This window comes from Bidens hawaiensis, unplaced genomic scaffold (genome assembly GCF_021521415.1).
Source record: "Bidens hawaiensis isolate Kalapana, Puna unplaced genomic scaffold, B.hawaiensis_p1.1 tig00011507_1, whole genome shotgun sequence".
NCBI classification, from domain to species: Eukaryota; Viridiplantae; Streptophyta; class Magnoliopsida; order Asterales; family Asteraceae; genus Bidens; species Bidens hawaiensis.
The window spans coordinates 29303-101391 of NW_027491900.1; the positions used below are offsets into that span (position 1 = coordinate 29303).

The 72089-nt window shown below is 38.6% G+C and overlaps 1 protein-coding gene across 3 annotated transcripts; it reads left to right on the top strand.

The window, feature by feature from the left end:
• The first annotated feature begins 3961 nt into the window (after positions 1–3961).
• LOC143538167 (transcription factor bHLH10-like) lies at positions 3962–51274 on the top strand. 3 transcript variants are annotated; one of them, XM_077031775.1, is made up of 4 exons: positions 3962–4851; positions 5601–6059; positions 6131–6250; positions 51204–51274. In XM_077031775.1, the coding sequence occupies exons 1-3, from the start codon at positions 4210–4212 to the stop codon at positions 6242–6244; spliced, it is 1215 nt and encodes a 404-aa protein (XP_076887890.1). In that variant the 5' UTR covers positions 3962–4209; the 3' UTR covers positions 6245–6250; positions 51204–51274. The 3 variants fall into 3 exon arrangements, with proteins under 3 accessions (XP_076887890.1, XP_076887891.1, XP_076887889.1); XM_077031776.1 differs by lacking the exon at positions 51204–51274 and adding an exon at positions 7192–7245; XM_077031774.1 differs by lacking the exon at positions 51204–51274 and having other exon boundaries at positions 6131–6491.
• Positions 51275–72089: the final 20815 nt, after the last annotated feature.

Sequence of the window (72089 nt, forward strand, 5' to 3'; positions counted from 1 at the left end):
ACAATTAAAACCCACTTGAGTTGTGAAAACCCGTGAAAACCCTATGTAACATCGTTTTTTTTTTTGTTACATGTAATATATGTTGTAACATTTAATACAAAACATCGAAACATCAAAAAAAAAATGTTTTGCTATTTTTTAACATTTTTTACTCATTTTTATATATGTTTTCAGGATAGAGAAAAAATTATATTTATATTTACATTTTTTATTTACTTTAATTGTGGACCACAAGATTTAAATATTAATTAAAAACATGTGGTTGAGAATGAGTTTCTAGAGTTTCCACAACTCAAATGGGTTTTCATTTTATACTTAGCCTATATATATATATATATATATATATATATATATATATATATAAAGTTTGAAACCCGCACGATGCTGCGTCGGCGGCGACTATTTACGACGCGATATTTATTTATGTTTTTTTATCAATCCTCTCGTGATATAGTGTATAGTACTTACGCTAGTTTTCTTATTTGGGTAATATTTTATAAAAGTTTATTACATCAATTGTTTTTATTCTTATTAAAATTTTTTAGTTAGTATTATCAATGTGCCATTACCACTTTAGTGGGAATGTAAGGTGACTAAGGTGTGAAATAGGATGCCAAGGGCTAAGACCCTATTGTGTGCAAAAGTTTAGTCCATAAAAAAAAGTAGAATCAACGTGATCTACCTATGTCAAAAGCCTTACATATGTTAAATAAGTGATAAATTATCATATACTTCCAAAAACCATTATTTCAATGCAATAAACTAAAACATGAATAATAACATATAAGTTACAAACATAAATACATAATACTTAAACATTAAAAATTTGAGTGTTAACCACTTGCATCGTGATGAGATCATTTTTAATCATAGGTACACACCTCAATTACACCATTTACATTATTCGAACACCCTTCACCATCGTTGAGACTATTATAAAAAGAGTTGCCATTTTCCTCTTTCATTGTTACATTTTCTAGAGGATGGGTTTCTTTTTTTTCTTCCCTTTCACTGCTATATCTTCCGGACTATGTTTGGACACTTAAGAAATAATACATCCATTATATTTGTTTTTATCAAAACAATAATGTTATATATTTATTACGGATACTACCCGAACCATCTTTTAATTCCTTCTTTGTTTCATTCGTAACAAATTCCTAATTTATGTAATAGAAAAATAATTAAGTTAGCTTGTTAAAAATCATGAAAAAAAATTGATAAACTTAGTGAGTAAAATTGTTTGGTATTGTAAGCGTGACGTTGGTCCACCTGGTTGGACATGGTTAGGCCACATCAACAATCTTTTATTTTTTTTGTTTTTTTAACATTTTTTTTATTTAAGACATTTTTTTATGATTTACTGTCAAAGCCGTTGATACCGCCTGGTTCATGGTTGCAATGTTGTGGTTTTGTTTTTTCGTTCGTCGTGATTTTCTTTTAAATATGTTAATTTGTTTTGCATGTGTTACCTAGTTCGTTTTAAACTATAACTCATAAATGTAACTAAGATTGATTGTTTTTTTTTACTTTTATAGAATTTTTTTTAATTGTTTACCACCATTAAATTTTATATATTATATGAATTTTATTACATAACGTATTTTTTAACATGAAGTTGAAAATTGTTAGCATTACTAACTTATTATTTATTTGTATTTGAGATACATTTTAAAAAATATGAATAAAGTTGCATGCATAAGAAAAAAAAAATGACAAAATGTTGTAATTAAAAAAGTTGCAACTTACACCCTTCAAAGACTTGTACATTGATGCAACAATAACTTGTACATTATAATCCGTACCTCGATATTCAACAAACTTTATATCAAAATGTTGACAAAAATAAGCACATCGTAACGGTACGATCGATTTTTTTTAATACATAATATGCTAAAAGATATAGAAGAAAACAAAAAACTAAATAAACTTGTCAAATAAATGGGTAAACTTAAGGGGGTAGAAAGGTAACTATTATTTAAATTTACAAAAGAGTAGTATAATTGAAGGGGAAAAAAATGTAATTGTAATTTAAAGAATTAATGTGTTTGTGGGTGACATTGATTAAAAAGTCTATAATATCCTCTTAATCATCTTAAGACATAGCAACAAAGGTTGTAAAATTAGTAACAAATTTTATACCTCTTAAAAATTAAGAGGTCTTTGAGATTCTTTTTATATATAGTATCGATGTAAATGAAAACAAAACCTTTTATATAAATAAAACTGATTTGCACAAATGGGTACCACACTACCACATGCTGGCCAAAGGTTGAACCCAGAACTTGACACGATTTGAAATATGTAAATCGTGTCATACATGTGAACCTGAACATGAATATTCAAGGCTTGACACCAATACAACTTATTTAACTCGAAAATTTTGTTTTATTTTATTTTAAAATATTAATACTGAAGCTACAAATTCACAATAAACATATCTACCTTTACTTATTCTAATAAAGCAAAATAATTGTGGACATATGTCCCTTATAGATTCGTTCTTAGCAAAATTTCCCGTTCAAACTGTTTTTCTATTTTTAATGAAAACTTATTTATGTCAATGTAATTAAACATATCAATCCATCATTTAATCAAATAACTAACTACCTAATTATAGAGATTAAAAATATATGGATATTTATTTTTATTTCAGTATATAAAATATTTATATCTTAAATGAAATCAAATTCACTTTTTTTTTATTAAATCAATTTATAAACACTTTTTAATGTAGAAGATGAATGCAATAAAAATTAATAAATGATATTTATATGCTTAAGAAGACAAAAATACAAAGAAATTATGAATGAATAACAATTTTATGCTCACATATTCATTTAACCTCCATGGATCCATGAAGTTCTCATTCGTTTCTTTCAAATCTGTAATACAAAACATATTTTAGTCATGCTAATTTTACATATAATGTTCTCATTTTATGTCATAATGAATCATTTTATTATCTCTTGTTAAAATTCGCTATTCCATTAAAACGTATAATTACAAATTTACAACTTATAAAATCACTATGTGTATCTTTTCGTAATTACGAAAAAATTGCGTGAGAATACACCACGTATTCGTATGGATATTCAATTAGAAAATATAATTTGGACTTATTAAACTATTTGATTTGATAAAATATAGTCTTTTTAAGTTAATCATTTAATTTATACATATTAACTGCATTTCTTTGAGCTTCACATACATTACACGGGTTATAAAACTACTAAATAAATATATATAAACAACACACATTTAAATTTGGCACTATATGTCAACAACTACGTTGATTTTCACATTTCTCAGATATAAATTGGACTAAATTTTATTAACGTTAACTTTTATATTATTGAATTGGACACACTAAATAAGTTATTGTTTATTGTTTGATGGGCTGAGCAAGAAAATTTGACACGAATCCAAACATTACATTAGAACACGAAAAATTTTTAAAACACGAAAAATTTTAAAAACACGAACCCGATCGAACATGACACGAGTAATCAAGGGTTAAACAAAATAAAAAATACTTGTTTAACTCAAACCTTTAATTTTAAATTTACTTTTTTTAAATATCAATACTATGATATTACAAATTTACAATAAGAAAACTCAATTAGGGCTATGTTATAACGTAAATATATATATTTTTTACTTTACAAATAAACACGTTGAATCAAACCTATAACACCGACCAAAACACTAGCCATTCAAGTAACACTAAGTGTTTAATCCACAATTGACCTTTATGCTTATACTAAACTTAAATATACCAACTTTAGGTTACGCTCGTGTCGTGTAAAAAATTATATATTTTTTACATCAAGTATAATAAACACATTACACATATTTTTTTTTTTGTTAAAAATGTAATAAAATAAAATATTTTCTTACAATTTACCAAATTCATATAAATAAATGGTTTTGTATGATTTGTATCTTCACTTCCAGTCCCCTACTCCCAACCTACTCTCTCACTCTCTCTCTCTCTCACACACACACACACACCTGCAATTCCTTTTGCTTCCGTGACAATTTCTACATCAGGGTATCTTTAAATTCTCATTTAAACCCCAAAAACCCAAAAAAATTAATATTATCACCATCAATCATTCAAGTTCTCAACATTTCAAACAAGTCTTCTTCTTCCCCTGTTTCATCTCATTATTATTATCATCTCTCTGTTACCAATTTTCAAACAAAATGCTGGATAACCCAGATATGTTCGAATCAACCGCTTGTTTCGACCCAAACACTGCAACCCATCATCACCGATTGCTCATTAACCACCACCAGATCCCCAATTTCACCGCCATTGGAGCCCCTGCAGACCACCTTCATCACCACCAACACCAACAACACCTCATGAACATCGAAATTGATCATCAAATTGACCACCAAATCAACTGGAATCAAATGGGTAACACTCAAACCCCACCAGATCTCCTCAATCTTTTCCAATTATCCAAATGCTCATCATCACTCTGTTTTTCAAAACCTTTTTCTCACCCGACCCAAATTGAGAATTCGGGTCAAATATTGTACGACCCGGGGCTACCGCAGCCTCCATTGTTTCGGGAACTGTTGAATTCGCTACCGAACGGGTTTAATTTGACGGGTTTGGGGGAAATGGAAAATAATATGGAAAGAGGGGAACAGAGTAGGTTGTTTGTTGCAGGGGATGGGGTTTTGGAGTTTGGTGCAGGGATTATTAATATTAATGGGAAAGGGATTAATAATAATAATACTAAAAATATGAAACATTTTGCCACTGAGAAACATAGGAGGCAACAAATGGGAGGCAAGTTTGAAGCCTTAAAGCAGTTGATTCCAAATCCCAGTAAGGTATGACAAATTTGATCATTTTGATCCGTTGATACGGACACAAACGAGGCGGGTTGACTCAGGCTGGGCTCTGGTTTGGTTTGTTTAGCTCGAACTTGGCTCGTGGAAAACCTCGGGCCAGCTTATGGAGCTTATGGCTTGTATAACCAACTCATTTATTTTATACAATTTAAGTTTTTTACAAATACTTGATTTATATCAAACAGTTATATTTTTAGTACACATTATGTAAATTTTTAAGGAAGAGAATTTATAATTTATATACATATAAAACTTGTGTAATACTCTTGGCTTATAATTTTGTGTTGTACATCATGTACTATGGTTGCAACCAACTGAGACGAGCCAACTTGTATATTTTGAAAAAATAGTTTTATGTTTTTGCAGAGAATGAAATATATAAAACAAAAAATATAATAAATAATTTATAACTAATATATATATTAAAATTTGTGTTATACTTTTGGGTATATTTAATTTTATATATTAATATTTTGGCTTTAAACTAAACGAGCAACAAGCTAGTTAAATTTTTTTTAAAAAGCAAGACCACGACCCAAGCTTGCCTTGGCTCGGGCTCAGCTCATTTACAAACTAACCAATTTTTGTGAGGTGAATATGATGAGAATTAAAAATTTTGATTCATGTAAAACTTTTTCAAATCCTTAATATTTTAATAAATTTGATTACATTTTAACATTTTAGTTCATTTCAAACTTGTTTTCATGTCTAATTAACACGAACAAAAGGCTGATCGCGCATCAATAGTTGGAGATGGGATCGAATACATCAACGAACTCAAAAGAACCGTCGAGGAACTGAAGATTTTGGTCGACAGGAAGCGATGCAACCGAGGCAGGATGAAAAAACACAAAGCCGAAGACCACTCAACACTAGATGTTGAGAGCATTTACACCCGAAGCAATGCCAATGGCGGTGGTGGTGGTGGTGATATTGGTCATGATCAGCAAGGTTATAATGGAAACTCAACTTCCACCATGAGAAGTTCATGGCTACAAAGGAAATCGAAAAACATCGAAATCGATGTTCGAATCATTGATGATGAGGTTACAATAAAATTGGTACAACAAAAGAGAATTAATTGTTTGTTACTTGTTTCAAAAGTGCTTGATGATTTACCATTGGATCTACATCATGTTGCTGGTGGTCTCATTGGTGACTTCTATAGCTACCTATTTAACACTAAGGTACAACTTTTTAAGCACATTTTACAACTATTTGCGTAAAGGTTTATTTATGATTTACATGACATGTGCAGATTTGTGAAGGGTCCTCTGTTTATGCAAGTGCTATAGCTAATAAGCTAATTGAGGTGGTGGACAAACAATATGCAAGTATCCCAGTCACTTCTGGCCACAAGGTAGAGAAATAACATAAGGTACAGCTTTTACTGCAGAAGGTACAACTTTCTTATGCATAGTGTACTAGTGTTTTCTGCATAAAGTACAATCCGTCCAATAGTGAATAGATGGAGACACTTTTTACATGGTGTTTCTACATTTGGGCATGCATACTTGCATGCTTATCTGCCTTTTTCTTTTTTGAGGTTGTTTTATTGTTTCATATATGTTTTGAAAATATAAATGTTGAATGGTTCTTGACTTCTTGTTAAAATTGATTTTGTGTATCAATTTTCTCTTGCTTTACAAAAAAAGAAAAATAATAAAAAAATCCATTTGTTTTGAAATAAAAACGTACTTTGCACTATTCCATCTCACAGATTTTCTCAAATGGTATGTTTCACTTATGAAAGATGCCATTTAAATTCAAACATTTATTTAACTACAAAAACCACAAAAGTTATGATCTTTTGATTTTTAATTTTTTTTATAATTATTTTAAAACAAATGACACAAATAAAAAAAATTCATAAAACTTGATTGTATATAGTGATTATTCTTAAAAAAATATTATTATTTCTTTAAGCTCGAACTATTCCATATCTTTTATTATTTTTAAAAAACATTCAATTATAACAGAGAGACGTGTAAGCGGACAACAAATTGCAGTTGCAATGTTTTTATTATTTTAAAAAGCTTAACTTGAAATAACATGTAAAGAAAATTAGAAGTTTCATAATGCTTGGATATCAGTTATTCATAATATTCATTTAAGGAAAATTAAGTGGTTTTTCTGATTAGGAAAAAAAGAAAAAAAATGTTAATGAGTGTAGTGGAAAATATATATATTTTTATACTTCTTATTTATCTCTTTACTTTTTGATTGGTTTTTATTTCAAACTTAAATGTTTTTTGTTAACAATTTTTATTTTGAAATATATATATATAGTGATCATGTTTTTATTAACTTATTTTGCAGATTTGTGAGGATTATATGGGCTAATGCTTGTTTGCTTAGATACTAACATGTCTTGTCTTGAAGCACTTGAGAGAAGACATCAAGATGAATTTTTCATAAAATTTGGGATTTAAAAATGACACTACTACAGGATCAATTTACTAAAACTGAAATAAAACAGTGGTATTGTGAATTTGTGACTATGGGTTTGAAAATGGGCTGTTTAAGTTGGCATTAGATGAATATGGTTGGTTTCTTTGCAATATATTATAGTGTTTGTTCTTGTTTTTTGTTTTGTTTTTTAAAAGAATTTCAACCAAAATTATTACTATTTTACAAATCAAAAATGAATTTTGTTATATATTATATTGATCATCTTTTAAACGGTACTACTTGCAACACCTATTATTTTTTTAACAAGAAATTTTAATGAAAAAACCACAAAACTAACATCTAACATATCCAGACGCTAGCAGAGGCTGGAGAACGAGAACTTTTCCAACTAGACCAATCTATATCTAAACATTTAGATTTATTCTTGATCCATTGGAGTAGGTCTAAATCTATAGTTTAGCTTTAGTTGGGTCTAGTTTTTAAACCTCACATATAGTTCTACAATATATAGAAAAATGAAATGAAGTATGATTTAAGGTGAAAAAACAATATCTAAAGATGAAGAAATTGAATAGGGTACACACAAATAACATAGTAAATTACCTTTTAACCATTTGGTTGGACATGTTTAACATTTTCAGTTTTAAATTGGAAAGGTTAAATATGCCAAACCGATTAAAAAAATATTACTAATCTATCATTTAAACTTAAACTTTTACCCACGTGGCGTTTTCAAAGATATAACGACTGATGATTTGCATCTTTACTTACGGATTTTGACTACAATCTTTGTTTTGCATTTGATTCTGATCCCATTGTATTTATCCATGATGTCTAGACTTTTATAAATGTTTCTTCAACCCGGTGACGAATCTATGACTTTTTGTCAGTGGGGGAAAAGAGCGAGTTGGTTAAAACAGGTCAAAATTTTAAATTGTGTTGAATCACAACAAAAACATAACAATCAAAGTGTCAATAATTTCTAGATAAACATGGGAAACAACACTTTCACATGAGCTTGTGGACTTTGGATGTCTCGTTAAACCATTAATATGAATTGTTGCTACAATAAGTGAGTGACACCGGATAGTATCGCTAACTCTAGGGCTGAAGGCTTAGAAGGTTTTGCAAAACAAACACAATCGTTAGCTCACCGTAGGAGAGAGCCTTCTGCTATCCATATCCAACATGAGAGTAAGTTGGTAGTTCGATGGTGAGTGTAGTAAGGTAAGGGTGAGTGTAAAGTTGTTAATTCATATACCTGGGTGCCGGAGGTACCTTAATGTAGCCGAAGAGAGTTGGACTTGGCTGGCACGTGAACATCTATAGGGGCTCGAGAGCCTTCGCCATTCGATGGTCGTAGAGGAGAACTTTCTCTCTCGGACAAAGGAGAACTATTATCCGTTGGATAATGAGATGACTTCCTTTTTACCAAAAGTCACGGTCATTCCTTGGTTTGCGAGTTGTGAGATCACTTTCACCTAGAAGATGTCGTTTGTCTATTTGAAGCGTTTAACCTTTTAATCATTGAAGATGTTAAAGTATTCTGGTTGTTTAGGTTTTGAGGCTTTAGCCTTTTGGTGGAGTAACCACCTACGCCATCATGAATCATATTCTATGAAACTAATGCACAACAAAATTGGTATCAACTAATAAAAAACATTTGATAATCAAGAAAGCATGAATCGGAATTTGTGAAAATCCCATACCCTAACAGAAAGCATGAATCAAAATGTCTTGCTTCTAGTGCTTTTCTATTGAGATAGAATAAAAAGATTGGAAGAGTGGATACTGAAAAACTTGAACAAGGCACTATCAAAGTTGGACTAAAGGTCCCGTCAACCCCCCCCCCCCCCCCCAACCCACGAGGCCCCGTTTCAAATCTTGAATGCCACCAACTCATTTCTGATACACCTTTTCTACGTGGTTTGTCAAATCACGTGAGTCGATGAGCTAAGATTCAAAGAACATTAGAATAATTTGTCTGGGCTACATTTGTTTTATAATCGTATGTACTAATTATTTTATAATCACTGACTCTCATCAATTGTTATGATTTGTAACATTTAAACACTTGGCCAATAAGTAAAGTTGATCACATATAAATAAGGATGGCAATGGGTCGTGTTGGAACCTATTCCGAAGAGAGGTAAGATTCCTAACAACTTAAGAGAGAACGGAGATTGGTTCCTAATGGTTATGCAAAGAAGTAAGTGTTGCAGTTTATTATTAGTGAATGCCTTACATTGTTCTTCCTCTCCTCTTTTATAGAGAGAGTATTATACATATTATCTACCGGGTTCATCAACATTGTCCGGGCCCTTTGGTCCGTTCTGCTTTCCTTTGGTCCGACGAGCTCGTAGATCTTTATCTTCTGGTTTCTGCCTCTTATCCCGGGACATGCGTGCATTGGGCCACCTGCTGGATCAGACGTGTTGCATGTGGTTTCCCTCGCAAACCATTTCCCTCCAAGTAAGCTTCTAGAACGTTTGGCCTATTGGGCTTCTTGCTGTTGCTTGTTGTTGTCACTGGGCTAGAGCCTGTTCATGGTTAAAAAAAGAGCTAAAACAAGCCAAACCGGTGAACTGGAGCATCATAATTGAACCGGACCACATCAAAATTGTACCGGACCGTATCATAATTGAACCGGACCGCATCAGAAAACGAACCGGACCGGTCAGCCAACCCTAACCCGCGGCGCCGCGCGACCGGGAAGCAAAACGCCGCCGTGCGGCGCTCTGGGCACCCAGATTCTCGAATTTTCTTCGTTTTTTATCAGTTTTGGACCCATGAAACCTATATAAACACCCCTAAACTTAATCCTGACCATACCCTGTGAACCAGAGCCGAATTTGGAGTTTTCTGAAGCTTAGGATTGCAATGTTTGGCGCGTTTGAAGGAAAGGAATCAGCCAGTGAAGTGCCAATCGATCAAGAACGAAAACTACGGATGTTATCACCTATTTTCTTCCGTTCTTATTTATTTTTGCCATGATTTCCTTTAAGTTTGTTTTGTTTGATTTTATGATGTTAGGCTAAACATTATAGACTGCCTAGGCTTTTGTTGAACCTACTTTGACGTTATGTTTTGATTTGGGATTTATTTATCGTTATGGTTTTATGATTTAGTAAAATGTTTAATTATATTAATTTGATGCGTATAGATATTTAGGATTGTTTGATTAATTGTTATTATTCCATAGTTTCCTTGATCATTGTTTGTCATTATGATAGGTTGCTATTAGGTCATCTACTTTGTGTTTTTGACTATTTTATGATTGATTCGCGATTAGATCATAAGAATAATAAATATTAATTAAATTAACCGAAGTGTACTGCTAACCTAAATCTGTAAATTGCTAGGTTATTGATAGATCTTTTTGATCTTACTAGATTTAGTTCTTCGTAAGGAGTCCGTCTAGATTTGATTATTTAATTACTGTCTATTGAATCAATTAAATATATTAAACTGCCTTTGATTTCCGCGCTGTAAGATAGGATTTCGTATGAAGGAACTAAGTCATAAATAATTAGGTGACCGTAAGGAAACTTGATTTTTAATACTGGTGTGTGTGTTAAAACTTATTAGAAACCCATAGGTGTCTCTTGAGAAGGGTCAGGGGTCCTGTTCGGGTTTTCTCTTAAGTGTCTATTTTACGATCTCAGTCCATAACTAAATATTTTGCCTATTAATTAACAACTGAAATTTTGGGGATTCTAGCCTATGTAGTTATCTCATCATCATCTGAATTAAGTCCAAATTCTAAGTTTGGTTATCTTTAATTTTCTTAATTAGTTTAAAATTAGTTTATTAGTAAACCCCCCTTAAAAAATAATAAATAAATAGTCGTGTATGTAGTTGAGTATAATTTAGCTAGTTTATGTAGTTAAAAGAGTCTCGTGGGTTTGATATTTGGACTTACTTAGCTGTACTAGAGTCGACCGGTTCACTTGCCGGTTAGTAGTTTTAGTTTAGTTAAGAGTTTAGAATTTATTACTTAGTGTCTAGATTAGCGTGTTTTTATTAGACTACTTTTAGCACATCAAGTTTTTGGCACCATTGCCCGGGACTCTTGGCTATTGCGTTATTAGTTTTGATTAGATTTACTTGCTACATACGTGCTACTTGTTTTGTTTTGTCTTTTGAGTCGTAGGAGTCTAATTAATTTAGTCTAATTTTAAGATTAGTTTATTTATTCTTAGTTTTATTTTAGTATTTAAATAGAGTCTATTGATTGGTCTTGTGTGTTTTTTAGGTTTATGCCACATCTTTGTTCGCAAGGACCACCTCCGTTAAAGTCAGAAGCCAGTTCATCATCACCGATCATCATAGATTCTCCACCGAAGTCATCACCACACAGTTTCCGATATTCAAATGGCCGACTACTGAACCGTTATCCAACAAGCCTTCGAGGGTTTCAACGGAGATCACTCGCCCATCATCACCCCCGTAATCGATAACCCAAATTCATGGCAGATTCCATCTTATGTCATAGCCAATCTCACCCAGAGGAATCTATTCCATGGCCGTGACGATGAAGATGCACTAGCGCACATCAACCGTCTCACCAGTGTGCTCTGAATGTTCAATTTACAAGGTGCTAGTCAATATGCCATTTTCCTCCATTTGTTCCCGTTTTCACTTACGGGTCGTGCCGCCACTTGGCTCAATTCACAACCTGCTGGAGCATTCACTACTTGGGAGGCGTTGCGCACCTCTTTCTTGAAGAAATACTTCCCGCTTGCCAAAGCATCTCGTCTCCGAGATCAGATTCATTCTTTCCATATGGAGCCGGACGAGCCGTATTATCAAGCTTGGGAGCGTTTTCAAAGTTTACTGGCCCGTTGTTCACAGCATGGTCTTACTCTGTGGGCCCTTGTTGAGAAGTTTTACAATGGGCTGACATATGAGACTCAGGCTCGTTTTGACACTACTGCTGGAGGTAATTTAATGGATAAGAAAAGTGTAGTTGAGTGTAATGAATTGTTTGAAAGTTTTGCCCAGTCCGAGTCTGCTAAAAAGCCACGTCATGGAATTCAAATCCCGTCACTAGTACACCCTCATCTGTCCAAGGTGTGCACCAGGTTAATCTGGATACTAGTGTGGCGACTGCCTTAGAGAGTCTAGCCAGTGAGATTAAAAAACTTAAGGCTAAGATAGATAAGTGTGAGTTGTGTAGAGGGGGGTATGGGACTTTAGATTTTCCGTTGATGAGTTAGGAGCAGGTAGAGTTCATAGGAGGGCAGAATAGGGTTCCCAATGCGTTTAACGGAAATAACAATTCAAATTGGAACAATTATAAAAGCAATAATTATAACTAATTGGTGTTCTTCCAGTACACCCCTAGTTTCCAATCAAATTCAAATCTTAACCGGGGTAGAATCAGTCGTTTAGTGGGATCAAAGTAGTCAAGGTGGGAGTAATGGGTAGGACTTAAGTAGTGGTATTGGTAGGTTAGAGGAGATGATGAAGCTAATCCTAGTTGGAGATCAGGAAACTCAGAAAAAATTTGCCGATCATGATTTGCTTTTAAGGAATCACCAGTCCGCACTCTTAGATCTTTAGAGAACCGTAGGTGATATAGCCCGAAGTTTAGATGAGAGACCCCCATGTCAGTTTTCGGGTTCCACTCAGCAAAATCCGGCAGCTCAGTTAAATGACATTTCTACTTGTAGTGGTAGGGTTTTAGGTCTGGAGAGAGAGATTGAGGTAGAGGAGAGAAATGAGTTAGTTGATGAGGAGATAGTGATGGAGACTCCTGGGAGGGTGCAACCTAGGCTAGACCCAGCAAGTACCGCACCAACCAGTGAGCCCATAGTTAGAGGGAGTGAAGAGAAGAAACCGAGAGAGGTTAGGCCTTCACTGCTTATAGATCATGCTCGTGTCCCGTATCCAGCCCGTCTTAAGAATTAGAAATTTCGTAGAGAATACGGGAACTTCTTGGATATGTTTAGGCAGCTTAGGATTAATCTTCCGTTTATCGAGGCCCTCCAGCATATGCCGAAATATGCCAAGTTTTTGAAAGATCTTTTTAAACGAAAGGAAAGTCTGGAGGAGCTTTCGACCGTTCCACCGAATGGAGAGTGTTCGACAGTAGTTCTCAATAAGGTACCCGAAAAGTTACCCGATCCCGATGTTTCTACTGTTCCATGTTTGTTTGGTAGGGATACCTCGTGCCAAGAGTTAGCATACCTAGAAGCTAGCATAAACTTAATGCCATATTCGTTGTTTGAAAATCTAGGCCTAGGAGAACTTACACCCACTCGTATGACCTTATCTTTAGCTGACCGTTCGGTGAAGTACCCTAGGGGTATCATGAAAATTTGCTCGTGAAAGTCGATAATTTAGTTTTCCCCGTAGATCTTGTGGTTTTAGATATGGAGGCCGATAAGAGAGTTCCTATTATTTTAGGTCGTCCATTCTTGTGTACTGCTAGGGCACTCGTTGATGTTTTTGATGGTAAGATCACTCTTAGAGCCGGCGACGATAGTGTCACTTATGTTGCTAAATCCATGAGACACCTGAGTTTTCAAGACGGTCTCATTGATCCATGTCATTCCGTTTATGCAATTGAGTCTTTTATTCCGGGCATGAATCCACGTCTTGATCACTCCCGTCCCGTCAGAGTTTGTTTGGAGGAGGAGAGAGAGGTGGCGAGTTCTCGAGAGTCGATGGAGTTTGATAGAGAGAGAGAAAGGTGGTGGTCTGCAAAATTTTGTGGAGTTTGGAAAGATTGAAGATGAATGGTCATATCGTGATGCAATTTCTTAGAGGACCATGGATTTTGACCGTGGTGGAGGAATCTCCACTTGGACAGCCGAGTAGCTTACATAGTAGAGTGTCTTGAGTGAAAACTCAAGTGTAGAGTTTGTATAGTTATTCCATTTTTATTTTTGAGTCTTGTCGTGTCACTAAAATAGATTTTTGTAGTTGTTTTTGTTTTTAAGTTTTTGTAGGATTGAGAGAGCTAGAAAAATGACCTCCAGGAAGTATAATGATAAATTCCAGTGTGGGGATGGAGCAGCCGAACTGTATACTTTTTATTATTTGCTACTATTATTTTATGTTTATATATATTGGGTGGGTTGGTTGGTCTGGTAAAATACTTAAATGTGTACATCTATCGAATTGATAAGATATTTTAAGATATTGTTTGTTGTTTTTGTCGCTTCCTTTCGTGTTTGAGAAAAGGAGATACCGTTTTGATGAGCATGTTCGGAGTTGGAAGGAATTTATGGAAGAAGACTTTAGCATCAATTTTCATGCGCATATTACCAGCTAAGTCTTTTCCATTATCTATCTTGCTTGTTTATTTTTATTTTTATTTTTTGTTTTTGGTTTTTTGTATTCTGATTGTATTTTTATTTTTCGTCCTTATCCTTGCATTGAGGACAATGCAAAATTTAAGTGTGGGGATAGGACATTTGAGTCATGGTTTTTATGAAAAAAAAAAGGTTTTGAAAATGTCCCTTGATTTTGTCTTTTTTGCACATAAATGGGAGATGAGGATATTTATCGGGAATTGGTTTTTCAAACTAGTAATAATAAGATATTAAAAGAAAGCATACTAAGCTTGGGATGTGTCGGTAGGCCCAACTATTCTTGAAATGTTTTCCATTGCATATTCTTAATAAACCTAATTAATCTTAGATTTTGTGGGTTCTCATCTTAAGGGGGGATAGTGAAGCTGAAATTCGATAAGGTATAGAGAGTATTACCATAAGCTGATTACACTAAGGTGGTGAGAATTGAATGCACTTTAAAATTAGCACGCCACTCCGTTTTATGAAAATAAATAAAGAGTGGTGGCGCCCCGCAAATGTCCAAATTTATACGAGCTTTAGTCTTTAGTTATATATTTTTAGGTAAAAGATGCCTAAGTGCATAATAAAAAAAAAGAAAAAATGAAAAAAAAGAAAAGAAAAGGTGAGAAAAGTTATGTAATGAAAAATGCCAAAGAAGCATTCTCTAAAATAGAAAAAAAGGCCAAAGTGCACATATTAGACGAGACTGAGAGTTTACGTGTTACCAAGGGGATGGCGATTCTAAGGATACACTATTGGGGCTCGAAAGTTTCTAGTCAATAAATATTTTCTTAGGGCGCATATAGGACGAAGTCCAATAATATTTAGGGCATGCTTGTATGACCTCACTTGACCTATTATCCATTAATTCCATCTAAATGTATTTTCTTCTTACCATTAAGGGGTTGTTATCTTACGGTGATATGTTGAACCAGTTTGCTTCAACTCGATTATTTTTAATTGTCTTTACTATGCTAGAGATGGGGTAGGTGGATCTTAACTCTAAAAGTGTGAGAAACATAGGTTTTTGATATCACATGAACTTAAATGCTTAATGTGCGTAGGGGCATGATAGGCTAGTGGCTGGGTTTAAGTGGACAACAATATTGGCAATCGCGGTTTTTACGTTTATGTGAGCTTTAAGATAACCTTATATGTTTTTAAGACTGTATTTCTCCAATTTTGATCCCATTGCAATGAGACTTTTTTAAGGACGAAAAAGAGATAATTGTGAGGATATTTGTTATAATGCTAAATATATATAATTCCCTTGTATATTTAATATAATATTTTGTTAGTTTTCATTCGGTTTTTATTAGAATTTGTAAATTACTAATTTATTTGAATAATGTAGGTTCCGGGACTTGTTCATGGTTAAAAAGGGCAAAAAAAGAGCTAAAACAAGCCAAACCGGTGAACCGGAGCATTAGAGTTGAACCAGACCGCATCAGAATTGTACCAAACTGTATCAGAATTGAACCGGACCACATCAGGAAACGAACCGGACCGGTCAGCCAACCCAAGCCCGCGGCACCGCGCGACCGGGAAGCAAAACGCTTCCGCGCGGCGCTCTGGGCACCCAGATTCTTGAATTTTCTTCGTTTTTTATCAGTTTTGGGCCCAGAAAACCTATATAAACACCCCTAAACTTAATCCTGACCATACCCTGCGAACCAGAGCCAGACTTGGAGTTTTCTAGAGCTTAGGATTGCAATATTTGGCGGGTTTGAAGGCAAGGAATCAGCCGGTGAAGTGCCAATCGATCAAGAACGAAAACTACGGGTTTTATCACCTATTTTCTTTCGTTCTTATTTATTTTCCCCGTGATTTCCTTTAAGTTTGTTTTGTTTGATTTTATGATGTTAGGCTAAACATTATAGACGGTCGTGGTTTATGATGAACCTACTTTGACGTGTTTGATTTGGGATTTATTTATCGTTATGGTTTTTTGATTTAGTAAAAGGTTTAATTATATTAAATTGATGCGTATGGATATTTAGGATTGTTTGATTAATTGTTATTATTCCATAGTTGTCTTGATTATTGTTTGTCATTATGATAGGTTGCTATTAGGTCATCTACTTTGTGTTTTTGACTATTTTATGATTGATTCACGATTAGATCATAGGAATAATAATTATTAATTAAATAAACCGAAGTGTACTACTAAACCTAAATCTGTAACGTGCTAGGTTATTGATAGATCTTTATTATTTGATCTTGCTAGATTTAGTTTTTCGTAAGGAGTCCGTCTAGGTTTGATTATTTAATTACTGTCTATTGAATCAATTAAATATATTAAACTGCCTTTGATATCCGCACTGTAAGATAGGATTTCGTATGAAGGAACTAAGTCATAAATAATTAGGTGACCGTAAGAAAACTTGATTTTTAATACTGGTGTGTGTGTTAAAACTTATTAGAAACCCATAGGTGTCTCTTGAGAAGGGTCAGGGGTCCTGTTCGGGTTTCTCTTAAGTGTCTATTTTACGATCCCAGTCCATAACTTAATATTTTACCGATTAATTAACAACTGAAATTTAGGGGATTCTAGCCTAGGTAGTTATCTCATCATCATCTGAATTAAGTCCAAGTTCTAAATTTAGTCATCTTAATTAGTTTAAATTAGTTTAAAATTAGTTTATTAGTAAAACCCGATTAATCTTTTCCCGATTAAAATTAGTTTATTTGATTCATGGCAGATTCCATCTTATGTCATAGCCAATCTTATCCAGAGTAATCTATTCCATGGCCGTGACGATGAAGATGCACTAGCGCACATCAACCGTCTCACCAGTGTTGCTCATGACTCTGCTGAACCTATTCTTGCTGGTGTTGATCTGAGGGGTAAGAGTCCCGTTGTTCCCCAGACCGGTCCAAAGGGTAAGAACCCTGTTGTTTCTGAGACTTCTTCCAATCCGACGTCGGGTGTTTCACTACCTGCTGAAATCTTCGTGCATAAATGGTCTTTAACAGTTAACTCCTCTGTGAATACCCCTCAACTTGCCCATGAATTTCTGACCCAAGTTGTTCCTCCTGCTGATTTTTCTCATGTTTAGTCCATGCTATCGGCCTGCCTTGTTGGGGAATTTGGGACGTATCTGTACTGGACTTTGGTGTTGGGTGTTTCCCTCCGTCAGGCCTTTGTGGATACTAACATCCTTTACCATGATAGTCAGGAGGAAATTGCCGGATTGAATAAATTAGTTGAGGGTTATACTAAAAGAATAATGGAGATGCGGATAAGGGTTACACTGGCTAAAGAGAAAAGCATTGGGGTGCCTGGGTTAGAGGCTGCTTTGGAATCCTCTAAGAAGCAGGTTTCTGACTTGACTGCTGAGCTTGAAATTGCTCATAAGAAGGTTGTCGATCTTGATACTGTTCGTGCTTCTCTTCTTGAGGCTCAAGCCAAAATTGCTGAGGTCAGTTTCCTTTCTTCTTTCCTTTTTTTTTTTGTAAATTTTTTGTGTTTTTTCAGTTTGAAGGAACTCCTTCCCTTGTGAAGATCCATGAATTAGAGACGTCTTTGGATCGTGAACGTGTTGAGCACAAGTCTATTGTGGAACAGTTGGAGGCTGCCATAGGTCAGGAGGAGCAGAAGGTTGTTGGCTTGTCTAGGGAAGTTGATTGGTTAAGGGGGGAATGCTCCCGCTTGTAAGGGGTCGTTACGAAACTTGAGGGGGATAGGAGGTGGATTAGTTCCAAAGGTTTCCACCAGGTATATGGCAGGGCTTTAGGTTGTAAAGAAACTTTGGAGGTTCGGGATACTTTGAACCGAGCAGTTTTTGCTTCGTGCAGGTTATGAACATTGTTCTCAAGGGACCTCTTTGCAAGAGGTTCCCTCATTTTCTTTTTCTGCGAAGACGGAGGCTCAAGAGGCATTCGTGGCTCTTACTGCTCATGTTCCTCCTGTCTTTGCACAAGTCGCCTCTAACCCCGAGATCTCCTTTGAAGACATCCAAGCTCTTGCCTCTGTTGTGGATCCTCCTTCGCCCCCTCCCTTAGTTTCTTTTGCTTGTGGTTGGTTATCTTATTTAGACAGTTGTGTTACTTGCTCTTTTGTTTGTGTTGCTGTGGTGCGGTTGTGTTTTAGAAAATGATGTTTTTTGCCCCTGTGTGGGTTATTTGTGTTGAACATGGTTTCCCTTGTTATATTTTTATAAGCTATTGTGTTTGACGTTTGCAATGGTTTTTGTAGCTTACGTGTTGGTGCATAATGTCAGTAGTTCAGTGTCTAGTGTCTGTAATTGCGTTTGTAATATTTTATGTTTTGTATAAGCGAAGTTGCTAACAAGTTCGCTGATATGGGCGAACTTGTTAGTCAAGCGAAGTTAGTGACAACTTCGCCTGAACATGCCAGGCGAAGTTGTCGTGATTATATAAGCCATCTGTTACGGCTTATTAATAATTAATTCAGTTTTACAGTTTTCGTGTATTCGAGTCAGAGAGAGTCTGTAATCAAGTGATCTTCGTATCACGTGTTTAAGGTTGGTATACAACGTGTTTGATTAACGTGTGTTAATCGTATTGTTTTCTATACTCGTAACGTCTTACGTAGGGATTCCGCACCTGCGTAGTACGTGATATCTAGTGTAGATCCGGCTGGGAACCTACAATTGGTATCAGAGCGTTTGCTCGATTGTGTGGTTCGGGATTATCACGCGGGTATAGAAATTGTTCCGTTCGACTATTCGCGGGACGAGTTTTCTGAGTTTTTGTGTCATACTCATCTCCTACAAGCTTAAACAACCCATAACACCTTCACAAACCTCGAAAAACCCAGAAATCTAATCTGCAGAAAGTTCGTGTTCATCAGGCGAAGTTGCCGTCACTGTAAGTAGGGTTTCGGCGAAGATATAAGGTTACGCGAAGTTATCCACAACTTCGCCTACCTCTTCAAGTTCGCTTATCTTAAGCGAAGTTACCCTCAACTTCGCCTACCTCCCAAGTTCGCTCAACTTAAGCGAAGTTATTCTCAAGTTCGCCAATCCAGCGAATTTAAGAAAGTGAGCGACGTTACAAATTCACGCGAAGTTAAGCTTTAAGCGAAGTTATCCGCAACTTCGCCAACAGTGCTGTTTGAAAATAAAATTTTTATTTTCGGATTTCTTTGAGTTTAGAGAAAGATGTCTTCGATAAACATTACTGAACTAGTAAAGATGGAAGTAGAAGCAGGTTCAGCTACAAAGGCACCCAAGATGCTTAAGAAAACGGATTATGTAGCGTGGAAAGATCGTTTTGAACAATATGTCAAGTATCAAGATGCCAAGATGTGGGTGTGTATACAAGATGGTTACATTCCACCTACTACTGAGTATGAAGGTCGTGATCAGATCAAGAAGTACAAAGAGATGGAAGATGAAGAGAAGAAGATGTATGAGGCAGAAAGTAAAGCTCATGCAGCAATTACAATGGCTCTTCCACAAGAGATACTTCACACCTTCCGAAAGTATAAGACTGCTAGAGAGCTTTGGGAAGCTCTTGAAAACCGTTTTGAGGGCAATGTGGGAATTCGTGCTTCGAAGATTAAACTTCTAAAAACCCAATTCTCGGTCTTCAAGTATCTGAAAAACGAATCACTTGATGATATCATCACCAGATATTATCATCTGATGACTGAACTCAGCAACTATTCAATTGCATACAAAGAAGATGAGATTATTGAGAAGCTTCTTGATGCTCTCCCACCAAAATGGGAGATGTATACTGTATTGATGAAAGAAGATAAAGACTTTGCTGACTATGACCTTGAGACAGCAGTTAACAAGCTGAGAACGTTTGAACTGAACATGGTACGAAAGGAGACACCTACCGATCAGGTTCAAGATCCGGGTATGTATGGGGCAAAGGTTAACTCCGGATCAAGTTCGAAAACGGAATCATCTGCTTATTACTCTAAGGGAGGGTCAGGCGCGAGCTCAACACATGAGGGACATGTATCTATCAATATGAACGGTGATGTATGCTATGTAGCTGGAGGGTCAAATACTTCTCAACCTCAAGCGACCAAGAGTAGTTATTCCCCAAGTGTTTCAAACAACAACTACTCGAAGATGCCCATGAGTGTCAAATCTGCTGAACAACAGTTTGCTCTCTATGCATCTTTTATTGCTTCGTATGAGAACTACATTCAGGGTAAGATCGTTGATCCTGTAGTTTTGGATGAATACTATGACCAGATCGATGCTGATGATCTGGAGGAGATGGATCTGCAGTGGCAGATGGCTATGATTGTCAGAAGGGTGAAGAGGTTCATGAAGAAGACTGGCAGGAAGTTTGTCGGTGAGAGGCCAGGGTTTGATAAGTCGAAGGTTCGCTGCTACAACTGTCAGCAGAATGGCCACTTTGCAAAAGAATGCAAGAATGAACGTGTAGAACGCAGTCAGAACAGATCTACACAGCAAAGTGGTAGTGGTAATGACTATAGAGCCATGATTTCCAGACAGAATGAAGAGTACAACTGGAATCTGCATGTTGAAGAAGTATTTGAACAGGCCAACTTGGCAAACATCGAAAATGCAGATAGTGAGAAGGGAACTGGCGAAGATGAAGCGTACATGGCAGATGTAGCAGACCAGCTCTCCGAGTTAAGTACCGAACTCCCTTGTACTAAGTGTGAACTTCTGTCTGAACAACTGACAACTCTAACTGATCAGTTTGTTAGTTTGGATGCGCAATATAAAACTTTAAAAGAAGATCATCATTTCACTAAAGCTAGAGAAAATAGTTACAAAGTAAAAATTAAAGCTAGTGAAACAGATATTAAAAGTCTTAAAGCAAAGCTTGCTGAAAAAATTAACATGATTGATCTTAGCTATGAAGTTCTAGAAGAGAAAACCAAACTAATAGCTGAGAGGGAAAAACAGATAGCTGATCACCAGGTAAAAGTGGTGGAACTTAACAGGAAACTTGAACAATTCAGAAATTCCTCCGCTATACTTGATCACCTCGTTAGTGATCAAGGGTCTCCAAAAAGGGGAGGAATTGGTTATCATGAAGTTCCACCACCTTTCAATCATAATTACACTTTTAACCCTAGTAATCAGAAATCTGTCGATGTTGACTATGGTCAGACAGTTCCAGTTCCAGTTACTGCTAAAAAACCAGAAGTTAGTAAGCCTGTTGCAAGTGTTAAAATTTCTGCTCCGAGTCCTGTCTCATATAACTCGGACAAGTCTTCTGAGTCGTGTGACACAAAACAAGAGGAAGTATTACCAAAAAGTGGAGAGAAAAATAAAACACCTGAAAAGAAGCCTCCACTAAACCCGTATGTCCCACCTTATGTGAGACAAATGGGCAGTAATACTGCCTCAACATCTAAGACAACTTTTGATAAGAAAGTTGAACACAGGAGTTGTTTCAGATGTAATCAATTCGGACACCTTGTTGCTGATTGCCCTCTGAAGCAGAAATTCAGAGGAGTGAGGCCTTCAAAATCTGAGAAAAGAGCTAACGGTAATCGATTTAATGGTAAAAATGAAAACCCATCAAAATTCAGAAATTGGTCTAATCCAGGTTTTCAAAGAAATAGATCTCAGTTTTTCACTGCAAACAACCAAACCATAAGTAATAATTCATTTAATTCAAGACGGGTTGAGTGGCCTCATAGACAATCCACAAGATGGTATCCTGTTAGGACTCACAGAAATTATAATGATACTAACTTTGGACAGCCAAGGTACGGGATGTATCGACCCAAGACCAAAAGGTCTTGGGTCCCCAGATTTTAATCATCTGATTTAATCGTGCAGGAACAGTTGAACAGGGCTGCCAACAATCAATGGGTTGTGGATAGCGGCTGTTCCCGGCACATGACGGGTAACAAGAAATTGTTACACGACTTGAAACCTGTTCAAGGAGGAAGAGTGAGTTTCGCAGGAGAGAGCGGTGGAAAGATCACAGGAATTGGGACTGTGACTAACGGGAAGATGACGCTAGAGAAAGTTAACTTTGTTGAAGAACTGAAGCACAATCTGCTGAGTGTTTCGCAGATCTGTGACAAGGATTATACCGTGCATTTCACGAAGAATGAGGCGATAGTGTTGTATCCTGGTTTTAAGATACCAGAGGACTGGATTGTTATGAAGGCTCCGAGAGTAAAGAATACGTATATCATGGATATGAGGTCTACTGAAATGGCCACTGAAGAATCGTGTCTTTTGTCGAAAGCGACTGAATCAGAGTCCGAATTATGGCATAGGAGAATGGGGCACATTCATCTTCGTAAGATGAACTACCTTGTCAAAAATGGGCTTGTGTTGGGGGTTCCCTTGAAGAATTTCAACTTCGAAGACAAATGCTTATCATGCAAGAAGGGAAAGCAACACAAGAAATCCCATCTCACCAAGAAGGTCAATTCAATTGTCAGTACCCTAGAATTACTTCACATGGATCTCTTCGGTCCCGTGAATGTAAAAAGTCTAGGAGGAACATCGTACTGCTTGGTGATTACTGATGATTTTTCTCTATACTCGTGGGTATATTTCCTGAAGTCGAAGGATGAAACTGTTCAGATGGTAATAAATTTGATTACCAAAGTTGAGAACATTATGGGAAAAAGAGTTAAATACATCAGGAGTGACAACGGGACTGAGTTCAAGAACTATCAGATGGAGATCTCCTGCCTACAAAAGGGGATTGAACACCAATACAGCTCACCGTACACTCCGCAACAAAATGGAGTGGCTGAGAGGAAGAACAGGACTTTGATTGAAGGAGCCAGGACCATGCTGGCTGATTCGAAACTTCCCGTGGTGTTCTGGGCTGAAGCCGTTGCAACAGCCTGTTATATCCTTAATAGAGTGTTAACTGTTAAAAGATTAAATAAAACCTGTTATGAACTAATGCATGGGAGAAAGCCCAACTTGAGTGGTCTTGAACCATTCGGGTCCCCGTGTTCGATATTAAAGACCAATTCAAAATTCGGTGAAGTTGCCGACGAAGGAATCTTAGTCGGATACGTTGTTGGGACTCCCAATAGACGGGTCTTTAATACATCGACCAGCAAGGTTGAGGTGGTGTGTAACACTGATATCACAAGTTACAAATCACCAAAACCAAGCACGGGACCCGCTGGGGTTTTTGACTATGGTAGACTTTTTAAATCTTTTAACATGCCTTATTTGGATTTTGCAGAAGATGAGGAACGAATTGCTACGAAGATGATATGCAATGAGGAAGACATTTGGTGCAACGACCACAGTATGATGAATGTCATCCTTCATCGTCAAATGCTGTCAATACCCCTGCTGCCTCTACTGAAGAGGAATTCATCAATCCGTTTCATTCTCAACATCAATCAACCATGGATGAGCTATCTTCGAACTTGGAAGATAATCTAAATGTCAGTTCGGTTCCGACTACGAGAATTCACAAAGATCATCCTTTGGAGAACGTGATAGGTGATCTGTCCGCCGGTGTACAAACAAGAAAAAGCTTGAATGAGCACACCTGTGTTTACACAAGCATTAAAGACACGGGCATTATCAACGAATGCTTGTACACCTGCTTCATCAGCCAGATTGAACCAAAGAACTATCAAATGGCTCTTAAGGACAGCTCGTGGGTCGAAGCCATGCAAGAAGAGTTAGCTCAGTTTAAGAAAATGGAAGTATGGAATCTGGTTGAAAAACCGAAGAATGTGCATGCGATAGGCACTAAATGGGTCTTCAAATGTAAGAGAGATGAGAAAGGGGTTGTTATCAGGAATAAGGCGAGGCTGGTTGTTAAAGGCTTTAATCAACAAGAGGGGATTGATTACAATGAAGTATTTGCTCCTGTGGCAAGATTGGAAGCCATTCGGCTGTTTTTGGCATTTGCTGCTCATAAGGAGATGGAAGTTTTTCAGTTGGATGTGAAGAGCGCGTTCCTAAACGGTAAAGTCGATGAGGTTGTGTATGTTGAGCAACCTCCGGGTTTTCCTGACCCTGACTTTCCCGATCATGTGTACAAGCTAAGTAAAGCGCTGTATGGACTACATCAGGCACCTCGTGTCTGGTACTCAACGTTATCCGATTACTTGCTTGAGAATGAGTTTGAAAGAGGTAAGATTGATAGCACGTTGTTCTTCAAGAGAAAAGGAAGCGACTTCCTACTGGTGCAAGTCTACGTAGACGACATTATCTTTGCTGCATCAAAGGTCGCCATGTCAGGAGTTTGAGGCCGTCATGAAGAAGAGATTTGAAATGAGTGCTATGGGTGAACTAACTTTCTTTTTAGGATTGCAGGTTGATCAGAAGAAAGACGGGATGTTCATTCATCAGACGTAGTATGTCCATGATGTTCTCAAACGCTTCAAGTTGGAGGACAGCACTCCATATGATACTCCAGTCTGCGTCAATCACAAATTGGGTGCTGATTCAGACAACGATGCAGACGTGGACCCAACCCAATATCGGGCTATTATAGGTTCTTTAATGTACTTAACTGCTTCTAGGCCTGATATATTGTTTGCTGTTTGTCTTTGTGCACGCTTTCAGGCAAACCCAAAAGAATCTCATTTGAAGGGTGCGAAGAGGATACTGCGGTATCTCAAGGGCAAGCCGAAGCTGGGGTTGTGGTACCCAAGAGGAGGAGACTTGGAGCTAGTCGCTTACACAGATTCTGATTATGGAGGGTGCAATCAGAGTCGGAAATCTACAACTGGTGGATGTCAGTTTCTTGGTGGCAGATTGGTGTCGTGGCAATGCAAGAAGCAGACTTCAGTCGCAATTTCAACCTGTGAAGCAGAATACATGGCAGCATCCAACTGCTGCTCCCAGGTTCTTTGGATTCAACAACAGTTGCTCGACTATGGTCTGAATTTCTCACTTACTCCTATTTGCATTGATAACACTGCTGCTATCTCAGTAACTAACAATCCCGTGAAGCACAGTAAAACTAAACATATTGACATACGTCATCATTTTATACGGGATTGTGCTGAGAAGAAGCTGATTGAGCTCGAAAAGGTTGACACGTTAGATAATTTCGCTGACTTATTCACGAAAGCGTTTGACAAATCTAGATTTCAAAACCTTGTTGAGCTGAATGGGATGATCAATCCCGAGTAACCGTGCTTTCTTATGTTTGTTTAAAAAAAAAAAAAAAATACGTCACTATCGCTTTGAATTATGTCGGTTGCCTCAGTTTGAAGGACATGTCTTAGGATATGTTTGGTCCTCATTTCTACTTGTATAATATGAGGATAGCCATTAACCAGATGACTGAAAGTGACCGGGGCGGTTTATGATGAGTTTTCATTCTTTCGCTGAAAATTAGTCATCATACTTAGTTAGAAGGACACATACTAGTATGTGGTCGGTCCAGCTGATCCATTGGATCTTCGGGATAGCCGTTAACCTGAAGACTTTGATTTGGTTGGGGCGATAGAAGTTAAATTTTTCTTTTCGGGAGATGAAATTATTTTTCAAGTCTACTACTTCGTAAGAAGTTACTTTACTATGTTTAACAGAAAATTGGTCCAACCTTGGAAAGTGATAGATATACTGATTCTGTGTGCTTAACTAGTGAAGTTATTAGGCTTAAAAGTCTTTAGAACAGTCATTGTATGTCATGGTAGCTTTTATGGTGCGTAAAAGTAGAAGTGATACTAACTAAATCTACTCGATTTTATGTGGAAAATCCTTAAGAGTTGTGCATGTCTTCATACATATCTTTCCAAATAATAGGCAGAAAAGCGATTACCCAGTCATACACGAGCTCGTGAGTGTTCTGAGTCCCGTGAAGATAGCGTGTCAAGACACTGCAGTGATCCAGATTCGGGACTTGCAGTTATTTTCTACTTGAAGTTGTGTATATATATGTTAGATTAAAAAAAATGTGTGTATTCTAGAGTTCATAAGGTTAATTATTCTCAATCAAGACGCAAGAAGGTGAACTGGAAACAGAGTCTAAGATCGAAGTGTAATCATTACTTAATCAGACACTACGGGTCAAGGTCAATTCGGGGTGACTTGGGGAAAATCATATACGCCTTGAGAATAGATAGGAGGCATCATAATCTCTGAGTTGTTGCCCACTTAAGTTTTGAGCTTAATTGAACCTAACTCGTATCACAGAAACGATGAAAACCATTTTAAGTATATTACCTGCTTACAACCTGTTTCTTTATGTCATAATACAGCTGAACACGAATCTGTGTGACAGTCACGAAATTAGTATGATTCCTGTTCGGATCTTTTCCAAAACATGGTAGTCCCTGTCGAGACTGAAATTTGATCCCGTGTACCTTTATTTTAAAAGTTTTTTTATTTTTGGAGTTGTATGATTTTATACCTGGTTACTTGGTCTTGATCGTTTCATTTAACGCTTTAAAGGATGTTTTCTAACTTAGTTGCAAATTGTTCAAATTATGGGGTTTGTTTTGAAAAATTTTTAATTTCAGCGAAGTTCTGCATAACTTCGCCTGATAGGCGATGTTATCCACAACTTCGCCGATACATCTGTGACCCTATATAAAGGACTTTAAAGGTCAAACTGTTCATTTATTTCAAAACCCAGTGAACTTATACTCACAGAAACCTCGGCGAACTTATCGATTCTATTATCATCAATCATTCTGTGTTTCTTTCTCGATTTCGTTATCGATTAAAGGTGTGTAGGGTTCCATATTCGTATAATCATTGTCGTTAATGATTATCACAGGTCGATACGACCCGTTTCGTGACCTCGATTATTTGAAACCTAAAAACCCGATTTTCAAACTTGTTTTTACGTGATAGTAAACCACTTGAACGTATAAAACTTCATAAAATCATGTATTTCGGAGTCCTTGATCTCCGAAATCATCATCTACACGTCGTTCAAAATCCTAACTGTTGCCGATTCAAATTCGGCGAAGTTACAGTTTAGGCGAAGTTATCCGTAACTTCGCCTGAGGTTTAACTTCGCCTGATTATTGATTTTGAAACAGTTTATGAGGCGATGTTGTGATTAGGCGAAGTTATCCGTAACTTCGCCTGGACCATTTTACTTAACAATTTTCAGACGAAGTTCAAGTTGAAGCGAAGTTGTTTTCCAACTTCGCCTCACCTTTAACTTCGCCTATACAGAATTGATCACAACTTCGCTCATGGTAACAGGCGAACTTGTGATTCGCTTTGACGTTTATCTAACTTAACCTGTTTGTTGCAGATATGGCTGCTATTGCTGGAGCAGGTGGTGCAGGCGGTGATGACGGAGGTGATCAACAAAGACAGTTCTTCCCGGGTCACAACATGTATATCACCTTAGACCCGGAAGCGAGCGGAGTTGATGATTTCCGCGAAATCATCACCTTCCTTTTACGCTCGAGGATATTCCACGCCATTACAACAACTCTGCCGATATCCTTACCCAACATTGAGGATTTCTGGCAGACCGTGGAATACGACTGTAGAGTCGAACCCCCGGTGATGCGCGCAACAGTCAACGGTCAGATGGTTCAGTTCTCTTCTGAACATATCCGGGCGGCTCTGCGGTTTGGAAACGAGACAAGGGATGACCCGACAGAGTTTGTAGCTCCTTTCCGCGATAGAGCATTTTTTAGGATGGGTTATTCAGGTCCCTTGGGGGATTCGCAGAGAAGGAAGGGTTTTCTGCTTGACCAGTGGCGCTTTCTCATGCATGTTATGATCGTTTGCATGTCAGGGAGAAAGGCGGGCACTGATGGCATGGGCGCGACCATGCAGTCAGCGATGACCGCTCTGACATACAACAAGCGATTCAGCTTTAGTCAGATGGTCTTTTATAAGATTGATCGTCAACGAAGAGCGATGGCGCGTGAGCGATTCATCATGTATCCAAGATTCCTACAAATAATCTTGAATCATGTTGCTCCAACACTTCCTCAGCGTCGTCCGATCCGATATGTAGAGAGTGTGAACAAACGGATCTTCGCCCAGGGTCGATCCTCCAGTGCGAGGAGCAAACCTGAGCTTCGTCCTCGCCATACTCCTCTCTTTGGGTACTTAATCAACCCGGGGTATGTGCCTGCTCGTGGGGATGAGTTTAGAGACCCGGCACCACAACAGGCAGGAGCACCTCAAGCTATACCTGCTGCTCCTGTTGTGTCACCGGAGGAGAACGTGGACCTTGATGCAGAATTTGGTGGTCAAGGCTTCTTTGATATGGATCGGGTAGATCCAAAGGAGAACGTTCAGGTCTGTGTTGAACGTGCCTCGACTGTGCATGTTACTAAGGCAGCTACAACGGTGGCTGGCTCAGATTCTGATGATGAAGTGGCAGAGGCGATAAGGATTATGGTGACTCGAGAAAGACTACATGGGAAAAGAAAGAGAACAGATGATGATGACGAGTCAGACTTTGAGGAAGAGGTACAACAGTTGATAAGAAGGTCAAGAAGGGAACGGATAGGTGCAGGATCAGGAGCCGGTGAAAGCTCTAGGGTGGTACGTTTCACTCCACCAGCACTATCCGGTATGACAATGGTTCCCTCGTCACTACAGGTTACAAGGCCAAGCGCTACGGGTGTTCCCGTGGTGGCTACCTCATCTACATTTGGCCTTCCACCCACTACTTTCCAACTTTCGGCTCCCGTGATCGTTTCGTTGCCGCCTCCGACTGTTACTCCATCGGAGGTCGTGGCACGCTTTATTGAGTCGACTGTTGTGGCCACTGCAGGGCTATCAATGATGATACCACCTGCGGTTACGTCTATTTCTACTTCTGAGGTCCCGGTGACATCGGAAATCCCTCCTCAGTACACTCAAGACATTTCACATATGAGGTTCGATTTCGATGCAACCCTCTCAGACTCAGAACGAATAGCAGCACTTGAACGGGTCGTGGCAGAACAATCAAGGGTGAATCTTATCCAGACCCAGGCTATTCAACGCCTAGTTGCAGAGAATCAGATGCAGTCGTCCCTGCTGGTAGAACATGGAAAGATCATAGATGCTCTGAAGGAGTTCTTGGCATCTCAGGGGGAGACGAGCTGTAAAGGCGACGAGTTGAGGACCAAGAGAAGGAATGATAGAGACGATGATCCCAATGCGTCGAAAGATACAGGTGGTGAGCTACCAAGAACTGATCAAGCTCTTGGAACTTCCACAACTCAGGGGGAGTCGACAACTGCAGCTGGTGGTGATAATGTGGTGGTAGTGGACGTAGAGGAGATGGATGATGTTTTGGTTGGTGATGATGATGTACTACCAAGTGATGTGATAGAGAAGATTGGAGAAGAAATTGTGATTGATACAGAGATAGAAGAGGGAGAGATAGTAGAAGAGAATGTGGAGCATGAGATACCAGATGTTGAGAAAGCAGGTTTGAGTGAACAGATTGGAAGTGATGAGTCTAAATGGGAAGAGCAGCCTAGATGGAAGGAAGGCTATGCTCAGTGGTTCGTCAAAACGAAGAAACCGGCGGTCCCTACAATGTTTAAGAAGAGTTACAACATTAAAGGCTATGCTGAAGCGAAGAAAGGGATTATATGCTGGATCTATGATGAGCAGTTGAGGCTCTTCGTGATTAAAAGGTATGACGGTGTTCAGTATTTTAAAAGAATGTTAAGATCGTTGAATACACTGCCGGAATGTGAAGTGAAAGACTTAGCCAGATTGGGGTTAATCAATCGAAGTGATGATAATATGGCTAGAGTCATTGGGAAAATTGTATGGAAAGAGAGTATAAAAGAGAAGAAGTTTGAGCTGTTGAAGCCACAAAAGGGAAAACTTGTTGAAGACAAGGATAGAGGTTTGAGAGCTGATGGAAAGCCTTGGATGATTATGAAGTATAAACAGATCCGGTGTTTGAAAGAAGTACCGATGAAGCTTATGCCCAAGGATGTGCTTGAAGACCTAAAGTGGTGGTTTGTAGATTGTGAGACAGCTGAGGCGGTGATGGAAGACGAGGATGAGCAAGAGGTACTAAGAGTTTACGATCCGATGCATTTGGTAAACTTATCGCAAGCTGATCTACAGGTGCTCAATGAGAAGAAAATCTTTTATATTCCTGCTTGGAAAGACGAAGCGAGGAAATATCAAAGAGTTGTGTCGGTTTGTGTTCGAGAAGGAGTGCATGCGTGAAGATACAAGGTTGAAGATTACAAGACACGTGATTGAAGCTAAAGAGATGAAGCTACTGCCAAGGGGGAGTTTGTTGGTGCATAATGTCAGTAGTTCAGTGTCTAGTGTCTGTAATTGCGTTTGTAATATTTTATGTTTTGTATAAGCGAAGTTGCTAACAAGTTCGCTGATATGGGCGAACTTGTTAGTTAAGCGAAGTTAGTGACAACTTCGCCTGAACATGCCAGGCGAAGTTGTCGTGATTATATAAGCCATCTGTTACGGCTTATTAATAATTAATTTAGTTTTACAGTTTTCGTGTATTCGAGTCAGAGAGAGTCTGTAATCAAGTGATCTTCGTATCACGTGTTTAAGGTTGGTATACAACGTGTTTGATTATCGTGTGTTAATCGTATTGTTTTCTATACTCGTAACGTCTTACGTAGGGATTCTGCACCTGCGTAGTACGTGATATCTCGTGTAGATCCGGCTGGGAACCTACATTACGAGTAATTATTGGTTAATCATATAGCCTATCGACGAGGCTTCCCTTTTTGTCCCTTAGAATATTTGAGAGGGAGTGTTGTGTGAGTTTTTACAAGATAGACTCGTGTGTTATACTCATTATATTTGGTGAGACGGACTTACTTTTTTGCTTCTTCATGCCTTCTTTTTACAAAAACTTTCATGCATTAGGATCATGTTTACATTAGTATTGTACGAAAAAGACAAAGTTTATGCTTTCTTGGCTTTCCTCTCTTGGAGGTTCCTTATTTTCCTGATCTTAGATCCTCTTGTTGACGCCTTTACACGTAGTATTTTCTATGTTGCATGGAGTTCCATGTTCTTGGAATCTCCTTTCCTGATAGGTCGGCCAATTTGTAGGCCCCTCTCTCCCCCAACCCACATGATTTGATAGGGCCCTTCCCATTTTGGCCCTAACTTTCCTTGATCCTCCTTCCTGCTTGCCTCATTCTCTCGCAATACCAGATCTCCCTTTCTAAACTTGACCTCTCTTACCCCGGTATTGTAGTACCTTTTGATATTCTTCTTCTATTCTACTTTCCTTCTTGCTGCCTTCTATCTTCTCTCTTCTGCTAGGTTCTGGTTTAACCGTAAATCTTCCTCATTCCTGTCTTTCCCCTGGAGGGTTCGACGTGTTGGTGCCCCTATTTCTGCCGGTATCATTGCCTCCGTCCCGTATGTCAGGCTGAATGGTGTCTCCACGTTTTTTTGTCTTTGGCATCGTTCTGTGCGCCCACAGGACGTGGGGTAGCTCCTCCACCCATGACCCACGCCGCCTTCCTAGCCTCCCCTTAATTCCTTCCACCACACTAGCAATGAGTTCGGTACCGTATCGGTACCGAAAATATCAATCCTGAAAATCGCCAAATCTTGGTACCGGTATTGAAGGTAAAAATTCGGGAAATACCGGTACCGTACCGTATCGTATCGGCACCGGTACCGTACTGATCTCGAAACTCAAAACTTTGGTAGATACTGATACCGTACCGGCACCGGTACTGACGATACCAAATCGGTACTCGTACCGGTACCAAGTACCAAATGCTCATCCCTACACCACACTTTTATTTTCCCACTCTACCTGACCATTAGCTTGAGGGATGGGCTATCGATGTGAATACTTGCTTTATGTTTAGCTGATTGCACCAATCTCGGAAGGGGTTGTTATAGAATTGCTTCTCATTGTCGTTGACAATGGCATATGGTAACCCGAACCTACAAATGATGTTTTCCCATACAAACCTCTTGATCTGTTGCCCCGTGATTGTACTTAGTGGTTTTGCTTCCACCCATTTGGTGAAGTAATCAATTGCCACTACTAGAAACCTGGCCTTTCTTGCTCCCTTCGGGAAGGGTAGCACTATGTCTATTCCCCATTTTTGGAAGAGCCATGAGGAGTTTACTGGTATTAGGTTTGACTTTGGTTTCCTTCCTACTGGGGCATGTACTTAGCAATGGTCACATTTTTGTATTTCTTTGACAACACTTAAAAACATAGCCGGCTAGTAAGACCTAGCCCTCATGGCTCGGGCAACCACCATGTATTTCTCTCACATGCTCTGCCTCCCCCTGATCAACGCATTTGAGGGAGGGTCCTAGGTAGGACTTCCTGTACAGGTCTCCCTCGATGATTTCATACTACAGGGCTTTGATTCTCAACTTCCTCTCTTCTTCTTCTTGTCTTCTAGAACCTTCCCTTACTGAAGGTACCTGATGAGCGGGCCATCCAATTGCTTTACTGCGCCCTCACATGGGCGACCATTATTTCTGTCGCTGATGGTTGCTGGAGGTTTTCCACTTTTACCTTTTTGGCCAGGTGATCAAAGGCATCCGCTGCCAGTTTACTCAGGGCATCGGCTTTTTTATTGGAACTTCTAGGGATGTGCACTACCTCTGCGCGTTCGAATTTCCTTAGCCATTATTGTGTTACCTTGAGGTACTCCCTCATATTTAGGTCTCTAGCATCATAGCTTCCTCCTACATGATTGGCTACTAATAAGGAGTCAACGTGAGCTCAAATTCTCTTTACCTTCACCCCTTCGGCTATTCTGAGGCCAGCTAGAAGTGCCTCATATTCTGCTTCATTGTTTGTACTGGGGAAACCCAATCTTATTGCATAAGTTAGTTTGATTCCCTCAGGGCTTACTAGAATGAGCCCTGCTCCACTTCCTTCCTCATTGGAAGCCCCGTCTGTGTACAATTTCCATAAAACTTCCTCCTTGCTTTCATCTTTCCCTTCGCCCTCTTTTGAGCCGGATGTTTCCCCTCTCTCTTCTTCTGTCTCTATCAAGAAATCGGCTAACACCTGCCCTTTGACGACAGTTCTCGGTTTATACTCGAGTGTGTGATCTCCCTGTTCAATTGCCCACTTTGTTAACCTTCCTGACAACTCTAGCTTCGATAATACTTGTTGTAAGGGTTGATTAGTGAGCACTTGTACTACATTTGCCTGAAAGTACCTTCGTAATTTTCTAGCTGTATAGATGAGGGCTAACACCAACTTTTCCACTGGTAGGTATCTCTCTTTCGGTCCCTTTAAGGTAGGATAACAAAATAAATGGGTATCTATGCCGAACTTATCGTTTTTGTCGTCTGGGAAAGGTATAATGTTAGCATTTCCCCAGGTCGGGAGGTTGCTATGATAAGGAGCTCACAAAGGTGCCTCTTTAGGTCTTGGAAAGCCTTCTCCGCCTCCCTATCCCAGCAAAATTTGCTTTTCTTCGTACTTCTTCTTAGAACAGCCATAAAGGGGAGGGTTCTCTCTGCTATTTTAGAAAGGAATCTGTTCAGAGCCACGAACCTCCTGTTCAGTCTCTATAGCTCCTTGAGGCTCTTTGGGGATTTCATCTGAACTATCACTTCCACTTTTTCATGATTGGCTCTAATTCCCATTTTCATTACTAGTACTCCCAAGAACTTTCCTTCTTCCACCCCAAAAGAACACTTGCTTGGATTTAACTTCATATTGGCCCTTCTTAGCGTTTGAAATATTTCTTTGATGTCGTTCAGCATCCCCTCTTTACTCTTGCTCTTAACGACTAGGTCTTCCACGTAAATTTCAACGTTTCTTTCCCTTTGACCTTCAAAGAGCTTATCCATGAACCGCTGATATGTGGCCCCCGTGTTTTTTTTAGCCCGGATTGCATTTTTGTGTAACAAAAGGTCCCTTCCTTCTTCAGTGTAGAATTCCGTTTTTTCTTCGTCTTTGGGGTTCATTTGCACTTGATGATACCCCTTATAGGCGTCCAGGAAACACCTTAAAGGGAACTGGGCTAAATACTCTATTTTCTTTTCGACTTCCGGCAGGGGATAAGCGTCATTAGGGTATGCTTTGTTCAGGTCTTTAAAATCAATGCACATTCGCCAACTGTTTTCTGTCTTGGCTATCATCACCGGGTTCGATATCCATTGAGGGTATCTCACGTTCCTCACTATTCCCGCTTGTAAAATCTTCCACGTTTCTTCTAAAACAGCCTGGCTCTTCTCTGGCCCCAAACTTCTCTTTTCTTGCTTTACTGGTTCCATCCAATGAAATTCTTTGAGATTATGATGTACCTGATCTCACGGAATTCCGGTCATGTCCTTATGCCTCCATGCGAACACATCAACTTTCTCAACAATAGTTCCTTCAGCCCCACCTTCCCCTTGCTAGTTAGTGAGGTCCCTATCTTCACTGTTTACTTTGGATACTCCCCGTTTAGGACCCATTCCTTCGTTCCTTTCTACTTATTTTTTGGTTCACTCCCCGGGCTCACACTGGCCACAATTTTGGCTGAGGATCGTATAGTGGCCACGCCCTTGGGTGTCGGAAATTTTATGCACCCGTGTGCTGTAGAGACTATAGCCCTGAGGGCTCTCATATCGGGGCGTCCCAGTATGATGTTGTATTTGGACGGGGCCCTTACTACCGAAAACCGCAAAAAAACAGTTTGGACTTTTCCCCTATCCTTCAAGCTAATAGGGAGTGTTAATGAACCCAAAGGCTTTATGACCTCCCCCGAAAACCCCACTAACGCACACATATCTTCTTGGTGTCTGACATCTTTCTGAAGTCTTACAAAACAATGCTCATACATGACCTCTACACCACTTCCCCCGTTAACGTGTACACCGGCTACGCGGTGTCCTGCTACGCGGTGTCCTCGGACAACTTTGGTTCCTCCTACGTATTTCCCTCCCATACCTCCCATCTTGAAGGTCCCCTTCTTTCTTTCCCACTACCTTAACTTGGAGCCTGTATCCTTTCCCCTGACAAAAGCTTTGACCCTGTCCATCAGTTGATCAAATGTTGTAGGGAAATCTTCTCCCAACTTCTCCGTGAGCTAGGAGAACCTTACCCCGTTGATGAACCCGCTTATCTTCATCACCTCTGTACACCCTTTATGTTCATACTTTCTTCTATGTATCTTTCCATAAACTGCTTTATGTTTTTTTTGTCTTTCCTCCGTATGTGTAGGATCTCATTCGGATTCTTCATGGCCTTTTGTTGTTGACTAAAATTTCGAAGAAACTTCTCTTAGCTCTTTGTAGCTGTCAATGCTTCCCGGCTCTATACCATCGAACCAGACCCGAGCTCTCCCTGTCAACGTCTGGGGGAACATAAGACACCACGCTGGCATGGGCCAGCCACTCACTAACCCGGCTCCCCTGTAAGCGTGTAGGTGATCTTCGGGGTCTTTGGTACCGTCATATTTGTCTACCGTGTCCCTGGGTCGATAGGGGGCCTCTAGGGGATTCTCTTGCGTGTTCTCCTTCCCCTTGACTGTGGATAGGAGGGCCATCAAGGTTTCTATTAGCGTGTCGGGACTTCCTCCGGGAGCATCTAAGCCTTTTGTGTTCTGATGTGGTCCCGACGTTTCGAAGGAAAGTCGAGCTCAGAGGGCCTCTAGTTTTTGTTTCTTTTCTTGCTCATCAAGGAAAGCTCTCAAGATGTCTCTATGAGCTCGTATGTACTCAGGATTCACCTTCCACACTTCCTTTTCGTTTTCTTGGTCCCGTGACTCTCTTCCTTCATCCTCTTGCTCGGTTATGTCCTCGATGAAAACAGGTCCGTAGGCTTCTTGTCGGACGCCAGGCTCTTGTTGGGCCGTGCTTGTTTCTCCTTTCTTGTTGATCACATTACTCTTTCCAGAATTTAAAGGAAAAGGTGGTGGTATGTTTTTTAGGTTTTGGTCAGCCATTCTTTTTTACAATTATGTAGCAAGACCTGTGATAAAGAGGTCCAACGGATGGCGCAAATGTTGGAACCTATTCCGAATGGGGGTAAGATTCCTAACAACCTAAGAGAGAATGAAGATCGGTTCCTAATGGTTTTGCAAAGAAGGGAGTAAGTGTTATTAGTTTATTATTTGTGAATGCCTTACATTGTTCTTCCTCTCCTCTTTTATAGAGGAGAGTATTATACATATTATCTACCGGGTTCATCAACATTGTCCGGGCCCTTTGGTCCGTTCTGAATATTTTTGGTCCGAAGAACTCATAGATCTTTATCTCCTGGTTCCTGCCTCTTATCCCTGGACATGCGTACATTGGGCCACCCGCTGGATCAGACTTGTTGCATGTGGTTTTCCTCTCAAACCATTTCCCCCAAGTAAGCTTCTAGAACGTTTAGGCTATTGGGCCTCTTGCTGTTTGGCTTGTTGTTGTCGCTGGGCTGGAGCCTGCTCATGAGGTCCATCTCATTGGTAGGATCTTCAAGTCCCCCAGTCTATTGTTCTCGTTATTTATGGTGAGAACCATAGACTCATTTTCCATTTTCACCTGGGCCCTCTTTTTCTTTGGCTTTTAGTAGTTGGGCCCCTTTTTTACTTCTTAAATTCTTGGTTTGTTTCTTGAGGTTTGCTTGGGCCTCTTTTTCCTTTGGCCCATTGCTTGAGATTCCGGCCCAGTTGCTTTTTGTTTCTGTGGTTTGAATTTGGACAATTTTATGTTCCCCATGAGCATCATAACTGCCCCTCACTTGTCCTTTCACCCACAATTATTGTCCTCTCCCTTCTCAGATAGTTTTCCGGCGATTCCTTCTTCCTTCCTCTGCACAGGTTTGTTATCGTCTTTCTTCTGTTCATTATTAGTCGTGACGGTCTTTCCACCATAACTTCTACCATTTCTTCTGTAAAGATGGCCTCTTTATGTTCGACTTACCACATTCTCCTCTCTTTATCTCCTACCCTTCCTGGTCCAGGTGAGACGACGAACAGCCTCCCTAGCTTTATAGCCTTGTACGCGAAGAACCTTGAATTTTCAAATATTTGCTATCCCCTGATTGAGTTTCAGTTGTCTTTGTTAAAACATCATCGGCTGTGTTTTTCCCAAGTTCACCCCTTAGGGTTTCTTCGTGTTACTCATTTTGAAGTGGGGTGTCGAGCTTTGGGCGGGTTTACGACGGTTTCCTTGTTTCGTCGGTTTTATCGCTTGAAGGCGGATGGTGATTGGTTTAGGTTTGAGCGACGTTTAAGCGATAAGTATCCTTCTTGTGTTTCTAAAATTCCTTCTGGGTTTTACCCTCGGGAATGGAAAGATAGTTTCTTTTTTGTTTCTTCCTCTTTTGCCCCTGGCCTTACTCGCCGTCGTCACATTGCTTCTAAAATTGACGACTTGCCCCTGGTCCTCCCACTAGCCAGGATTGGCTTTATGATTTGTTGGTTCGAAATAAAATAGAAGCCATGACCTACCCCGAGCCATTGTTGTATTTGGCGGGGCTTAGTCAAATATGGCCTGACCCGTTGACGCGTCCGGCTATGCCTGATGGGGACTGAGGTGGGTGACTCTTTGATTCTTTTATTTGCATTTGTTTTGTTTTCCCATCTTACTCTTTTGTTAACTGTTTTTCCCATCTTACAGAAATGCCCAATGAAAAGTGCTGAGTTTGTAACACTCCCTATTTCCGCTGCTGCCTCATCTCAAGATGCCCCTACTGTTGATGCCTCCCCAGATTCTGGTGCTCCCGGATTTTCTCCTGCTGCAGTTCAAGATGCCCCGAAATGCAAGAACATTGCCTCTGACTTGTTTGGCTCCTCCCTTAAAGTTCGTCTACGTAATTCCAAGCGTATGTATTTGGGGTCGCCTACAGGTCGCGTTTTAGTGTTCCCAAACTCATACACATTTATTAAAAACCGTTCTAGTCACGTCGAATATTGAAAAGGCAGGGTCTTACACCCTTCTAAGAGGCAACAGAGGCTTCCGAAAGCGAACCTAAGTAATCCGTAGGATAGTCATGCACCAAGTATAAAGTACAGGCCGCTGGCAGACATTCTACCAGGCGCCAAACATTCCCTAATATCTCAAGCGTGACGCCAAAGATCTTCCTAGTTATGATGCAAAAAGGAAGTATCTCATTGAAAAGGATGCCCAGTCAATAAAGAACTAACAACACACTTTCAATAGTACTACATAGTACAAATGTCACAATCAATCATCTACTTTATTCACCAACTTCTCTAGGGCATGTGCAAGCTCCATGATTGGTGGAATTATGTGGAATTATGGCAGACGGCCCACATATTCTCTCATCCCATATGACTATAAATACCATTCAGTCTCCAACAGTATACAGATCCTAACTTCTCCACGAGAACGCTCACCTGTGCTCCGCGATAACTTGTATTCTATACACGATCAATTCCATATGATTCTCAAGCAGAAGGGTGGTTACGAAAAGACCCCCTATCTCCTTCTCCTAACGAGCTCACGACGTTCTATTTTATAGGTGTGACTACTTAAATATGCCAAATTATACTCTCACCCCGTGGGAAAGACTAACATTAACCTGGCGACCAAGTGATTTGGCCGAGGGTTAAACCAGTGTTTTTTCAGGTATTAATCGGGTACTTACCCGCCAGGTTTCGGGTTTTCCCATTGAGTTTCGGGTTTCTTATCGTGGTTTTAAAAAAATACATCTTGGGTATGTGTGACCTAAAAATCGTCGGATCTCTATCCAGATACTCCACCTTAGAGAAACTGGTGCTCATGTTGGTTCAGGCTTCCTGATGCCTGTGACGGTACTTTGACGAACACCCGATCAACGTTTTAACCAACTATAAGCTATGCAATGTAATTTGCACACCAGCACTATTAGGAAGACTTGCAAACTGGGCTATAGAGCTGGGAGAACATGCGTAGAATACAAACCCTGACCCGCAATCAAAGGTCAGGTGCTTGCCGATTCCATCGCAAAAGTACCAGCAACGCAGGAAGACGAATGCCGCCAGGAATCGAAACCTCTTATGGCATAAGAAAGGGAAAGCATTTGGCGGCTTTACACGGATGGAGCCTCAAATGTTGAAGGTTCAGGCACTAGACCGAGACTCATAGATCCAGAAGTCCAGTAATTAACTTACGTCGTCCGCCTCAAATTCAAAAGCACAAGCAACAAGGCGGAATATGAAGCCTTCTTGGCTGACCTCAGGATCGCGCGAGAACTTGATGCCTGACACTTGGAAGCCCACGTGGACTCGAAGTTGGTAGCAACTCAAATCGACAGGTCTTATGAGGCCAAAGACGAACAAATGGCTTTGTATCTGACCCAAGCGAAGGCGCTAATGTAGCATATTTCCAATGCAAGGTGACTCATATCAAGCGCAATGAGAACAAACAAGCTGACGCGCTAAGCAAATTGGCATCAGTTAGCTTCGAACACTTGGAAAAAGATGTTCACGTGGATGTCCTCAGCACCCCTTTAGTTCTCAGAATAGAAGTTTGCGTCATCACTACAGGCAGCGCATCTAGGATGACACCAATTGCCAACTTCATGTCCGCTGGTATCTTATCAGAAATCAAAACGGATGCTAGGAAGATACGCTACAAGGCGTTGAATTATCAAATGAAAGATGACATCTTATGTCGGCGATCCTACCTAAGACCACTCATTCGCTGTGTATACCCGTTGGACGCCAATTATCTACTAAGAGAAATCCATGAAGGCATATGTGGGGTTCACGCAGGCCCGCGCATGGTGGTAGAAAAAATCATGAATGCATGGTCTTACTGGCCAAGCATGCATGTGGACGTTGAAAAACAAATCCATAAATGTGATGCATGCCAGTGCCATGCGCTTAATACCCTTTTTCCAAAAAATAACATGATACCAGTTACTGCTGCGTAGCCATTTCTGAAATGGGTCATAGATATCAATGAACCATATCCAGAAGTGGTGGGGCGGGTGAAAGTTTTGATAGTCGTAATCGATTACTTCACCAAAATGGATAGAGGCTAAGCCAGTAGCCACTATCAACACCGCCAGCGTAAAGAAGTTCATATGGGAGTTCATCATTTGTCTCTTTGGTTTTCCCATGAATATTGGCAGCAATAACGGAACGCAATTCACTGACCAACGCATCAAAACATGGCTCGTGGAGTTGGGAATTTCTCAAGCTTTTACGTCCGTAGCACACCTGCAAGGCAATAGGGAAGTCGAACGTGCCAATTGTAGCATCGCCTATGGAATCAAAAGAAGGTTGGACCACTACAGATCTGGCTGGATTGATCAAATCTCACATGTCCTTTTGCCCCTCAGAACTCAAAAGAACACGAGTAATGCTGAAACATCATTTAGTCTAACTTATGGCACATAATAGATGGTTTCCGCCGAGATAAGTCTAACCTCCCCGAGTGCCTTAACCATGGAGGAAAACAACGACGAGTAGCGGTGCATCGATTTAATGCTCCTAAAAGAATGAAGAGAGTTGGCTGCCATGCGCGAGCACAACTACAAGAGCCAACTTCAAAAGCACTATAACGCCAAAGTCAAGATTTGTGAGTTCAATGTAGAAGATTACGTCCTTCGCAACAACGAGGCGTCCAACGCGCAAGCACCTGGCACGCTATCACCAAATTGGGAATGACCTTATCAAATCAATAAGGTTTTAGGCAAAGGTTCTTATGCGTTGACCAAACTCGATGCATACCTGTTCCGCGAACTTGGAACGCGGTGCAGCTGCGGAAGTGTTATATGTAAACTGATTTCATTTTATGAAGCGGGCCTAGGTCTACATATTGTTTATGAAACCGATACTCCACTGTTGACATACTAAATTGGCGTTATTAAGTTGTTATGTAAATTTGATAAGAAATAATACAAAGGTAGATGAAAAAGTTTCATTTCATTCATTAAGTAAATATTTATAAATAGTGGGTACCAACATCCACTAAAAAAAATTCAAATTACCTAAGTCCTACACTACTTATGTACAAATCCAATACTGGCAGGGAGAAGCCTCATAATCACCCTTCTCTTCCATCTTGCTCTCCTTCCGCCGGGTCTTTCTATACAGCGTCACCATCACTGCCACCAGCTGTTGTGGAAGATGTACTTTCCCTGGATGGCTCCAATAGCTCCCGCAGCTTCTGCATGCTATTCTCTTCTTTAGCAAGCTAGGTGATGGCAGACAAAATGGGGAACGACAAGGCATCATACTCCACCCCTATAGCTTAATATTCGACATTGATGTCAACACTATGGATGTAGTAGAGTTCCAAGGAAATTTGTTCCTGAACATGTGTAAGAGCCTCCTAGAACCCCACCTTGTGTCCCCCTTGCTGCGCTGCCGTCACAAGGCACCTAACGCTCTTCGTCATAGCTTCATCATTAATGATGCGCTCTGCAACCTTTGCAAAAACACACAAGTTAGATAGAACCAAAAATCCAAATAAATAATTAACAAAACAAGGAATAATACTAACATTGAGGATGGTATGCTTCAACAGTCAATCGCGGTCACTGACAATGATGGCGCTCTGAGTAGTTAACTTTTCAAATGTTTGCTATCCAGCCGCCATCGCGTCAGCTAGCTTGCCAGCATCTACCTTTTGGACCACCATCTCGGTCTCCAACTGCTTGATCCACTTACGTAGATCGATATTTTCCTGTTCGTGCTTGGCTGTGGCCTCCCGCACAGTCTGAGTTTGACGACGTGCCTCTGCAAGTTATTCATTGGTCTTCTTGCACGCTACCTGAAACTCCTTGTAGCACTCACCACACTCTCGGACAGACTTCACCAAGTCTGCCTTTGCCATCTTTTGTTTTTCCTTAGTAGCAGCCAGATCATGTCAGTGCTCTAACGCCTCCTGACCTGCCTTCCAAGCGGTGTCCTCAAAATTCTTCAAGGTAAGTTCCATCTCCCTTCTGGTGGAGTCAGAATCGATCTTCTTAGCCTACAAAATTCGATTCTCATGAATCAACTCCACCAAACCAGAGAGTCACTGGACAGCGTTGTAAGTAGCATCAAAGGATAGGCTATCACCGGACTGGAACTTGTGAGCCACGCATTCCCCAAGTGGGAAACAGTGCTCCATAAACTCAGCGTAGACGGCTGGGTCTTCAAAGTACGCGCCACCGGTGAGATTCCATCGAGGTATGTATAATTAGTTCGCTTGGATGGACTTACATGGATTTGGGCCCTTTGAACCCATGTCTCCGTCACCTATGCTGCTCCCTGACCCGAGGCCAAAAAATTTCCCAGCCACAACTACCCCAATTTTAAAAGGAGGCAGCTTGACAGTTTCATCCCCGTCAAGGATAATGGCCTTCGACGGGGACTTACCCGATGACTTCAAGACATTGTCAGAAGAGAGACCTTGCTCCGTCTATCCTCCCCGCCGGTTGCTCAACTCGAACCTTAGATGACTTAGCAAGGGTCACCGTCACAGGTTGGGATGCTTCTGCCATGGTTTTGGCCTCAGACGGATTAACGAAGTTCGTCTTCATTGACTGAGATGTCCCCGCCGTGGTTTCAACCTCAGACGGGTTAGCCACATCCGTCTCCACAGACATGCAGGTCACAACCAATGGAACCTTAGGCAAAGTCTTCGAAGATCCCCCTACACTCGTCCTCACAGGCGAAGAGGTAGACGCATCAACAATTGTCTTTTGTACGTCCTCCTGCGCCGCCTCTTCCATCTGTGTCTTCCTTGCCAGAAGAAACTTTTTAGCCTCTGGGTAATGAACTGTTAGAATATTTCCAAAAAAAAAATGTTAATAGAAGAAGAAAATTAACCTACCTCGAGAAGTAACAAGCCCTGAGAGGTTAACGTAGCCGCCAAGCCTGGACTTCTTCTCAAGAGGAACCTCATCATCTTCTTCTTCCTCCCCCATCGTGGGCGCTAGATCATGTGGAACAATGAACACCTTTCCGCCCATAACGGGTCTGCCAGCGGAATCTGAAGACACGCTTGTATCCCCAAAGGTTCCAAGCTGTAAGACTTAAGGCACATTGGGGCCTAAAGCGGTCTTAGTGTTGGCGGATGGAGGCTACTTGGTCTCCCCAACTGTTCCAGTCTTGGCAGGAACTGTGGTGGAGGAAGCACGCGACAAGCCAAATGGAACATTAGAGATAACCACATCGTTGTCGTCATCGTTGTCATCATCATCATCATCATCATCATCATCATCATCATCATCATCATCCAAGAACCTCTTCTTAGAGCCTTTGGAAGAATCAGCCATATTCTCGCCTCCACTTTGCGACTCCTTCGACCCACGAGAAGATTGGCGTATAATGTGGGGTCGCTTACCTGAAAAAGAACAAATAAATTAGTAAAACACCTGAATGTTGTAAATAAAAATAAAACTAACTACTAACCTGCTGAGGGGATCACGAAGCTCGAAGGCAGAGGAGGCGATGGCGGCAACGCTTGATCCGCCGGGGCAGGGAACACAAAATTGTTAGCCATCCGCGCCAGAATGTGTTTTTCCCATGGACCCAACGCCTGCCGGAACAACATCTTAACTCCCTTAGGAGTGGGCTTCAGCAACAGCAAGGGATCATCCAACACTACAAAAAATGTCAACTCAGATAACATAAAAGAAGACAAGCCTTGATTACAAGGTATTAGAAATACCATGCCCTCCATTCTTGAAGATAGGCACCTTCATGGGATCCTCCCAGATGCGGCTCATACAAAAGAGCACTAGCGTCCACTCTAGATAGTTCCGGAGCGGGGACAGGCTACTCTGCAAGGTGTTGTACCAGCTCGTGTTGGAAAATGGGAATGGCTTGGGCTCAACCACCTCCTTCCCCTTGAAGAAGCTCATAGAGTGAGGGACCACCCGTGCAGTGACATAGAAGAAGGTGCTCTTCCAGTCATGCAAGCTCTTAGGCGCCTCCCTAGCAAATTGCCTTGGACCCCGATCGGGTGTACATGTTGTACCAAGCCTGGGAGTTCCGAAAGTAGTAGAATGCCATTACCTTGTCAACTAAAGGGGCTATCCCCAAACATTGACAAGTATACTCAAAGTGGCAGAGACGCGCCATCCCGAGTGGATGAATTTTGGTCAGGTGCAACCCGAAAGTATCCAACATTAACAGCACAAACCGGGTCATCGGAGACGAAAGTTCCTGGTTGAGAAGAACTCCTTATACATGAAAATCTTGCTGGTAGGAGCCTCTTAACCGTCTAACCGGGAGTTGGAAACTCTAGCTCAAACGACAGATCGATCCAGTAAGTTGGCACCATTTCATCAAAGTCGGCCCAAGTCATCCAGCAACCGACGACATCCATCGTGAGAGCCATTTTATTTCCCTTCTCCTGTTCTTAAGAACCTAACATTAAGAGCAAAGAGAGCAGACAAATGAACTGGGAGACACAAAGGATTTTGGAAAAATATTCGCCGGAATAGAGGAATATTTTCCGAAAAGCATTCGTCGGAGGAAGAGAGGGAAATACTCAAAAGAAGCAAAGGATTTAGGAAGGAATAGTGGGAAAATAAAGCCCATACCCTCTTTATATACCATCGCAATTAATACGATAGGGTGGTTATCGAGGAAAGAGAAACCTTGGAACCAATGCAACTGCGCCACGTACGAGGAACAAACTGTCAGGTGTGTTACAGCTGGGTGCGCCACCGGGATTCCTGGCCATGTGCCTAACACAGACTAAACAGCTTCCTACAGAAAGTAAAAGTCACCTCCACGTCCCATCATACACACGCCCTTATCCTCACTATCAACAATTTAAACTTTCCCGCCTATATCCACGTGGCAGAGTGGCAGACATCAGCAGATGAAAGCTTGCCAAAATATGCAAGTGTATTCCGCCTAAGTAAGGTTCCCAATAACCTTCCGCCAAAGGAGGGTTCCCAATAACCTTCTGCTAGGAAGGGCTCCCTCCTAAAAAAGGTTCCCAAAAACCTTTCGCCAAAAAGGCGTCCGCCTTAGGATGGCTCCCAAAAATCTTCTGCAAAAAAGGTTTCCTCCTAAGGAAGGTTCCTAATAGCCTTCCACCAAAGGAAGGTTCCCAATAACCTTCCGTCAGGAATGGATCCCGCCTAAAGAAGGTTCCCAATAACCTTCCGGTAAAAAGGCGTCCGCCTTAAAAAGGCTCCTAAAAACCTTCTGCCAATAAAAGTTTCCGCATAAAGAAGGTTCCCAATAACCTTCCGTCAAAAAAGGGTTCTGCACAAGAAAGGATTTTATTATCCTTTTGACAAATAAACTTATGCTTAAAGAAGGTTTTCAACAACCTTCCATTAGACTGGTTCTCGTCCAAATGGAGTTCTACCTGCGAGGGAAAAGAGCGGGAGGAAACTTCACCAAATTACTCACATCACCTCATTAGTTCATAATTCCCTCAGTGTTACCATGATTAGATGTTGGTTATTTATTATATTCATTTAAGGAAAATTATGTGGTTTTTCTAATTAGGAAAAAAAGAACAAAGAAAAAAAATTTTTAATGAGTGTAGTGGAAAAATATAGATATTTTTATGCTTCTAACTAATATGAGGCCCTCGTATTACACGGGTAATTGATGAAAAGTTTAAACTTTAACTATTAAGTGAAATACAGTCAATAAAATGATCATATATTATACCTTCCTTGTACACTACATTTGTGATTGTATTGGTCTGTATACATTATTTATCAAAATTCAAAATCTTTAGTTCATGTCTGCTTGTAACTCTTGATAAGGTAACACATAGGTCTACGTATAACTCTTCTGTGTGACAAATAAGGTTCTTCAAATACATACTAACCCCAGATAAATGATAATGTATCCATGAAACTAAATAAAAAAAATTCATGCACATAAAATATCATACCTTTTAATCAATTAATATGATGTAATTTGAGATCACTTGTTCATATTTATAAAAAAAACATGATTATCTCAAAAAACAGATTACCTGAACGTTGTTGATATAATCATCCTTAGAATATTTAGAATTTATGATAAATTCGTTGGCATTAATATTCTGTGTATGACAAATTTTTAATTGATTTTATATTTTACAATTAACAATTGCATAATCAAGCAACATATAAAAACGAAAAACTATAACAAAATGATTTTTTTCATTTCATATGAAGTATAATTGCCAGGAAAACGACAAAAACATACTAACCTTCAAGCCATGTTCAAATAACAGTGAGTTAGCAGAATATTAGAAAATTTAAAGTTGCATAAAGTAAAGGTAGTTATTCTTATTTACAATAGTTGAAAGTATTAGATTAGAAATGATTAAAAATTTGAATACTAATCCCGTGTTTTTAGTTAATATTATGGGAAGTTGTTGGAATATTTAATTAATCGATATATATATTTTAACAACTTATAAAAAACAAAAAAGAAGCAAATATTTCGGATTTTATGGAAGCATGGTAAATGACTTTAACGGGATTAACTATTTTTTTAAAATTAAATGTATAAATGGAATATTCCTTGAAATGTAATGAGGAGCATGATTAAGTTAAAAATAATAAAAACTATAAATAATAAATATTTCTATTAGGTTACATTATAATAAGCGTGAGTCTTAATGAATTTTTATAACATATTTTAATAATAAATGTAATAACTGTAATTTTTTTTAAAAATTCTATATATAGCTTTATTATTTTGAATACAAATCATAATAAACACTTTAATTATGTACTAACCAGCATGTAACACTAACGTAAACCCAATTCGTTGTATTTTTATAAAAATAAAAGTAGTAAGTTAATAAAATATTGAAATTATGTAAATAACTAATGAAAACGATATTCTATGTTTCAATATCCTAAATGATTTTAGAAAGCGAAATTAGTGGAGTGGGATTTAAGCTGATTTTTTGGTTTAAAATTTTGAATGCTTTTAATTAAGTAATTTGTCTTATAAGACATATTAAATTAACTATATATTGTATAAAAAAAGTATAAATCAAGTTATAAAATATATGTTTACGAATTAGACAAGAAAATATTGAAAACTAAATATTAATCTTTTTATTGCACATTTTATACTACACAAAAAAGTCATATAAACAAATGATTAATTTCATATGTTCCCTTATAAAATGACAAATAGTTCATATAGTAAATCGTTATACATATTGATTATAGTTATAAGATTTAACTTCAATGATTTAATGCTAAACGACAAGATATATAATAGGTATTCTCGAGTTTTTTTACCTAACTAGTGTACTTAGAAAAAATATTTCCTAAATAAGTGTAGTTGTAAAATTATTTACCTAAAGGGGTATTTTCAAAATTTGTATTTCTCTCTCCTTAGTTAATTGGCTAAACCTATTACTTGTTTGTGTGTAATTTTTTTAATGCATGTGCAACAAACAAATAAACTCATAGTCACTTCGGCGACCAGACCAAGCACCACAGCCTCCACCAAGCTTCCGGCATGACTTGGAGCGACTTACCTCGGTTCTGGACGGCTAGAAAAACCAACAAAGAGTTTCTTCCATTCATATCAAGATGAAACTTTTTGTGTGATTTGCCAGACCCAAATTCAACATTCAACATTATAATTCTTTGTCCTTCTCCAGTTACAACATTATATAACCTAAATTCAAATAATTTCAGTCAACAGCGTGTGTTCAATGAAACCGTTTATTATGAATGAGATCTAAGATTTTACACGATTAATCGATTGGAATACATCAAAATTCAAAAATACATATGTGGTAGTGATAATGGAAGTAGCATCAGAAGTGGATGTAGCAGTCGAAGTGATGATAAAGGCTATTGAAGAAATAATTCCAGATTCTTCGAAAAAAGAATTTTTTGTAATTATAGGTGGTTTAGAAAAATGTGTTGTATTTCTAGGTGGTTTGCTTACTTTTTTGTAAAAATGGATAACTCGCAAGGGGGGCGTGTGAGTTTTAACAACTTCTTTAAACTCGCAAGGGGGGCCTGCGAGTTTTAAAAAGATCTGATGCATATTTTAAAGTCGCAAGGGTGGGTAGCGATTTTTGATACATCAAATCTCAATAAGAGGATCTCCATTTTATTCTCCTTTTTGATACACCATATTGTTGTTAAACATATACCGCTTGGGTAGTAGTGGCGGATCTAGAAAACTATTTCAGGGGTAGCGTAAAAAAAATTTTAACCGTACATTAAGACAAAAAAAGTTTTTCCCGCAGTTTCACGTTTACGGGGCCTGATTAAGCATTTCGCGCGTAGCGGAGTCCGGTAACGCGTTTTGCTCGTACAGGTGTCTCGTTACGCGTTTGGCACGTCCCAGGATCGGCTTCGTGTTGCAAGCGTACCGGCGCCCGGTTAACCAATTTGCAATGGCGGATTAAAACAAGTTGGTTTATAATGGGTCGCATCAAAATAACCTAAATTTGTTTGCTTAATGATATTGTAAAACTTATTCAAACTTATTAACCTACTAATACAATGATTTTATTGATATCTTTCGATCAGATCAAACACATACTGTTAATGAGTAGTTTTAAATTTTACTCAACTAAAATATTGATAATCACAATATTTAATTAAATAGGAAATAAAAGAGTCGCACATGTTTGAACTTGAAGTTGGAATATTTAAAGTTGGTGATAACCAATGTCATCGTTGTCTTTTCTTTGACGTTTAAAAAGGTTGCTAATAAGAGGCTGTTTAATCACCTTCAAAGTTTCCTAAACAAAATTTAAACCAAAAACCTAATATCAATTTCAATTTACACATAAAACTAAAGGGCTAAATCCCTTATTAATTCCAACTAAACATAACCCTAAATACCTAATCCATTCCAATTTAAACATAAATCCTAAATCCCAAATTAATTCCAATTTAAACATAACCCTAACTACCTAAATACAAGAAATCTTAACGAAAAGAAGGAGAGACCGGAGGTGGAGTGGCCGAGTGAACTGGTGGTGACTGGAGGTGGTGGTGGTGGTGGTGGTGGCTGGTGGCGGACTAGCGGTAGGTGACTGGAGGTGGAGGTGTCGTGGTGGTGGCTGGTTACAGTGTCGTTAGCAGAGTACCAGGTCTGAGGTCTGCTCCTTTTTTTATTGTATTATTTGGTTATTGGGTTTTTTGGTTTGGGCTTTATAATTTAAGTGGGTTTTTTTTGGGTTTAAGTATTAAATTGGTTGCGCTTAAAATACATAAGGGTAACGTTATTTTTTGTTCAGTGGTAACGAAATACGAAAACCGACCAATTTTTTTTTTTTACACTGCCGGTAAAACGTTGAGGGGTACCCCTCCTCATAAGCTATATCCGCCACTGGTGGGTAGACAGAGAATAAAAATGGAGATCCTTTTATTGAGATTTGATGTATCAAAAATCGCTACCCACCCTTGCGACTTTAAAATATGCGTCAAGTTTTTCTTTAAACTCGCAGGCCCCTTTGCAAGTTTAAAGAAGTTGTTAAAACTCGCAGGTCCCCTTTGCGAGTTATCCATTTTTACAAAAAAAATTAGGAAACCACCTAAAAATACAAAGTGTTTCTCTACCCCACCTATAATTACAAAAAAATCTCGAAAAAATCAACAAACGGAGCCGTAAAGATGTTTTTGAGATCTTCAACGGTGGTCACAGAGATCAGCGAATCAAGGTTTGCATACAGGAGATTAAATTTAAGTGTATTTGAGGATATCGACGATGATGTTGCAGTTGATGAAGAAAATCATCGGAAATTTGGAAAATAAGAAGAGGAGGTAGAATATTTAGGGTCGGCCGGAGAGAGACGGTGCTGGTGGTGTCGCCAGCATCTTCTTTGTTATTCTTACTTTTGTGTCGGCATCTTCAAATTAACAATTAACATGGGATTTAGTATTTTCTAATTCAGTTATTCTTTTTTGTTTTCATGGGTAAACATGTTATTTTATACAAAAGTATACTAATTTAGTAAATAGTTTTCAAACTATACTAAATTGGTTAATATTTTTTTAAACTACACCACTTATTATTAAATCCAAATTTGAAACCAATCTTATATAAAAAATTATGCATTGTTTCTCGCATTCTAGTTTAAAAACAATTTGTAGTTTACCATACAAATCCAAATTCTTCGGTAATGATGCACTTTTATTTTCTTTATTTTCAATTACCCGTGACTCTAAAATTTTATTTAAACAGACCTGCAACTTCAATTTTTAAATTTACTTATTTTTTTATTTCATCATTAATGTTAATAAATGAATCGGTTTTTAGTAAAAATATTGAATTCATTTATTGAAATGGCTTAAAAATAAGGACCATACATTAAAATTAGATGAAAAAAAATGAGAATGGATATGAGATTGACAAGTGACAAAAATGGTACTATTTTATTAGAGTAGATAAATTCTCCATGTTTGCAATATTTATACAAAATATTTGGAGAAAATTAAGAAAATACACATTTTTTCTCGAATCCCAGTTTAAAAACCAATTTTATATAAAATATTATGCACTGTTTGCTCGAATCCCAGTTTAAAAACAATTTGTAGTTTACCATACAAATCCAATTTCTTCGACAATCATGCAACTTTATTTTTCTTTATTTGCAATTACCTATAACTTTAAAATTTTATTATAACAGACCTGCAACTTCAATTTTTATATTTCTTTATTTTCTTATTTCGTCATTAAAGTTAATAAATGAATCGGTTAAGATTTACATTTAATAAAAATATTGAATTAATTTATTGAAATAAATTAAAAAATAAGGATCAAATATTAAAATTGGTTGAAAAAAATGTGAGGAGGGCTATGAGATTGACAACTGGCAAAAGCGATAATGTTTTATTAGAGTGGATAGATTTATCTCTTTACTTTGTGATTGATTTTTATTTCAAGTTTAAATGTTTTTTATTAAAATTTTTTATTTCGAAATATATATCTCGTGACAATATTTTTATTAACTTATTTTGCAGATTTATGAGGATTATATGGGCTAACGCTTGTTTGCTTAGATACTAACATGTCTTGAAGCACTTGAGAGAAGACATCAAGTTGATTTTTTGATAAAACTTGGGATTTAAAACTGAATTATTACAGGATCAATTTACTAAAACTCAGATAAAACAACGGTAATTGGGTATTTGGAATTTGTGACTATGGGTTCGAAAATGGATTGTTTAAGTTGGCATGATGAATATGGTTGGTTTCTTTGCAATATGTTATAGTGTTTGTTCTTTTTTTTTTTTTTTTTGTTTAAAAGAATTTCAACCGAAATTATTACTATTTTACAAATCAAAAATGAATTTTGTTCTTTATTATATTGATCATCTTTTAAACGGTACTACTTGCAACACCTATTATTTTTTTAACAACAAATTTAATAAAAAAAACCACAAAACCGACCTATGGAAACACTAGCAGGGGTCGGAGAATGGGACAACGAACCAAATTAAAACATCAAGCTTTTCCAAGTAGACAATTCTAACAACAAATTTAATTAAAAACATCACAAAACCGACCTATCGAGACAACAGCAGGGGGCCGGAGAACGGGACAACGAACCAAATTTAAACATCAAGCTTTTCCTACTAGACAAATCTATGTCTAAACATTTAGATCTATTCTTGATCCGTGAGAGTAGATCTAAATCTATAATTCAACTTTAGTTGTGTCTAGTTTTTAAACTTAACATATAATTCTATGATATATAGAAAAACTAGGTTAGTTACCCGTGTAGTATACGAGTTAGAATAAATAAATTTATTTAAATAATAATACAATGTCAAATACAAAAAATATGTTCAACAGATATAAAGATTTATTACACAGTACAATAAATTACACATTACACAATATGAAAATGAAAAGTTGTTAGAAAATTCATAAATCTCTAAATATTTCTTTGTATACAATATTTATAGTTTTATTTGTAACTTTACTTTCTATATCAAAACTTAGTAGTTTCATAGTGTTTGTGTTTTTAACTCTAGAACAGAGAGACAGAAACGTAGAGATTTATGTAGATGATCTGGTCATAAAAAGCAAACATTAAGAGGGAATGCTGAGAGAAATAAAGGAAACGTTCCAAACCCTAAAAAGGGCCAATATGAAGTTAAATCCGGGAAAATGCTCTTTCGGAGTGGAAGAGGGGAAGTTTTTGGGGGTGTTGGTAACAAAGGGGGGAATTTGAGCAAATCCAGAGCGACGCATAATTGACCACTAGTTAAAATAAATTGTCAAAAAAAAAAAAATCAACCATTTATAGTGACGGACCTTAGATTTTGTTAATCTTCATTGCAAAACAAATATAAATTGGAAATTTCATTCTTTGAAATTAATCATTTTATCTAAAGGTGTATAATTTTTCTTTTTTAGAATAAAAGAGTGAGTTCTAGTATTACTTCCGAATATGATTTCTGCTTCTATAACACATTTATCATATTGTTTTTTCACATGTATTTTAGTTTCATCACATAGACCATTAAATCAACATCACTTCAACATCGTCTTTCAGGACTAACCTATAACTTAACAATCTTAGATTTTGAGGGCCATTTAAAATATTAGAAAACTAATACTTTTTTATAACGTATCATTTTATGTTTGCTAGATACATTAGATAATGGTAATATTTTTCATCTCCCGGAAACATGGGTAGCAAACGTTGGCAAATTTCTTGCATGACCTTATTTTTTGTTGCAAGTATAACTCGTTTACTAAAGAAATCTATATTTTTGAAATCTTTAATAATAGAAGGATATACAAAGTCAATTTATCATCTGATTAACAGTGTGTAAAGTCTAACATTTGTATTCCTAAGGTAAGAACTTGTCTTATCCACCTGAAATCAAAAACATGTAGTCTAGTGTTTATATTTTTTGGATTTTTAAGATGATGAACTTAACATAAATGACGGATTGATTAAATAGTCAATTAGAAAAAGAAGTTGTAACTGTCTATTCTTTTTAAATCAACCCATGGATAGAAACTCATTCTTATCATAAACTGTTTTGACCTGAACCATGTCTGGTACTTCAACCGGTTAAAGAACCTCGCTCATTTAAATTAACATAAACACTGAGAATACATTAATAGTGAATTTGTATTTTAAGATTTAAAAGTAAAAACTTGTAATTTAGTAAATATCATAGATACTAAATAAGTTAAAGTTTATTGAAATTTTAGTTTTAAATTAATCTTGCCTCTTCATCCAATAATATCATTTCTTTTAAAACATCAATATTAATTAGCTAATATAATATATTAAAAACCTTATTTTTTGAAATCATTATTCAAAATTAATGTGAAAATTTATTAGATATAAAAACATAATATTAATGATTAATACAAAATGTAGGTCCCTAGCCGAATCTTGACCAGACTGAATTGATCTATCAAGGGTGCGGAATCCCCTTAATTATCGACAACGAGTAATAACAACGAGTAGAACAATAACACAAACAATCACTTTAAGATTCTTGTTTTATTGATTATAACCGATATTACCATCAATCTAAACGCCAATCATGAACATACTTTGTTCGTCTATGGACAAACACACGACTGAATCTAGAGTGGCGAACTTGGTGGCTAGTATATTTGTGATGCCTAACCTAAAAGCTAAACAATATGCCATATATATACATGACATCTTCGTTAGGCTTGGGCTTGGGCTTTTGTCTGGTGAACTTGTTGTGTTCGCTTAACAAGTTAGCTGTCTCACTCAAGTTCGCCCAATACAAACCTTCTACATAACATAACCGATTACATGATAAACAAACATGACTTATCTATTAAGCTATTGGCACATAGAATATGCACCAACAGACTCCCCCTTGACATCACCTTCATAGATTCTTGTTTGTCTTTGGTCTTCGGTCTTCAGCATTCAATCTTCTCAATGGCTTCCCTCGATATATCCTCTTTCTGGAATATCCTGCGAATCTTCAATATTTACATATCATTAGCCTCCTCCCCGTAAGGATTCAGAATCTTTAAAAACTTTATCTATTCCCGTTCTGTGCTGGTCTTCAATAATCTTCAGTCTCTGACGCAATCATCTTCAAAGATCAACTGACTTTACCCCCCTTGAAGTGTAGATAACATCCAAATGCTGTTGAAGTACCTATAACTCCCCTTAAAGTATATCTTACATACCAAGTGATGTACATAAAATTATACATTTTTTATACATCAAATACACTCCAATCTTTGTTATTCCTTGGGAATTTTAGTTAGAATTGATACGTAACTTGTTTAATTTGAATTTCAAGGGATAAACAAACTAATAAACGAGAAACGAGCAACTTTCTAGATGAAAAGGCAATGAAATAAACTTCTAGACGCTTAGCATGCCCCATGCACATTGTGGCACAACCAAGTGCCTAACGAAATAAGAAGAAAGTACAGCTTGTCTACTAGTGAGATTTGATACACCCCATGCCGAATCAAGCACAACCCGATGCCAAGTCAGGCATAACCCTATGCTTTATTTGGCACAACCGCATGCCTAACATGACATATGCATGATGTACTATTGTCTGGTGACGATGATAGACACGCCCCATGCTTCGATTTGGCACTACCCCATGTCCAACTACATGCATGTGCTCCAAGTACAACGGATATCTTGTAGAGATTTGGGGACATGCACGGGGTTGTGCCTAGTGAGGCATGCCCCATGCCTCATGCTGAACTTTGCTTATAAATTGGCTTTTCAAGCTCCATTTTACACACACCGAAATCATACTCAAAACCCACCATTCTCACATCATTATTCTAGAAGTTTGAAGGCAAGAAGAAGCTCTTGAAGATCCATACAACATCAAGAAGGAGTTCTAAGCATTCACATAATCATCTAGCTTGGTTCTTTCGGTTAGATTATGTTAAAGTTAATTATGAATGATGTGTTCGTCTACTTTGATGTATATTTCATTATTATCACGAGTTAAACTTATCATATCACCTTAACTTACGATGAAACTTGACAACTTTTGATGGTTGGAACTAATATATGATAATGTTATGTTAAAATAATGATTAAGTTATTGGTTATCTTTTGATGAAATTGTCACACCCCAACCTAACGCGGAAATGCCGGGGCGTGAACATGATTGTTAACAACTCGAAGATACTATCATAAATAAAATGTAACAATATCTATTAAGTTAATTATTTCTAAATACAGTGCAAAAATATTTAAAACACAATATAAATAATTTAATACAAGTAATCCAATCAAGATTAAATAACAATTGTCTCCATTAAAACCCTAATGTCTTTCTAAATGTTCATACTTCAACTTTTATTCAATGGCAACCTGCATATGCGTAGAAACCAGAGTTTGTCAACAACACATGTTGAGTGAGTTTATCACCAGTTTTTGCAATGAAATAATGTTAATATAATAAATAAAGAAATAAGCAAAACGTAATAAATGTGGTAAGTAAATCAAGCTGTGAGCAAATAATGTGTCAATTAACCGTTGCCAAGCGAATCAGGAGTTGGTAATCAACCATGAGCACGTAATATTAAGACCGTTGCCAAACGAATCGTGCGTGGGTAAATAGTAAGGAGAACCCTATACAAGGGAATATGTTGGACCTCTCTGAATATGAATGCGCACATAAACAAGTAAGCACATAACAAGTATATTTGATCAATTACACACAATTACATGTTTGCTAATTTTTGAGATTTATATATATATATATAATATGAAATACACATATGTCCCCAAAACATTCAGAAAACTTAGTAAAATAGGGGAATGACAAAACTCACATTAGATTAAAGGCAAGTAAATAAATAAATGTTTAAGCGAGTTAATAAGTAAGCGAGTCGTCCACTAACGCGTCAAACGAGGTAAACAATCAGAACCTGAAGCTTTGAGATATAATAATATAAGTAAAAATGAACTCGTTTCCACCGGAATCGATCCAAACGGACGTCTAGAACTCCGGTTATGTTAAATTAAAGATTTAAGCGAACTGGTACCAACCAGAATCCGAACAGGGAGTCAGAAGTCAGGTTTTGGTCAGTAACCTTAAAATTTTGTTACGAGAATAAAAGTTTTCTGGACCGAACGTTGAATCCTACCAGAAGTATGAGAAAACGTAAAGTTAAACTTGTTGACTGTTTTGCCCTTTAACAAGTTTTAAACGAATTGACCAGTCAACACCCTTCAACCACCGAAATTGATTGAAGGTTATTAACTAGGGAATATATATGAAAGATTTTACAGTTTACAACTTACCTGGTAAGTGAAAGGATCAATCAAGAAGATGAGTTAAAGGTCCACAAGCAAGCAAAGTCTACCGTTTATGAGTGAATCTTCAACAAATAAGCAAAACCAAAGAAGTTTATGATGAGTAGAAGCATATGACAGCTAGGAAATGATTATTTAGGGTTTAGGGTAGATTGTGGCAGATATTATAAGTGTTGTTTATATAGGAAACACTAAAACGAACTATATATAGTTAATTTACTCGTTTAGGAAATCGACTAAGCATTTAATGATAAAATCAATATTATATGCAGTAAATTTCATGTTTGATCAAGGTGTAATGTATATGGACATGTATTTTAATTGTATTAGTTTTCTTGGGGCTTAATTCACTCGATTATGTCCTAAAATAAACTAGGAAATATATTAAACAAAACGATTTTGTGCAGATGGTTGAAGGCGTCGCACGACGGCTAAGAGAAAGCCTAGTCGTGCGGTGCTCTGGGTTCAAGCTGGAGATGTTTTGATTTTTGGCAATATAGGTCTCTATACATTCATAAATTCTTCAATATTGATATTTTAAAAGTTAAATTCAGGAATAAACCATTTAAAGATTATAAAGGGTATAAATTGAAAATAGGATTCTTAAATACTTATGAATACTGGATATTATTACTAACAAGGGTCCGAATAACTTCCCGGGTCGGGATATATGTAAACGAATACGAGTTAGAAAAATCCAAGATGTTATAGAAATATTGTGTTTAAACAATTGAAATTAGTATAAAAGAATTATAAATGGTATGTCTTGTTAAGTTGAAAGACTCTTGATTTTACCATTTAATTATAAATGTTGTTCATGCAACTTTTAACTTGTAATCTTGAAATAGTTAAAATAATTCTTTTATGCTAACATGAAAATTGGTCAAAGGCATATCCTCATGTTTAGATTTGAAATGATTGAACATTTGTTATAAATTGATATTCTTGCTAAGTAATATTATAAGTAATTTTTTAACACAACTATTTTAATATTTTTCTTGGGTTGAAGATTCATAAATCAAAGAAATACTTGAACTTTTTCTAATTTAATCAACCATAGGTGGATTAGGTGTTTTTCATGTGATCTTTCTAATCGGTTGTTAGATTTGAGTTTCTTAATTGAATGATAATCTATATCCTTAAATTTCATCATAAAGGTTCACTTACAATTTTGATTTGAGGTGATCAGTTTGTGTAATTCATAATAGATTTCCAATGTAAGGCCCCGATCTTGGGTGCCCTGTTTTCACGCTGGTTGGATTTACTCATTCACATAATTCGGAAAATCAGAGTTAATTAAAACAAATTGTGGAATAAAAGTCAACCATCTTACATATAAGTACTTGTCTTAAACAGAAATAACATAAGTCTTAATCATAAAACATAATTAACACGTGACTCTTCTTTTCTTCGATGCCAGTCTTCTTTTATTTGCCACGTGTCTCCCTCATGCAACCTGTCTCATCCTATTTGCCTGTGTGCATACTAAAAGTCAGCTACACTGAGTGAGTTTGTAACGCTGTAACGCCCGTAAATTTCGTTAATCGGCTCGATCGTTTATAAATGTTGGTCAAAAAGCCGGGGTTTCATCTTTCTAATTTAGAGTCTTGTAATACGTTTTAAGAGTCCGTTTGTCCATCCTTTTTTCCCAAAACATCCCCTCTTACGTCTTAAAGTATTATACTAGTATGTAACACCCGACATTTTCGTTTATCGGCATGCACGTTGTAGAGTTTGTATATTTATTGGGCTTGACCCGGCATTCTCCCGGGAGCTCCTTGCAAACCTCGTAAACATTCTCACTTAACTTTCCACCCAAGTTGCTACATACTTCAATTTGGAGGGACTTGGATGTAACTATTTTATATCATAAAACAAAAGAAAACTCTAACCCTAAACCTATTTGCAGCCGTCGGACCTGGACCCCCCCTACTCGTTTTTCTTCTGCCCAGCCAAGTTTCAGCCGTGAAAACTTCAATTCAAGGTCGGTTTTATGATTCCCCATGTCTTTTACACCTTAATTGATCATATGAACGCGCTTATTGGTCGTTAAGATTGAGTTTTGATGATAACAGCTTGCTGACAGATTCGTATACGTTTATTGTAGGGTCTGTAACGTGATGTTAATCCACTGTTTTTGATCGATTCTTGATTCCATGATGTTCTACTTTGAGTCTAGTTTCCAGAAAGGTATAATACGTAATTTTTGGACGAGATTTGAATAGTTTTTATGATTTTATAAAATCGAGTGTCAAACCTGATGCGGGACGACGGATTCTGGTCCGTCTTCCCGACATCATAACCTTTTTTCGACAAGTCTAAATTGGTTGGTTCCACTTCTGGAAGTTAATATTTTGAGTTAAGAACCAAACCCAATTGGAATCGTTTAATTTGGCTGGGTAATGAATTTTATAAAAATAAAACCATTTTGTTGCGCAGCTGAAATAGCTGCACATACCTTTCTGTGTTAGAAGAATTTTTATGATTTTTGTGTCCACTAGAAAAATATAATAAAAATATTTTTATAAAATTAAGATATTTATGTAACACCGGTAAAAATTTAATAATTTAATTCAATGGTTTTCCTATGTAATAAAATACATTTTTGCATGCTAAAATCTGCATGTTATATTCGTATTGATCAATAAGTTCGTTTTAGGCTTAACAGGTGGCTTCCTTTTCTCGCATCTTTCGGGGATGTTATAATTGAATGTCGTACTCCGTCATATTCTTAAGTATGTCACTTACAATATACTAAAATTTCATGGCCAATGGAGGTGTTTAGGTCGGTCAATCGATTTTAGTTTGAAATCTAGGGTTTATCGGGTGTAGGATTGACAATTGTTGAGTTTGATGCGTTAAACGATCGGATGACCGACCGAATCAGTTTGTACAACCCTAGGGGGGTTTAAGGGCTGTGGGAAAATTATATTTTTGATGCACGGGGCTGTTGGGGTTAGTGCTTCGTCAATCGAGTCGGCGGTGCGCGAATTTTCATTTAAACGTTAAAGTAAGAGTTGTAAAAAGGAACCGTCAACCCTATCACTCGGGTGACATAATCTTGATGAATGAAAATATTTAAAATGGAATTTGGTCCATTCGGGGCTGATTCGTCTAACAAATGTTTTTAAGGTTTATTTCGCGCGCAATTGACCCGATTTGATTATCGTTGGGCCTTGGGCCAAGTTATTGGGCCTTGGGCCAAGTGTTGGGCCTTGGGCCAAAGTGTTGGGCCTTGGGCCAAAATATTGGGCCTTGGGCCAAGTGGTTGGGCCTTGGGCCAAAGTGTTGGGCCTTGGGCCAAGTTGTTGGGCTTGAACGGCCCATTAGGCTAGAGTAATCTTACAGTCTAGTTTAGTAACGCGTTGTGTATAATTTACAGGCTCTTGCTTGTGATTGTGCACTTAGGGATTTCCTAGCTCATTGCAGGTGTTCGGTTGATTCAGGTGAGTTCATGATGCCCTTTTTACTCTTTTACGTTTTGGGCTAGAATTCACACCGAAATACAATTTTAAACGATTTTACTTGTTACAATGATTTGAATAGTTTTACATGGTCTCACTCGTGATGGTGCATTTTGAAAGCTATATTTGAATTATTTTATATGCCTTAGGATATTTTAGACTCGTTCATGGTCTTGTGTCCTTAAGATTACATACACTATTGATGGTCTAGACTCGAGGACGTTAGCAGACTTGGTAGTAATTGAATATGAGTAGACCTATCTACTTAGTTCCCGTATGGGATGATATATATATATATATATATATATATATTATGTAGGAATATATATATGTATGTATATATGGAGGTATGTATGTACGTATGAGGATGTGTTACCTTATAGCCTACGAGTGTGTAATGATATTTAGTTCCTCGTGACTAAGAATGATGTATGTAGGCTTATTGATGTGTGTGTGCATGGTGATTCACGGCCGGGTCAAATATATTACTCTGGTTGTACCCATGGTGGAGAGGCCCGTGTGACGTGACCATCATTTTGGCGGGTCAAATATATTACATGGGTTTTAAAATCCCGTGGTGAAGAGGCCCGTTGATGTTGAGCCGTGATCGGGACAAATATATTACTTGGGGAAGACCCGGGGTGAGGAGGCCCATATCACGTGCTTGGATGTATGAACCGTGGTCGGGTCAAATATATTACTTGGGGAAGACCCGGGGTGAGGAGGCCCGTATCACGTGTTTGGATGTTAAACCGCGACAGAGTCAAATATATTACTTGGGGATGACCCGGGGTAAGGAGGCTCGTGTTGCGTGATTTTGTTTTATTAAACTGTGTCCGAGTCAAATATATTACTTGGGGATGACCCGGGGTGAGGAGGCTCGTGTTGCGTGATTTTGTTTTATTAAACTGTGTTTAACGGTTTTGTTAAACCGCTGCCGGGTCAAATATATTACTCGGGGAAGACCCGGAGTGAGGAGGCCCGTGCTGTGTGAAAAGATGTTTAATGTTTTATTCACTTATGATTTGGTTAAGAAAGGCTATTTATGATTTTATGGTCTCATGATTTTCCACTACATTTCATACTTATGGAATTTAAATTTTTAATGAATGTCGTTTGTGAAAACTTGAACTCACTCAGCTCAAGCTGACTTTGTGTGTATGTTAGATTGACTTTCAGGTTAAGAAGTGGATGCTACCGCTTGGACGTGCTGGATGCTACTCGGGAGGTTAAAGGCATTTCTGGTCGAGGAATTCAAAGAAAACAAATATTTTATTTACATTTGATTTTGGACACCTGTACCCGTGTTTGGGATATTTAAATACTTACACTTTTTCCGCTGTTATTTACTCAGAACTTGTTTTAAATAAAACGAATCGATTGGTTTTAAATTTTTGTGAATTTGTGGACGTGATTACTAACTGTAGGATTCCCGGGATTCGGGGTCTTACAAACGCCCACTAATTTTTCGGTTTAAGGATTTTTTGCATGTAGAGTGTGTATGTTTCTCGGGAGTTATCCGGCATCTCTCGTTGACCCGACCATCTCCCCAGTACATTAAGTCATCTAATCTTTCCTCTCACGTTGCCATATCCCTTAAACTAGAAGGGCTAGTGTGTAACACATTTGTTTATAACGTAAAAAAATAATAAAAACCTAACCCTAGCCCCATCTGTCCGATCGGCAGCTTCTCTGCCTCCCCCCCTGTGATTTTTTTCATTTTCCGGCCGAATCGTGAGCGTAAAACATCAATTAAAGGTTAGTCTAACGTCCATACAAGTCTTTTTCACCATTTAACCCGTTATTGAACACGTTAGGGTTGAGTTTTGATGATAACAGTTTGCTGACAGATTCGTATACGTTTATTGTAGTGTCTGTAACACGATGATCATCCATTGTTTTTGATCGATTTTTGATTCCATGATGTTCTAATTTTAGTCTAGTTTCCAGAAAGGTATAATATGTAATTTTTGGACGAGATTTGAATGGTTTTTATGAATTTATAAAATCAAGTGTCAAAGCTGATGCGGGATGACGGACTCTGGTCTGCCTTCCCGACATCATAACTCTTTTTCAACAAGTCCAAATTAGTTGGTTCAACTTCTGGAACTTAATATTTTGAGTTAAGAATCAAACCCAATTGGAATCGTTTAATTTGGTTTGGTAATGAATTTTATAAAAATAAAACCATTTTGTTGCGCACTGAAATAGCTGCACGTATCTTGCTGTGTGGAGGAATTTTTATAATTTTTGTGTCCACTAGAAAAATATAATAAAAATATTTTTATAAACCTAAAGTCTGGTAAAAATTTAATAATTTATTTCAAAGGTTATCCTATGTAATTAAATGCATCTTCGCATGCTAAAATCTACACGTTTTACTTGTTTTTGATCGATAGGTTCGTTTTAGGCTTAACCGGTGGATATTCAATTGTGTTCTTGTCGAGGCTGTTTGAAGTGAGGTTTTTGCACCGAAATCCTCCTAGGTATGTCTAGTATAACTTACTTAAGTATCGTGTTCATTGGTGTTCGTTAGATTGGTCAACTAGTTGTAGCTTGATTGTTAGTGTTCGGTTGACTAGAATTGTAGTTTGGTGCGTTTAACGCGAGAGTTGAAGTGATTAACGACCAATTCAGCTCGGGGACACTCGGTTTGATGTACGGGCTGTTCAAAATTCATTTTTATAAGTTATGGGGCTGAATTGGTTGTCGGTTACTCCAACGGGTTGGTACAACGCGTAATTGTGTTAATTGAATAGTTGGTGCGTTGTACTTGCGGGTTACCAACCCATTTGACTCGTGTGGTGTCGTGTGGACTTTTTGGCTGTGATTTTATCATAATGGGTCCACACGGAGCTGAGTTGGATGTTAACGGCCTAGACGACTCCTAAACGCGCGTGTTAGTGTCACCTAGGGCTCCCGGGGGGCAAATTGGGAATTCTTTATTCCCGGGAGTACCTATGGGTTGTTTTGGTGAATGTGAGACCTCGGGGGCTGTTGTGATTAAGTTTGATGAGGTCGAGGGTTTAGGTAACTCGAACCATGATAGAACGTCTCGTAGGATAAATGAGTCATCTTGATGTCATTAGTATTGATTGAATGTAAACCGACAGGTGTTTGAGTTTTGCGATTACTCAGGAATTCTCTAGCTTGTGGTGAATCCGCGTCTTGTGTCAGGTGAGTTCATGATGCCCCCTTTTAACTCTTTTTAAGTTTTGGGCTAGCATGCACACTTAAACGATTTTTCTTGATAAAACGTTTAAACTATTTTATATAGGCTTGCTAGTATATAGTTGGCCTTGGGAATTTATAGTATGTATATATATATATATATATATATATATATATATATATATATAAATTATTGTATGGCCTATATTTGGTGATGTTGTAGTCGTATCGACTACTGATGTTACGTATGCCTACTTTGTGTTTGCATGCGTTGATGAGATGTTACGTGTTTGGGTTGTACGTTTGCTCAACCCTGATGTTATTACTTGGATGTTATATATATATTTATATATATATAGGAATGTACTTACAAGGATGTTTATATATATATATATATATGTATGTATATATATATGTATGAGAATGATTATTTATCAATGATGACGGCTTAACCGATGTATTCTTTTTACTTTAAAACTTTTGGAATGACTATCATGATTATTATTACTGATGTTGTTTATTTAAAACTTGAACTCACTCAGCTCAAGCCGACTTTGTGTGCATGTTAGTGTGAGTTTCAGGTTAGGAAGAGGATGCCTTATCGCTTGGACGTGCACGAAGCTACTTGGACGGTGATGGAATATTTTATTTTTGAACATTTTAATTTAAAAAGTTTAATAAACATAATTGAATTGGTTTTGGGCAATATTCCCGGAATTTTTGGGAAATTATTTTGTTAGTTATGTTTTCCGCTGAATTATACTCTGAGATGTTTATTTTAATGAAATGAATTGTTTTTAAGTTTAATTATTTTTACAAGTGTTTTGAATGAATACCAAATGTGGGGTTCCCGGGGTTCGGGACCTTACAAGTTGGTATCAGAGCCATGGTTCGAGGGATCTTAGCATCCCCGAATACTTGGACTCGAACTGTAAGTGAAAAGACTAGCATGCCCACTGCGAGTAGCTGCACGCCAAGAGGTAACTTTAAATTGTTTAGTCATTCATTTGAATTTTAAAGTTCCAGTATGTGATTAATTGTTTAAGTGTTAGATAGAATGCTAATTTGGTTAGGGGCAGGGGGTGCTTAGGACGGGCCGGTGAAGTAAACGACTAATAACACTTGATCAACATTATTAGCAGTTTACCCTTACCTTCCATGTTCTAAATACCACTTGTGTCTGACTATGTTAGGGTTCTGTCTTTGTAGGGATAGGATTTGGCTAACTCTTGAGTCGTTAGCGTTAAAGTTCATCTTCTTCCCTAAATTCTCATGTTCATTTCCCATCCTGTCGAACGCTTTGCGCGTAATTGTTTAGCTGAGGCGTAGCATGCTGTCACTCTAGGTTCCTTGGTACTTGACCGCTTAAATTCCTCGCTCCTTCAAGAATGTATGTGCAACTGTTTAGCTAAGTAGGAGCTTAATGTTATCCCAGATACCCTTTTACTTGATGGATTACAAGCTTCGGTTTTATTTGATTCGGGTGCCAGTAGAAGTTTTATGTCTACTGCTTTCTATTCCTTGTTAAATAAATCACCCGAGCGCGTAGTCGATGTGTTTGAGGTTGAGGTCGCCGTAGGAAAGTCCATTTCCGTGTCTAGGGCCATTTAGGGTTGTTCCATCGAGTTGTCTGGGTATAGATTTCCGGTGCGGTTGTACTTGATGCCGCTTGTCGGTTTCGATGTGGTGGTGGGGATGGATTGGCTCGCAAGTGTTGATGCTCAGATCGTTTGCGGTCAGAAACTTGTAAGTCTAAGGGCCTTGGAAGGGACCCAAATTACGGTCTTTGGTGACCGGAATGGTGCGTCGCCACATATCATATCCATGCATAAGGTGGGAAGGTTGATGCAACGGGGCTGCGGGGAGTATCTAGCGTATGCTATAAACGTGAAAACCGTGGTGGCTACCGTCGGTGATGTTCCCATTGTTCGGGATTTCCCAGATGTATTTCTAGATGATTTGTCAGATATGCCGCCGGATCGCGAGGTCGAGTTCCAGATAGACCTTTTACCGGGCGCAAAACTCGTTGCTCGAGCCCCTTACCGTCTAGCACCGAATGAAATGAAAGAAGTTATGGCTCAATTGGAAGACTTGCTCGACAAGGGCTTCATTCGACCGAGCATCTCACCTTGGGGTGCCCCGGTCCTGTTTGTTAGGAAGAAGGACGGTAGCGTGCGGATGTGCATTGACTACCGTGAATTGTATAATCTCACTGTTAAAAATCGGTACCCTCTCCCAAGGATTGATGACTTATTCGATCAGCTCCAAGGAGCTAGCTGGTTCTCGAAGATCGACCTTAGGTCCAGGTATCATCAGTTGAAGATTCGGGAGGAAGATATTCCTAAGACTGCCTTCCGCACTCGTTATGGGCACTACGAATTTCTCGTGATGTCTATCGGTTTGACCAACGCACCGGCTGCGTTCATGGATCTTATGAACCGGGTGTGTAGACCGATGCTCGATCGTTCGGTTATAGTGTTCATCGACGACTGTGACAATCGTCAATTTCAGGTTAACTCCGTTAACTCAACTCCGTCAATTCAAACTTAAAGATCATTGAATCTATAACGCACACCTCATTACATTTAAACTAGGGTTTAAATGACGCTTGACACTTACTACATGTGTAGTCTTTCGGGAATTGCACCGAAACGCAAACGAGTTGACGCAAACAATTGGTGAATAAACGAAAAACGTCAAAACAGTAGTTATGTGATAATTATGTGTTAGACTTATGTGTTGTGTGATAACATCGTTATAAACGTTAACTCAATGTACTAGAACTAGTTAGTTAAGCTAGAAAGCAACAATTGAAAGTTGAGGGACTTGAGTGTAACATATTATTATTATTAATAATAATAAACCTAAACCCTAACTCATTCTTTCCCTCCTCTCCTCTACCCCGATCGGACTCTTCTCCCCCCCCCTCACGGCTGCCGCCATTCACACACACACATACAACCAAGTTTTCAAGCTTTTGATTGAAGATTAAGGTGCTAGGAAGGTATAAACGACTATCCCTTGCATCCCTTATACTTAATTTCTATGTTTAATGGGTTAATTGAAAACCCTAGGGGCCGATTTATGTGTGTATGGTGTTCATATGATTGTTGTTGGTTTGATGATGATTTGATAACTAGAATGGATATTGTTACATGTTAATTGCTTGTGTCTTTGATTTGAGTTCAAACAAAAACCCTAATCATGTATGTAATGTGTAATTGATGTGCATGGATGGTGATTATGGAGTCTAGAGTGTTATATGAATGAATGATGGTCCATAGATAGTTAATATGTTGAGTTTGGATGCAAACAGTTTCTGGACAGATTGTGTCATTGATGTTTAATTGACTGTAACGGGGTGTAAACGTGAAAATTGGTTGAGATTATTGATACTACAGTAAACTAGGTTGAGTCTAGTTTCTAAAGAATATAAATTTACAATTTTTGAACGTGTAAAATTTAACTTTTATGATTTTACAAAAACGTTGTGCAAAGCTGAGTTGTTAGACCTTCTGTTAGGTTGTTTTGTAAATATTATATCTCATGAACTACGAGACCAATTGGGTTGGTTCCACTTCTGGAAGTTGACTTATTGAGTTGGGAACCTAACCCAAGTGTTCTTGCATTTATTGGATTTTTCGTTTAACGGGAATTTCAAATAACATTCTGTTGCGCATGAATTTGACTGTTATGAGTTTGCTGTAATGATTTGAATATTGTGAGAAACCTATGTGGAATAAAAATATAATAAAATATGTTCTGGAAACCTAAGACATATATACTTTTGTGATGATTTTTGGAAAATTAATTGTGATGCTATGATCGGTGGGATAGACTAGTTTTTCAAGTAGAATTCTGTCGTTAAGAAACTAGTTGCTGAGTTTTGTGAAAGTTGCATGAAACAACGTGATTACTAATTTATTATCGTGTTTTGATCAAATTGCCCTCGTGGGGAATAATTGCTAATTGATTGTCATGATTTGACCAAATTGCCCTCGTGGGGAGTAATTGCTAATTGATTGTCATGATTTGACCAAATTGCCCTCGTGGGGAATAATTGCTAGTTAATTGTTATGTGTTGACCAAATTGCCCTTACGGGGAGTAATTGCTAGTGAGGTACATTATGAATACATGACACGTAAATAATTGCTTACACATGTAACGTATCACAAATACACTTGTTAAAGTCACACACGATTCACAAACGAAACCCGAAACATGTTGTGTGCATAGGTATTATGTGCCGGGTCTAGAGACTCGATAATATTCCGACACTTAGAAAAATCTCTTTGTTGTTTTAGAACGCTAGAGAGAGTTTTTCTGTGACGCGCATCTTGGTGAATTATTTTGGGAATACTTTGCAAACAGTGAGTTTCACTTTCCCCTTTTAAACTTTTTAAACGCTTTTCACTTGGGGGAGATAACATACTCCGAAAACGCATTTAAGATTTTGTTAATATAGATTATATATCACTTGTAAAGACTAAGTGGCAAACGCAATAACTAAAGTCCTTCATTCACATCGAACCGTTTAATATTGGATAATAGCGAGTCATTGTTGAGTAGTACTACTGGGTTTGACAAACCCCACCCAACGCTAAACTCGACTGGAGGTCGAGTGGGTGTAATCTTGGCTAAACACATACCATGGTCTGGATGACCTGGTGGCAAGGCAAATGATAAACAGTCAGCTTCGGTGTCGAACACTTAGTGATACTTGTTTTATAGGCTAGCTACCTATAGATATATAATTGACATAACACTATCCGGTAACGCAAAACGCTGAACGCAAAACGCTTAACGCAAAACGCTTAACGCAAAACGCTTAACGCAAAACGCTTTATTTTATATAAACTTGTGAACTCACCAACCCCGTGTTGACACATTTAGTATGTTATTCTCAGGTAGCCGAGGCGGGCGCGGTTTAGGATCATGCATTGCTTGAAACACTTTTAATTATGCAAACTTATTTTAAACTGTTATCATTGGGTTTTAAGTCGTCCTGCGTGACGCAACGTTGGTTTCTATGGTTTTACGCTTCCGCATTTAATTACTCGTAAACGTTTTCATGGTTTTGAAACTTTGTTTTATGGTTTGATTATAACTAATGAATCTGATCCTGTTAGTTCACACCCTCTGACGGTAAAACTCCGTTAGTGGATTTTGAGGGTGTGACAGATTGGTATCAGAGCCATTGGTTATAGCGAACTAGAAGCTGCATGCATACTAGACTATAACCGCGACGACCCATTAGTTATAATGATACGCACTGCATAGATTTGTGTAGTCTTTGTTATCTTATCTCTTTACCTCTTTCACTCATACGCGCGCGCATACACGGCTTACCTGTAGGGATGTCGACGCCACCATCATCATCATCCGATCAGATGACTCATGCTCATGGGAAGGAACCGCAGTTACCTACCTTATCGCCACCCCGTGTAGTCCCGGAACTCGAAGCTCCCGCACCGAAGAGGTACCGCTTATCCGGAGGCATGTACGAAAACGAAGTTAGCTGGGATTGGTACCCTAATATGATCAGACGTATGGTCTATCGCGAACAAGTTCCCCCGTTACCTCACCCGAACCACCCTGCTTATCCCAACACCCTACCACCCATAACCGAACCTGTAGAGCGAGTTCTCGCAGCTGTTGTTTCATGCTTGGAGCGTGACATGGGTTACATGCGCTATACAAGAGCTAACGTTTCCGGACTGTTAAAAGACGGAACCGAGACTAAGGAGGAAATTGCCCGCATGGCAGCGGCAATGAAGGAAATGCAAGAGGCTAGTGATCAACAGATGAAGATTATGAGAAAGATGCAAGCCGAGATGATAGACTTGCAAGAGCAACTCCAAGTAGCAAGGACCCGAACCGAGATAGCTTTAGAGCGTTGCGATGTCTTACAAATGCAAATTGCTCAGAACGCCGCCGAACCTGAGGCCGAGCCTGAGGCAGATCCCGACGAGGAGCCTGAAGAGGACCCCGAGGAAGATCCCGAGGAGGAACCTGAAGAGGAACCGGAGGAAGAACCGGCTGAGCCAGAGGCACACTCAGAGGTGTCCCCAGACGATGTGCAAATGTGCAAATTCTTGGATTGGAACTGGCTAACGCTATGAACTGAGAGGAGTTCAAGAACATGATGCGAGAAGAGTATTGTCCTACAGGAGGAGATTGCAAAGTTAGAGTCAGAGTTTTGGTCATTAAAGATGGTGGGTTCGGAAATCGAAGCCTACACTACCCGTTCTCACGAGTTAGCTGTGATGTGTCCGCGAATGGTAGATCCGCCGAGTAAGAGGATTGAAATGTATATTGATGGGTTAGCACCGCAAATTCAGGGCATGGTAACGTCTTCCAGACCAGCCACGATTCAGCAAGCGATTCGGTTAGCTCACAAACTAACGGATCAAGCAGTGACCCAAGGTGCGCTACCACCTAGGGGTTCAACCACTAAAGCCCGTGACAACCCGAGCACTGACAACAACAACAGCAACCCGAGCAGCGGGAAGAGAAAGTTTGACAACACCAGATCCTCATCCTCGAACCCCCCACAGCAGCAACACTACCGAAAGCCCGAATTCACTCGGAGCTTCAACAATCAGGGTCACAACAACAATAACAACGGTAGCGGGCAGGGTTCGAGCGGATATGCTAGGAAATATCCAAAGTGCAATAGGTGCAACTATCATCATGCTGGCCCGTGTGACCGTGTCAAGTGTCAGAGATGCGGAAAGATGGGTCACCAGGCAAAGGAATGTAGAGGAGACCTTGCGGCAAAGGGTGCTCCTAAACCACCTATGACGACGAAGGGATGTTTCGAATGTGGGCAGGAAGGTCATTTCAGGAAAGATTGTCCCAAGCTGAAACAGAACGACAACAATGGAGGTAATGGAAGTGGCAGTAGTGGTGGAAACAATGGTAAATGAAGAGCTTTTGTTATTGGGTCGGGTCAAGCCCGCAACGATCCGTACGTGGTGACTGGTAAGTTCCCTGTGAACGATTGTTTTGCTTCTGTATTGTTTGACACTGGAGCTGATAGGAGTTTTGTGTCGAAAGCCTTTAGCCAACTCTTAGACTTAACTCCAACCTCGTTAGATGCTAAGTTTCCTGTTGAATTAGCTGACGGTAAGATTATAGTAACGACTCATGTACTTGCGGGATGTAAGTTAAAACTGTCAGGTCATATTTTTGATATCGACCTTATTCCTTTTACGCTTAGTAGTTTCGATGTCGTTGTCGGGATGGACTGGTTATCCGAGAACCGAGCGGAGATTATATATTATGACAAGATATTCCACATTACTACCCCTTCCGGTGAGATCATTTCGATCCGAGGTGAGAGAAGCGGCATGACCACCAGCGTCACTACCCTCATGAAGGCGCAGAAGTACCTACGAAAGGGTCATCTGGCAATTTTGGCTCAGATTGTTGAGAAACCCGCGGAGGAGAAGCGAATTGAAGATATACCGATTGTGCAAGGTTTTCCGGAAGTTTTCCCGGAGGATTTGCCTGGACTCCCTCCTATACGACAAGTCGAATTCCAAATCGAGTTGACACCCGGTGCAGCACCCATAGCACGAGCCCCGTATCGGCTCGCACCGGCGGAGCTTCAGGAGTTGTCCACTCAGTTGCAAGATTTGTTGGATAAGGGTTTTATCCGACCTAGCTCATCGCCATGGGGAGCCCCTGTCTTATTTGTCAGAAAGAAGGACGAGACTTTCTGCATGTGTATCGACTACCGGGAGTTGAACAAGGTGACGGTCAAGAATCGTTATCCTTTACCCCGAATTGATGATCTGTTTGACCAGCTCCAAGGATCGAATTACTACTCGAAGATCGATCTGTGATCCGGTTACCACCAACTAAGAGTGCGCGAAGAAGATATCTCAAAGACGGCTTTCAGAACATGGTATGGTCACTACGAGTTTTCGGTTATGCCTTTTGGCCTAACCAACGCACCAGCCGTATTTATGGATCTCATGAATCGAGTATGCAAGGCGTACCTCGACAAGTTTGTGATTGTTTTCATTGATGATATTCTCGTCTACTCCAAGGACGAAGCTGACCATGAAGAACACTTAAGGGTAATTCTGAAATTATTGAAGAAGGAACAACTGTATGCTAAACTCTCGAAATGTGAGTTTTGGCTTCGCGAGGTTCACTTTTTAGGACATGTGATCAACGAGAATGGTATCCATGTCGATCCCGGTAAGGTAGAGGCCATCAAAAACTGGGAAGCACCTAAGACTCCGACTGAGGTGCGGCAATTCCTAGGACTGGCCGGCTACTACCGACGTTTTATCGAGGGATTTTCAAAGATTGCTCAACCCCTCACCGCTCTGACTCACAAAGGCACTAAGTACAATTGGGGTGACGCGCAAGAATCCGCTTTTCAACTGTTGAAAACCAAACTCTGTAGCGCCCCTATTCTAGCCCTCCCCGAGGGAACGGAAAATTTTGAGATACACTGTGACGCATCAATACAAGGTCTCGGTTGTGTGCTGATGCAACTCGAGAAGGTTATAGCTTATGCCTCTCGACAACTACGGGTTCACGAGAAGAACTACACGACCCATGATTTGGAACTTGGAGCTGTGGTGTTTGCCCTTAAGATATGGAGGCATTACTTGTACGGTACCAAGTTTACCATTTACACCGACCACAAGAGTCTCCAACATATCTACGATCAGAAGGAGCTGAACATGCGACAACGTCGTTGGGTCGAGCTGCTTAAGGATTATAATTGTGCCATCAAGTACCACCCTGGCAAGGCCAATGTAGTGGCCGACGCCCTCAGTAGAAAAGAAACAGATAAACCCAGACGGGTGCGAGCATTGCAACTCACGATTCATGCAAACTTACCCGACCAGATTCGCGAGGCGCAACTTAAAGCTTTGAAAGATGATAATCTTCCATCAGAACTCATGCGGGGCATGAACAAGCAACTTGAAAC

What these genes read in the sequence shown, in the direction of transcription:
- LOC143538167 (XM_077031775.1), top strand. Translation starts at nt 4,210, where the DNA reads ATGCTGGATAACCCAGATATGTTCGAATCAACCGCTTGTTTCGACCCA. An exon ending in TGATTCCAAATCCCAGTAAG is followed by an intron (nt 4,852 to 5,600) that starts GTATGACAAATT and finishes CACGAACAAAAG; the next exon opens with GCTGATCGCGCATCAATAGT. An exon ending in GCTACCTATTTAACACTAAG is followed by an intron (nt 6,060 to 6,130) that starts GTACAACTTTTT and finishes TGACATGTGCAG; the next exon opens with ATTTGTGAAGGGTCCTCTGT.